Here is a 71,652-nt window from a genome sequence, read left to right as displayed (position 1 = left end):
AGGGGATCTTTGACCTCAAATATTGTCTACCTCATCTAATTAGACTCACCGATCATCCCTTCCATCAGTGGTGGCTCCGGCCAAGGACCTACATTCCTGAAGGAAGATCTGAACCCTCCTCCGTTCTGCTGATACACTTCAGAACCCACTCCAAGCACTAGAAACTTCAGAAACTCCACCCCCTCCTGTCATTGACACTGGTGGAGAGAACAATGGCTTTTGGTGTGCTTCTGCTGTGGCGGTGTCCTGTGGGGCAGAGGAGCCTCGTGCCTGGGCTGAACTTGAAGGAGATGGAATTCCATGCTGGGATGCAGAACGCCTTTTCCTCCTGGAGTCGGGTTAAAGGCTGCTTGAGTCCTGTACGGTTGAGGTTCTGCAGTTAGTGGCATTCTGTGTTGAGGGGCATCTGTGGGACAGCCTTTCTCTCCTGTTCCTCGGTTCCTCCGAGGGAGGAGTTTTAAGTTTCATCAGATGTAGGTTATAGAGCACATGCTCACTCAGGCTGCAGACTGTCCCATCTTGGACTTGGTCATCATTCTTAACCTTTCCTCACAGTCTTTAGCTCAGAGCCTGGCTATAGGCATGCTCAGTCAGTGATTGCAGGTGGCTGCTTTTTGGACTTGGCTTTTTGGACTTGTTTCCATCGCTAAGTGCATGTTTCTCTATGGTCTCCCCAGGCTAAGCGGCATCAGCCTCCAATCACAGACCCAGAGCGGCACTAAAGGGTTGAAAGCATTGGTTGTGGTGGATGAAGTCTTGGTGTTTTGATCTTGACGCCAGGCCTTTCCTCAGACTGCCAGCCTGGCTCCAGCGTTAGACACAACACTGGCTAGGGAGGGGTGTGGGCGAAGCTGGCTACCAGGGCAGCATTTCTTATCTAGTGCTGACCTCACTCCTAGAACAAGGGGGAGTTGTGTGGGACTAGAAAGATCAGTGCACCCTGGGCTCGGGGTGGCTGTTCATGGAACTATTTAAGAAGAAAGTTCCACAAACTCTGCTAGCAAGTGTAGGAAACTCATGAAGTTCTTATTTTATTAATTCTGTGTTTGCTTTCTATGAGCACCCAGCATGCTGGGAGAAACAGGCATTTATAAATAGCTTGAATAGTAGGCTGACAGATAAATGCTGGAAGAGATACGCCACACAAATGTGGTACCTCGAGAGGCGGTTTCATTGGGAGAGTCCTAAGCATTTTGGAAGGGCATGAGATGAAGGCTGGGTTTGGAAAGTAAGCCTTCTACATAGGCTCAGAGAGGGGCAAGGAGTCTGAAGAGGGAAGAAGTGCAGGTATGGATGCAGCCTGGGTCAGACGGAGGTGGACACAGCCAAAGTGTCGGTGTAGTGTATTAGCTACCCTCTTCATTGTTGTGATCAACTTGGCTGACAACTTGAGGGAGGGTGCCCCTCGGCCTCCAGTCTGAGAAGACGCTGTTCGTCATGACGGGGAGGGCAAGGCAGCTGGTCACTGTGCATCCTGTGTGAGGAAGCAGAACATGGATGCTGGTGTTCAGCTTGGTTTCTCCTATGCATTCTTCTGGGACCCCAGCCCATAGGATGGCGCCATCGACATTCAGGGTGGGTCTTCCCTCATCATAGATATTCACAAAGGCTTATCTCCTAAGTGATTTAAGATCTTGTCAAGTTAGTGATATCAACTATGGAGTGTAACGAAGGACGAAGGTAGGGTGAAATCCATAGTGTAATGGGAAAGCGAGCGAGCTTGGCTCTGTCTTTCTTTCATCCCTTCTGCCTTTGTCTTTTAGACTGGATCTCATGTACTTCAGGGTGGCCTTGAACTCCTCATGTAGCCAAGAATGATGTTGAGTTTCTGTTCTTCCTGCTTCCCCCTCCAGAGTGCTGGGATTACAGGAGTGGGCTACAGTGTTAGGGATCCCCCTCAGGGTTTCCTGCAAGCTAGGTACAGCCTCTACCGACTGAGCGTCGACTGCAGGAGTTTGACTTTATTCCATGAAGATCCAGTAAGGAGTTGAAGGAGAAGGTGCCACTGGACCCTAGGTCTGTTTTTCAGGAAGCTCACAGAGGCATCAGACTTATTTTAGGTGGCGAGGAGTGGGATGCAAAAGCATATCGATGCATTTTAGGCAGGATGTTCGGACACCGAGTCTGAGACGGGAGGAGGGGAAGCGTTCAAGAGCCAGCATGAAGTGCTCGCTGAAGGTTTTTATAGTTTAGACATGTGCCCCTCTGGAGCAGAGTCTATATTAGCACAGACATTAGGCCTTTGGCTGCTCGTGAAGGACAAAGAGACGCTGTGGTTCCTTGTGGCCTATTGGATAATGCCCAAGCTTCCCGGGCTGTCTTTCAAGGATCCATTAGCTGGCTCCTTTATGATTCTCTCGACTGTGGTCTACAGATGCTCACACTGGAAACATTTAGGTCTTTTTGGCAGAGCCAAACTACTCATGGTCGCTGGCCTTGCCTTGGTTCCTGGCCCTGAAGGTCACTCGCTGAGGCAATCTGACATAACCTCAGCCACTCACCCACTCACCTCGGCCTTGCCCCTTTAAGTTCAATATATTCCGTCCTGCTAGGGCTCTGTGGGCCTCACCCTGCTCTGAGCTATGACAGAGAGATGGTTATAGCTCATGTTTCCAGAGGAGAGACCGAGATGGAACAAAGTGGAACACACTCCTCTCTGCCTCTAATTCAACCACTTCTGCTCAGCTTGGGGGCTCTAAATATGAGTTTATGGGGGAATACATTTGAACAATTTCACTGCTGCAGAAAGAGCTTTGAATGCAATCACCTACACCAACTTCTTTTTGAGGCAAACATGAACATAAGAGGTAGAAGTTTTTTGTTGTATTTGCTTCCTAGGCAGGCCCCTACAGAGGCACAGGGACCCAGGGGCAGGGCCTCAAGCAAAACACGAGGGAACAGGAACCTTGAGCTGGGGCCTCGGAATTCCACTGTCTGGTCGTGGGTGGAGCAGTTGTTAGGTGTTACTTATGTTGAGAAACTCTGTAATCCTTGAGTCAAAAGGTGGTGGCCCTGTGAATCCGCCTTGGGAAGGAGGTGGTGAAGAGACCCAAGAAAGCCACGATGGGGGTGTGCCGAGTGTGAGGATGAAGACGGTACAGGTTTGGCTGGGATGACTTCAAGGGTCCAGGATGGGAGACCAGCCTTCATAGCTGCCACCCATCCCCAGTCTCCTCTGGAAAAGCTCCGATGGAGTATTCTTTGCTTTCAGAAGCCGAACAGTACCAAGACACCTGTTCCTGACAAACCATGTCAGCTTCGGGATTTGTTTTTAGCTCCAGATGCAGCCGGCACTGCTCCAGCCTTGGCAAAGATGGAGAGAAGCTGTAGGTCAAAGCCAGAGGGGTCTGACACCCAGCCCTGCTGTGATGCCCTCGTCCCCTCGTTTCTAAGACAGTCGTCCTCGTGCTGGCCTGACAGCAGGCATGCCCATGAGTGCCGAGGGGTGCTGTCAGCTCCGAGAGTTCCCTCTTCTCACTGACCAGCATTGGTGCGGCTTCCCAAATCAGGAGCGTTCAGTCAGCCAGCTCCATCTCATCGCCTACGCCACATTGTGTAAGCTCTGCTTCTCCTGACCCTGGTTCACATCAGGACCACCCAGTTTTTCAATGTGTCAACCTGTAAGAGTAATGGCACGAAGGCCGTCTGTGTCGGAATGTCTGTCAAGATGGGACTAGAGCTTTGTTTTGCTCATCCATAAGCAAATGTTTATTTGTGTCCATTCCCTTCATTCATTTGGTGGGTATTTATTTAGTACCTTAAATTATTATGTGCTGAACACTGATCTCAGTGGTAGGACATAGTAATAAGAATGCCAATGCCTTTGACACAGTAGGGTTTATATACTAGTGGGAAGACATACAGTATATAAAAATCATAGACATTCTTTGAAGTATTGATGAGATGATATGGGTACAGTGCTCTATTAATAAAGTGGAAGATGATGGGGCGATATGAATGGTGATAAAGAAATATGTGATATTGCAGAGTTGCAAGAATGATGGAAGTTAAGATGTAAATTATATTTATGCAATCATGGCCTATTAAAATTTTAGTTATGGGGCTGGAGAGATAGCTCAGCAGTAAAGAACCATTGCTGCTCTTCCAGAGGTCCTGAGTTCTACTCCCAGAACCTACATTGGGTGACTCACAACTGTCTGTATCTCCAGCTCCAGGGTATCTGACACCCTCTTCTGGCCCCTGCTGGCCCTGCATGCATGTGTGCATGGTGCATGTTTAAACCTTCTCTCTCTTCTCTCTCTCTCTCTCTCTCTCTCTTTTTTTTTCTCTCTCTCTCTCTCTCTCTCTCTCTCTCTCTCTCTCTCTCTCTCTCTCACACACACACACACACACACACACAAGCTGAAAAAAGATCTAAGAAACTAGATTTCAGTTACATGCAAGGACACAGACTATGAAAAAGATCGACTTTAATTATGGCTTTCTCATTTGAGCCTGTGGCATCTGGTGGCCTTGGAGCCAGTATTTTGAGAGAAGTTTATGAATAAGGGGGAAAAGAAAGAAAGAAAATGTCAAGGCTGATATCTAAGAAAAACTTGTGGGCTACTGACCGTAAAGTCAGGCATTTACTAAACCTACTTGTGATGTGCTTCACGGAAGCGTAGTGGGCAGAGAAGGTAAATCTGTATCAGATGGACATCTACTCCAATAACCAAATTGTCTCCTCCATGATAAAGGCTCCAACACAGTCAGCCTCCTGGGCACATGTTCCAAGTGGAACCTTTGATCTGTAGTGCCACATTGAAGATTCAAGGTGAGTTACTGCTCTAAAAATATTGTGTTCTCAGCAGCGATGTGGCCAGGTCAACCTGAATTTAGGAAGGTCTGTGTTGTTGGACCTTCACTCAATCCCAGCGATTTTCTCATACTCTCACTGAGAAAATATTAGGGCGAGGAGGAAAAGACCACCATTCTAAGACACCTTGCTCTCTGCTTGAGAGCCTCTGTGGACACACTGTGGACACTTTTAAGAGAGCATTCTCATGGGACAAACGGATTTTTACATCCTGGGCCCATTACAAGTATTCATATACTGTTTCCTCAAAACGCTTTGTCACAGGCTTTCCAGTTATTCTTTCAAGTTCCCAATTGTCCAAACCTCTAGCTATTGTCAATGAGTTGGCTTAGATCCAGGTCTCAAGTCATTCTCTTCCTAGATAAAGTGCATTTGACAAGTCCACTCCAGGCTCTGCACAATGGAAGGATTTCCCTTCTCTACAGTTCCTTGGGGCTGCCCCTGACTCAGTTCAACGACAGCAGTCCACTTACTGCTGCTGTCTGTACACGGTGCTGATCGATCTGTGGCCAGCATGTCTAGGCTGAGGCTGGGGGCAGAGCTGCTGCAATTGAAATGGACTCCCTGGTTTCATAGGTGGTCTAGACACTATAGCAATGCTTGGCTGCCAGAGGCAGAGTGGGCAGAGTTCCCATGAAGAGCTTAGGGTCAGAGACATAACAAAGTTTGACCCTTAAGAGCCAGTGAATTTGGGGCTGGAGAGATTGCTTTCAGAGGACTTGGGTTTGATTCCCAGAACCACATGGCAGCCAACAACCATCTATAATTCCAGTTCCAGAGGTTCCAGTGCCCTCTTCTGGCTCTGTGGGCAGCAGGCACGAATGTGATGCAGAGACATACATGCCGACAGACATAGGTACATAATATAATTGTTTAAAGTCAACCAATGGTTAGACTCTATGAATCCCTCAGAGCATCACATATGGGCAGCTCGATACATTCCTTCTTGACATCCCTCCTGTCACACTCCCCTCTCCCAGCCCTCCTCCCTCACTGGCTCCCCTCTCCCAGCCCTCCTCCCTCACTGGCTCCCCTCTCCCAGCCCTCCTCCCTCACTGGCTCCCCTCTCCCAGCCCTCCTCCCTCACTGGCTCCCCTCTCCCAGCCCTCCTCCCTCACTGGTTCCCCTCTCCCAGCCCTCCTCCCTCACTGGTTCCCCTCTCCCAGCCCCCCCCCCTTTCCCCCCCCCCCCCCCCTCACTTCCCCTCTCCCACCCTCCTCCCTCACTGGTTCCCCTCTCCCACCCTCCTCCCTCACTGGTTCCCTTCTCCCAGCCCTCCTCCCTCACTGGCCCCCCCCCCCCCCCCCCCCCCCCCCCCCCCCCCCCCCCCCCCCACCCTCCTCCCTCACTGGTTCCCCTCTCCCACCCTCCTCCCTCACTGGTTCCCTCTCCCAGCCCTCCTCCCTCACTGGCTCCCCTCTCCCAGCCCTCCTCCCTCACTGGTTCCCCTCTCCCAGCCCTCCTCCCTCACTGGCTCCCCTCTCCCAGCCCTCCTCCCTCACTGGCTCCCCTCTCCCAGCCCCCTCCTACCTCACTGGCTCCCTTCTCCCCTCCCAAGTAGTCACCTCACTACTCCCATGTCTCATATGTAAATAGAAAACATACAATGATTGCCTTCCTGAGTCTGGTTTATTTCACTTAATACGATGATATCCAGCTCCATCCATTTTCCTACAAATGGCAGAATTATACTCTTTTTAAAGGTTGAATTAAATCTCATTGTGTTTATACCACATTTTCTTTTTCTTTTTTTTTTTTGCCAGATTTAAATTTTGTTTTTATTGTGGATGGCTAATATCTGTAGTGTTTATCAGTAAATATGAAGTCACTCATACACCAGAGAATACTTGACTGTTCATCCACAACCCCATTTTATCTTTTATCTCATTTTGCAAGATAGGAACTCTGCCCTTTGGGCACATTTCCAGTCTTCATTTTCCATGGGAAGATACTTTCTCAAGGGTAACGCCAATAAGATCTCAATGTATACCACATTTTTCTTTATCCATTCACCTGCTGATGGATACCTAGGCTGATTCCGCAGCTTGGCTATTGTGAATACTGTCACAATAAACATGGATGTGTAGATATCTTCTATGGTGAGCTGACCTAGACTCCTTTAGGGATCTACTCTGTTGTTAGGTAGCTGAGTCATATGGTAATGCTATTTCTAGCTTTTTGAGGAACTATTTCCACAGTGAGTGTACTAGTTTACATTCCCACCAATAGTGTGTAAGGACTTTCTCCACATCCTCACTACCGTCTGATCATTTGTTTTCTTAATGATAGCTGTGTTAGTCAGGGTTCTCTAAAGAACAGAACGTGTGTGTGTGTGTGTGTGTGTGTGTGTGTGTGTGTGTCTGTCTGTCTGTCTGTCTGTCTGTCGGACAGGATGTGGTCCAGGTAGTCTAACAGGGCTGTCTTATGACATATAGGCTAAGACTCTAGCAGCTGATCAGTCCGTGGGCTGGCTTCTGTGGTCCCAGTCTGGTTCCAGAGTCTAGAGGGGTTCCTGGAGGACCGCTGGTCTTCAATCTATAGTGGAATCCTGAAGAAGGTGGATTTAATCCCGGCTGCAGCAACAGGATAGACAGATTTGCCGGTGAGAGTGAGGGTCGTAGGCAAAGCCAGGCTTCCTCCTTCTGTGTGGTCTGCCATCGGAATGTGGCCCGGATTTAGGGTGGGTTTCTGTGCTTCAAATAATTTCATTAAGAAAATCCTTTGCATAAGTGCCTAATAGTTTGGGTTTTAGTTGATTTCAAATGCAGTCAAGCTGACAGCCAAGATTAGCCATTTATTGATTGGATTTAATGGGTATTTAATTTTTTGAGCTCTTAATATAGTCTACATACTAATTCCTTGGCTGTGTAGATGGCAAGGATATCTTCCCCTCTGTAAGCTGTCTTTTCACTCTGAAGATACTTTCTTTGTTGCGCAGAAGTTTTTTAATTTGATGCAATCTCATTGGTCAGGTCTTGCCATCACTTCCTAATGCCACTGAAACCTTTTCAGGAAGTCCTTGGCTGTGTTCGTATCTTAGGGTATTTTATCTGTTTTCCTCTAAGAGTTTCAAACTTTTCAGTTTCACAAGTAAGCCTTTAATCCATTTTGAATTCATTGAAATGTAGGGTGAGAGAAAGGATCTGTTGTTTCCTTGTTTCTACAAGCAGCTGTTTGGTTTTCCCAGCACATTCGTTGAAGAGGCTGGCTGTTTTCCCAATGGATGTGTGGTAGTTTGAATGAAGACATCCTCTATGGGTGCGTGTGTTTGAATAACTGGTCCCCAGCTGGTGGAACAGTTTGGGAAGAGCTAGGGGATGTGGTCTTTGGAGAAAGGGTGTCATGGGGGAGGAGTCTGAGGCTTCAAAAACCTCCTGTTGCCTTTGGATCAAGAAACTGAGCTTTCAGCTGTTCCAGCCACCATACCTTTGTGCCACCTTTAGGGACTTTAACTCTCTGAACTGTAAGCTGACTTAAATGCTTTTTTTTATAAGTTGACTTAGCTTGGTGTTTTATCATAGCAATAGAAAAGAAAATAATACAGTATGTTTTTGAAACATTGTGTGGATGTAGCTACATGGTTTTATTCTGGGTTCCCTGTTCTAGTCCATTCATCTACACATTTTTTTAAACCAGTACCATACTGGTTTTATTATTATAGCTCTGTAGTATAATTTAAAATCACTGCTATTTTAAATTATGATTACTTTGGCAATTTTGGGTCTTTTGTACTTCCATATAAATTTTAGGGTGTGTGTGTGTGTGTGTGAAAAGGAAACAGATTTAAAGTCTCTTTTCAGATGACTTTGTTACTCTGATTTTCCTTGAGTACAATTCTTTCTGGTTGTTTGACATTGGTGACTCATGACCTCAAGACACTGGCTTTTTTCAAGTGTTTCATTAACAACTATGGGCCTGTCTTCCGAGATACTTTTCACATCTTTGATGGTAAGTAGTTCACGCACCCAACAGATTTCTTTCAGTGCTAGAAATGGAACCACCGAAGCCATATCTCTAACCTCACTCTGTGGCTTTTAAAATGTTTGCACACTGGGCTGGGACATAGCACAGTGGTAGAGTACTTGCCTGGCATGCACAAGGACCTTGGTTCTAGTCCTGAGCTACCAGGGGAAAAAAGGAAAGAAATTTACATTGTCTGTGACTTTCCCATCACAAGCTCTCATTAGCCCTTCTATCATATTCTACCCAATATATTCCCCTGGACTATTATGACTTTGTTGCAAAACATTTTGTTGTTTCAGAGCACAGCACCCAAACATGTGTTCTATCTGAGATTTGCTCAAGCTTTAGGTTCTAAGAATTTAGACAGACACGGAGCTCTGAACTCTCCACAAAAACTTTTACCTAAGTATTATTCCAGTGGCTTTTCCTCCTTGCTTCTGCATTCAACTCCAGGTGCAGTTTTCCCCAGGAGGCTCCCACTTGGGCACCCTGTGCTTTGGGCTCTCGTCCATCCCTACAGGACAGGCTCTCAGGAGGCAGATTATGTTTGTGGTTTTGAGCAGAACTTTATACAGAGCCAAAGGATCACACTTGTGTCCCCAGTACACTTGTAGGTCAGGGCCCTTCCCGTGCCTTCTTCTTTAGTATATTAAGATGTCTGGAGGGAGATGTCAGAGAGGCTGGCCTGGGCAGCAGTGGGTCTGGTTGTAGCTCTGCTAGTCCCTTAAACAGACTAGGTCACTTTGGACAACTCATGCTGGACGCAACTCCAGGAACAAGATTTCAACTGGGGAGAAAAAAGCCTGGTAACTAGAAATTAAAATAAAATCAAAACTGGAAGCATCTTTTCAAAAGCTGTCTGCAGATGAGTAGGGGAATGATATGAGTAACTAGAGCCACCAGGGCGTTATGTGGCTGGATGTTACATAAATGCTTTCCATAAAGGAGTTAGATGCTGCTCCTCTGTCTCACAGATGAGGAAACAGAACTTGAAGAAGTTAAGTGAGGACCAAAGTTGGACTCTGCTGCCAGGTCTGTGAAGCCAAGACAACCAACCCTAAGCACCCTGCTGCTGTGAAGCCAGGACAACTAAGCCTAAGCACCCTGTTGCTGTGAAGCCAGGACAACTAAGCATAAGCACCCTGCTGCGCTGGTGGTAGAGATCCTCAGAGGAACCTAGACAACTACAAGGTGGAGCTCCCAGAAGAAAGTGGGCACTGAAGCCAGATGACTGCTCAGCCCCGGGGTTCTAGAAGTCTTGCTATTTTCTGGAAAACAAGAGTTCCATTTTTATGGCTAGTACTCCCCTCCCCCATACAGAATCCCATGGCCCCTGGGTGAGGGACAGAGGGTGACAGTTAAAAATGTCACACATAACTTTCTAGCATTTACTTGGGAGTCATGGCCATTTAACCCAGTTGCCCATGACCCAGTGCTCTGTTGGGTGGGAAAGGAAAGCCGGGAGCGTGGATGGAGTGTTGGGAGCAAGAGGGACTTAGAATGGCAGGGCTAAGTAGGTGCCAGGGAGAGGAAGCAGAAAGAGCCGTGTTTGAAAAGCCAGAGGTGTTTCCCTTTGAAAACTTGGCTGCTACACAGAGCCCTTCTATCTCCACCCTGACAGGTCCCAGACCAGCTGTCAGAGGGCACCTCTCACTCTCTCTCACCAGCTGAAGAGTCCTGGCCATCCTGAACTCAACACCTCCACGCTCTCAGCCCTCCTGCCAGAGCCACGGGGAGAGAAAGGCCACCATCACCTTGGTTGCTTTGCACCTCCAGAAAACCCTCCAGGTAAAAGGCTGATTCATGGCTCAGCGGGTAAATGTCCTTATCCTGACACCTGAGTTCCATCCCTGAGACTCACATGGTGGACAGAAAGAACTATAGAAAACCTACTCCCATAAGATGTCATCAGACCTCCATACACACACTGTGGTACAACTTTCCTTCACCATCCTATCATTACACACACACACACACACACACACACACACACACACACACACACACGTAAATATACTTTTTAAATACTTAAAGGTTGATATAAATATTAAGATAGAGCTGCAATAGGCTGGGCAGTGGTGGCACATGTCTTTAATCCTAGCACTTGGGAGGCAGAGCCAGGAGGATCTCTGTGAGTTTGAGGCCAGCCTGGTGTACAGAATGAGTTCCAGGATAGGCTCCAAAGCTACACAAAGAAGTCCTGTTTCGAAAAACAAAAAAAAAAAAAAAAAAAAAAAAAAAATAAAATAAAATAAACAAAAAACCAAAACAACCAAAAAACAATAAACAAACAAACAAACAAATTAATAAATTAATTAATTAATTAATAAAACCAAAACTAAAAAAACAAACAAAAGATAGAACCCCAATAAGTGTGGTGTGGTATGGGTGTGTGGTTTTTAACTTAACTAAAATTTTGAGAATATTTTAAGAGTGAAGACTTTTATTAACTGGAGAAGGGAGAATCACTCTTTTTATATCTTTTCCCCCTTTCCAACTGAAAATTAGAAAGAGAAAAGCAACAACTGAGGGCTACCAGCATGGAAGTGGACATGAGGGTGCAGGATACCCCACTAAGGCGTGAAAGCAGCAACATGCGCAGATACTTCCCAGGAAGGAATCCAGATCCACTGTTGGGAACGGGAAGCAATTTGGATGAAACATTGTGTAACACAGTATGTGCTGTACAGTGAGCATGCTTCTGTGTTCCATGGATGTTTCCACTCATGCTACTTCAGTAGACACAAGCAGCAGAAGGCAGGAAGGAAATATCATTTTTAAAACCAGTCTGTTGGGGCTGGGGAGATGGCTCTTCCAGAGGACCTGAGCTCACTTCCCAGCACCCACATCAGTGGCTCACAACTGCCTGTAACTCCAGCTCCCAAGGGATCCAATGCCTCTGGCTTCCACAGATACCTGCACTCACGGGTACATAGCCCACGTTCAGACATACATCATGCAAGTAATTAAAAATGATGAAAGCAACATCTTTTAAAAAACTAACTTGTGTACAAAATGAGGCAGCAGAAGACTGTAGAACCCAAGGAAGTGAGGACAACTTTAAGTTGTTGGATGTTCCCTGGCATCTCTTACCAACCCTCCATTGTCCTAAGCACTGTGAGACACACACTCCTGTAAAGTGGCATTCATGCAGACTGACACTTGACGTCAAGAGAATCCCCACAGCTCCATGTAAAGGCAGGACAGATACTCCAAAGGCCATAATTATTTTTATCTGCACATATATACCTATAGAAGTGAGGTATTAATGGTCCAGCCTTGAACCCTAGACTACGGAATATTGAGAAGAGCTAGATTGCAAATGGTTCTAGCATTTGGAATAGAGACGGAGGCAGAGGCTGGTGTGTTGGTTTATCATTAGAGTGTGCAGCTCTAGGGATAAAGGTGGGATCAAGGAGAGAGAGGCAGGAAAGAGGGAGAGCCCATAGGAAGATGCAACTAGACCAAGTGTGTCCAAGTGAGGCTGGCTCAGTCCAAAGGCCTTGCACCCCTAAGAAACTCTGTGGGCCAGGGTGAGCATTGCCGGGGTCATGGGCCAGGGTGAGCATTGCGAGGGTAGTGGGCCAGGGGTGATAAAAGGCTTCTGCCTCCCACTAGTCAGAGGTTCGGCCCATCTTGCTTTGATTCCCACACTTTTAGGTTGATCATGTGTTGGTACAAGCCCTCCTCAGGCCCCATCACTGTCCTGGGAAAATTTCCAAGTGAGCATGGGAGTCTGTCCCATTGCTCCTGTGTGAGGTTGGGTCTCACCATATCTGGGTAGCTGGAACAGGAGGCAGGTAAGGTGGAAGGACCGGAAGTGAGCTTGAAAAGGGGTCTAACGTATTTATTACCCTCTTGCTGTATAATGATCACCATGGCTTTTGTCCCTGGATCCCGTCCTGGTGCTCTGTGAGGCACGGAACAAGCTCACACCTCATTTTTGTTGAATAAGTTAACGGGTTCAGTTTTATTGACTAAATAATCCCAGAGACCTAAAACCTCTTCCTTGTCTCTGGCTTTCTTCTGCTGCCATCCCTCCCCCCATACCTAACCAATGCCTAGGCCTCCATGATTGGAGCCCTGCCGTTGTCCCTAGCTCATGTCTGGCCACTGTCCTAGGCTCTGGATCTGAAATGATGTCACTTTTAGTCACTCAGAAGCGTAGCTCCCGACAGCCCGCAGAGATAGTGAGTTTTTAGCCTTTCAAAGGTATGCCATCCTCCTGGCCTCACCATCTCCTTCAGGTCCTCTCAAAATTTCTCCCAGATTCTGAAGTAAACCACGCCACTCTGTCGTTTGTTCTGCTGGGGCATGGGGCATGATGTGAGATGTGATGTGTGGGGTTAAACCTGTGCTTTTTCCTCCCACTCAAGAGTCTCCCTTGTCTACAGGCGGTGGTGTCGCACGCCTTTAATCCCAGCACTTGGGAGGCAGAGGCAGGCGGATCTCTGTGAATTCGAGGCCAGCCTGGTCTACAGAGTGAGTTCCAGGACAGCGTGGGCTACACAGAGAAACCCTGTCTCAAACAGCCCCCCCCCCAAAAAAAAAGTCTCTGTCATAATAAAATCTTACTCCTCTTTCAAAGCCGCCCCAAGCACAACTTCCTCTTTGGAGCTCTTCCTGAATGTGTCCTTCCCCAAGTCCTCTCCTTGCCCTGAGATCCTGCAGGAGTCCTTTTCCCCTTACCACATGCAGCCCTTTCCCTTGAAATGCAACCCACCCTGAGCGGGCTAAGGCCAGGCTTCTCTCCAACTCCTGTCTCCCAGGCGACGACGGCTGCCCCAAAGCCCTGACCTCTTGTAAAGCGGGACGAGGTCCACACTCACCACACAGAAGGTGTGCAGGACCAAGAGGTGGAAGTCGGCCTCCCACGCATGTCCAGGGCCCAGCCCTCTCCTTGGTCCCCAGCCGGCAGGACCTCTGCTGTCACAGTCGCAGCCCGGATCCAGGATGGCATCTCTTGCTAACCTTATTCCATTTAAGGGCGGCAGTCAGAGCCCAAGCAGAGGAAAGCGTTCCCAAGTGTAAGTTCTGTGGAAATGGGGGAAGGCAGCTCCTGGCGGCCACCCAGGGCAGCACCAAATTTAGTCCAAAGGTTGTATATAAATATATTAAAATTTTTACTTTAAAAATATCGTGGTAACACTAAAATAGCTCACAGGAGAGAGTGACAGTACCCCAAAGACTTGTCCCGGGGCACAGCCGCTTTCGTTGTCCTCATAAATGTCTACTTTTACACATGGAAGCGTGCTGCACATATAATTTTCTGGCTTGCTTGTCACCTAAGAATATGCAGCAAATACTTGAGAGAAATCTAACATAGACAGAGATGTGGGCTATGATGCGTACTAGCTGTGTAGGTTTGGGTCTTCCTTGAGTCCGTTTCCTCATCTGTGAAGGTCTCATGAGCTCACGGGATTATTGTTAGGATGAAATTATGACTCAGAAAAACCTCAGCCCAGAGCCTCGCAAACCATAAGTGCTTACCTGCAACTTGGTTTCATGACCGTCATCAAAATCGAGGAGTTTTTCAAGTTGACCTTCACCCAGCCAATCACACCCTATCCAGGTTTTTTATGCTGGTTTTCAAATGTATACCTTTCAATCAAATACTGATAAAATGTAAGCCTCTCCAGACAATGTCCATCCCAGCTAAATGACAATCCCAGGAAGGTATAGCGTAACTTCCTACCCAGTCCTGAGTCCCCATGTTGCTTGGGAGCGCCTGAGGAACTTCAGCCTTGGCTAGGCTACAGAACTCAAGAAAACAAACATTCCTGAAAGGCTTCAGACATGGGTCTTTCTCCTGGGGGAAACCGTTGTTACCAAGTGTTATATCCACAAGGCCATGGATCAGGTAATGGAAAATTCCGCCAGGTTAAAGGTTTAGATAGGAGAACTTGAGCCTTGTTATCAAGCTATGACTTCCTCGGGGCTATACGTAAAGGAGAGATTTCAGAGTCGCATTGGGCTGACCCCAGGATAAAAATGGTCTCCCCATCTGCTACCATGGCTTATTCAGGTGCCTGGAACTCTCACTATTGGTCCCTATTAGTTGGAGGCATCAGCACCGTATTATAGGCAATGGCCCTATTCATCAGCATCTTACTGTTGTAGCTGGAGAGTTTTCTCTCCGGGTCCCACCAAGCCCCGGCAGTCCGACAGCCCTCTTATAAAATAAACACACAGATGCTTATATTATTTAAACTGTTTGGCCTAATGGCTCAGGCTTCTAGCTATCTAGTTCTTACATCTTAAATTAATCTATTTCTATAAATCTATACCTTGCCACGTGGCCATGGCTTACCGGCATCTTCACATGCTGCTTGTCATGGCGGCGACTGGCAGTGACTCCCTCTGCCTTCCTGTTCTCTCAATTCTCCTCTCTGTTAGTCCCGCCTATACTTCCTGCCTGGCTACTGGCCAATCAGTGTTTTATTTATTGACCAATCAGAGCAACATATTTGACATACAGACCATCCCACAGCACACTGTAATTCTGCTAACAGCTTCACCTTGTACCACCCTGAGGCTCTGTCCTGGTACCCTGGTGAATGACCCAGCTCTCAGGAGAAAGCTCAGCTTTGCCCACATCAATCTTCTCCACTGAGTCTGGAGTCCCAGCTGTTGAGATATTTCTGATATGCCTGCCTGAGTGGTGTCCTGCATAGCTTCTACAGCCTGGCTTCCCTGATGCGCCCACATCTCCACTACCCACCTTTCTGTGCTCTTGAGATCTTATGCTTTGACTTCTCTGATGCCAAGCCTACCCTGGAACACGCAGTAGGCTCTTTCCTACCCGCTTCCTGCCAGCTGGCCCTGGTATCCTTCTGGGCCTATGAAGCAGCCCCTCTCCTCTCCCATGCCCACACCAGGGAACAAGCCTAGTCTCAAAGACCTAAGGATGCCATAAGAGTAGACACCGTAGAAATAATCATCACAGCCTTGCATTTTTGTCCAGCATAATGCTGGTATTTAGTTGCTTTCATTCAAGTCTTTTCTGAATGCTTCTTCGTTTGCTTCAGTGAAAAGGTTTCTGTCCCTTGAGGTTTCTCCAGGAAAAGATATGGTGTGTTTTACAACAACCGGGGCCAAACAGCTCTGTGGTAGCTGCCGCTTTCGAAACTGTGAGGCCTGACTGAAACAGGGACAACTGTTCTGGATTTTCCTAGAAGGAATTTGGATCCCCCACCTGGCTCATCGGCAGCTGGCTTTTCAGTTGTCACATATGAGTCCCCACATATGAGTCCTCGGAAAGGACGAGGCACTCGCTCTGTCTGCAGGAGCCCCAGCCCTCAGCCTCCCTCTGCCCTGTTTCATTCCTTCACAGTATTTAGCATGACTGGAAATTCTGGAATCCTCTTGTTCCCTTGCACTGCGGAGTCTTCCCTCGTTAGAAGCTGGAAAGGGCAGGGGCCACGTCTGCTTTGCCACGCTGTATTTCTAGAGCCTGGGACAAGGCCTGGTCAAAGTGACCGTGAGCCCAGCACTCAGGAGGCAGACGCAGGAGGATCAGGAACTTAAGATCTCCAGATACATAGAGTTTGAGGCTAGCCTGGGCTATATGAGACCCTGCTTCCAGCGAATAAACAAAGATAAATTGTTAAATGGAAGTTTTTCTCCTTCCCAGTGAAAATAATGATGAAATTTCGTTTCTACCAATGTCTGATGACCATCAAGTGACCCAAGAGAGACCACGAACCTGTTCTTTCTGCTTCTTGTTCTCCTGCAAGACTTCTAGAATTTCCTGGAAGGGGCTTACTTTGGCAGCTCCCCTCAGACTCACTATTTTTCTCACTTGTATATGTCATGGAAACAGTTTTTCAAAGAACCTCCAAAGTGCCTATTCCCGCATTCATTTGTCTCTCTGCCGTCACACTTGCCATCTATAAAAAATTCCCAGGGACGTACTAACACTGTGACTCACGGGAGTGATGCTAACGTCTAACCAGTGAATACTCTATGGCCAGGGCGATGAGACACCAGTGCTAGGAATGATCGTTTTTTAAGATTTATTTTATTAGTTATTTCTGTATGTATGTGTGTGTGGATACGTGCACATCTGTGTGTGTATGCCTGAGACGACCAGAAGAGGGCGTCAGATCCCCTGGATCTCGAGTTACAGTTGGTTGGGAGGTGCTCAGTGCAGGTGCTGGGAACCAAACTTCTCCAAGAGCAGCGATCTTAACTGCTCAGCCATTGCTCCAGCCAGGTAGAAATTCTTAACTGACATTCTCAGAAGAAATTAAGGGAAGGGACCTGAAGAACCTGAACTCAGAATGTGTTTACTGCATTATTAGTCAGCTTGTGCTCTTATTGATGAGCCATTGGAAGCTGCAGAGAAACTTAAGAGTACAACCACAAGGTTGTGATTTTACATAAATCATCCAGGCTTTTGTTTATACAGCTATGAGATGTATGTAGTCTAGGTCCTTCTCCTTTAGAACTGCTCAGGACCCCTGGGCTTGGAACCTCACCTTATCTGTGGATGGGTACCAGTGAACACTGTCTCAACATACCTGTGATAGTCTGCAAGCTCTCTTCCCAGAGCTTGTCTGCTGTGACAAACAGGATCGGCAGCCAACGAAGATGGCGGCGTTTCTGATTATTTTCCTGGCCTTTGTTTCTTTCTTGCAGAAATGGTAGCCTATTTGGCGGCAAAGGGCTAGGACGGCCTCTGGTCTTTGTTTGGAGTGTGAATTATTTCACCATTTTTCAAAAACATGTGATCTCATTCAGAGGCCAGTGAGAAGCCACCTCACTGTTGGAGAACCTTCCTGTACCTCAATCTCCATGTACATAAAAGTTATCTTTTTCTCCTTTCCTTTTCTCCTCCTCTGTGGGGGTGTGCATGCAGGTACCCCTGCACCTGTGTGGAGAGAGTACAACCTCAGATGTTTTCTGAGATATGGTTGCTCATTGGCCTGGAGCTTGTCACGTAGGCTGGGGGCTGGCGGGCCCCAGGGATCTGTCTGTTTCCACCTCCACAGTGCTTGGATCGCAAGCACATGCCACCACGCCCCATTTTTAGCCTTTAAAATATAGGATCTGTGGCTAGAGCTCAGGTTCTCATGCTTGCAAGGGCAAGCACTTTCCAAAGCTGAACTATCTCACCAGCCAAAGCCCGAGTCCAGGTCTGGTCTCTCCCATGTACATTTGTTTGTATCACATTCTGGAGACTTACGGTTCTTAGAATCAATGCAAATTAATATTCTAATTGTATCAGTGTGTGAGTGTGTGGTGTGAGTGGGTATGTATATGTATATATTTGGTACATGTGTATGTGTGGATATGTGTGAGTACATATATGTAGATTATGTACATGAATGTTTGGTGTGTGAGTGTGTGTGTGTGTGTGTGTGTGTGTGTGTGTATGTGGAATATATGCGTGTGGAGTATGTGTTGTATGTGTGTGAGTATGTAGTGCATATGTGTGTATGGAGGTAGGTGTGTGTCTTAGTTAGGGTTTCTATTGCTGTGAGGAGACACCATGACCACGGCAACTCTTACAAAGGGGAGCATTTAACTGAGGGGGCTCACTTACAGTTCAGAGGTTCAGTCCATTGTTGTCATGGCAGGACATGGTGGCAGACAGGCAGACATGGTGCTGGAGAAGTAGCTGAGACACAATATCTTGCAGGCAACAGGAAGTGGTCTGTGACACTGGATGGTATCTTGAGCATAAGAGACCTCAAAGCCCATCCCCACAGTGACACACTTCCTCCAACAAGGCCACACCTCCTAATAGTGCCACTCCCTTTGGGGGCCATTTTCTTTTCAAATCACCACAGTGTGCGACTGTGTGGTATATGAGTGAGTGTGTGGAGCACACACATACACACAGGCCAGAGGGGAACATTGGCCATCCTGCCCTCTCACCCTCTGTTCCCTGAACCCAGAGATAGGCTGGCGGCTAGCGTCCTTCTGTTTCCACCCCCACAGCACTAGATTTACAAGCCAATGGCCATGCCTTGTGGTGATATTGTGTTGTACTCTAATAAAACTTGCCTGAAGATCAGAGGACAGAGCCAGCCACAGAGTTAGCTACAGAGGCCAGGCAGTGGTGGCACACACCTTTAATCCTACCACTCAGGAGGCAGAGATCCATTTGGATCTCTGTGAGTTCAAAGCCACCCTGGACTGCATGAGATCAATCCAATCTAAAAGAGAAACAGCCAGGCAGTGGTGGCGCACACCTTTAATCCCAGCACTAGGAAGGTTGAGACAGGAAGTGATATGGCTGGGCGGAGAGAGGAATGTAAGGTAGGAAGAGACAGAAGCTTGCTTGCGCCTTTTTGGCTGAGGACTCAGGGGCATTCACTCAGAGGACTCATGGAGTTGGCGAGGTGAGAAGTGGCTGTGCCTGGTTCCTTTGTCTCTCTGATCTTTCAGCATTCACCACAATATCTGACTCTGGGTTTTTATTATAAGACCATTTAGGATTCGTGCAACAATGCTTGGCTTTTTATGCAGTGCTGGGGATTTGAACTCAAGTCCTCTTGAGATCAAGTGCTTTTATCCATTGAGCTAGCTCCCGGGCCCCAATTGTTTCCTTTGTATGAGTTCATTTGTTCACCTTTGGTAGACCACGATATGAGCTCCAAAGGGGGATATTCTAGACCCATGCCTTAACACTCTGGATTCTCAGCCACTCTGTATTGAAAATAATAACATCAGTTAGCACTTCATTGCAAACTGTCCTGTCTGAAATAATCTGCTCTTCTCCTCCCAAACAGTCTCTAACTTCACAGCCTAATGGAGTAGATATCACTAGATCCAATTTATAGGTGAGAAACAAAGCCTCAGATGTGTAGTAGCTCACAGCAGGCCAGATGTAAATCAGCAGCTGGACTCCACGCTCCCCCTTTCCCAGCAAGTCTGCCACCCTCTTAAAGGCACAGCCCAAAGGACACATAAACCAGAGTTAACATGTAGAGGCAGGTTTTATTTAAACAAGTTACACATATTAGTTCCTGTCTCCCTTCTGAAGACCTCACCATCAAAGGCTGGCCCTAGAATTTCTAATTCAAAAACACTCATTTCAGAAAATAAACACATCCGGTAACTAGAAGAACAGAGAATCGTAATGCCAGTGTCGGGTAACTGATGAAACGTGTTGGGGGCTGGAACAGCTGGTGTGCTTTCCCAAGTACCCTGTCACTTCCTGCCCAAGCCTTTCTTTCTACCCATCAGTAACATACAAATGCCAGCAGAGGGACCCAGAGATGGGCCAGGGGGCGAGAATGACCTCTGAACCTTCACCCTCCTGTTCTGACTTCTCATGCCAGTCCTTTAGGCTGCTTAAGATGTAAGCTCAGCCCTCCTGCCAGCTGAAAGGGAGGCGGGAAGGGCCAAGCTTCTCTGCACCTTTCCTTATGCTCTTTAGGACTTTTCTTCCCCATGCTGTCAGCACACACACACACACACACACACACACACACACACACACACACGAATGTGCCCACACATACACATGCATATGCACACACATACACATGTATACACACACACACACACATGAATGTGCCCACACATACACATGCATATGCACACACATACACATGCATACACACACACACACACACACACACACACACACACACACACACGGGTGAGCATGCACACACACAAATCTATTTTAATGTAGCAATGTGTCTATGAGTCTCGGTGCCTGATTCTGAGCATCTTTCACCTGAAAAAAAAAAAAATGGAAGACACCTATTATGGATCTAATCAGTAGAGACCCCAGGCTGGACCCTGAGGAAGGCAGGGCTTTTCTGCAGTCCTTCCCTGGTAGTCTTCGGAGGGGTACCAAGGAAACATGGGAATTTAAATAAGGGCCTTGCCAAAGGCAACTGGAGATCCCCTCCTCCTTCCCTGTGCCCTTGATGCCTCTAAGAGAAAGGTCTGGAGCCTCTTGGCACTTGAACAGTGGAAGATGTGTATAGGAGGAGGGGAAATGTCTCTTCAGTGTCTTCTCTCATTTTTTTTTTTTTAATTTTCATCTTCACAGCAGAATTGTTTTTTCCCAGGAGAACCCAAGAAGCACAATGCTTCTTTGTTTCACTAAAATCCTGGGAAAATTCCGCTGAACTTGGTGGCTGGTAACCTGGCTAGGATTCAAGAGAGGATGGTGACTTCTTGGACATTCTTGTTCAGCAAGGTTTTGGAGGAACACAGGTTGAACAGCCGCAGAGGTAGGCAAGGATGGTCTCTATCATCAGGTTGACCTGTAAAGGACTGCGGGATGACAGGTGGTGGCGATTCCAGTGACATGTGTGTGTACAGTGACCCCCAGAGGTCCTGGCACCCTTACGCTGGGGCGTCTCTCCTGGCAGAAAGGCTATGACATCACTGGGATGAGCTGTGTGCCGAAGGCACAGTCCGAGGCACTTGTGAAGCCGATGCTGGCCAAGGTCCAAGGGTAACTAAGCCCTGAAGACTGGGAGGAGGGAGATGTAGCCTAGGGCAGCCCACAGCTACCTCACCTCCACTCTGGGGTATGGTCCATGGAAACAACAAATTCAAGGGAATGATACAATGTAAATTGCCTGATGAATACTCTCCATTGGCTGAGACGCTTGGGCTCTTCAAAAAAAAAAAAAAAAAAGTGTACACAGTACCAAAAAAGCCAAGACTTGCAGGTCCTATCTGGTATGTTGCTGGTGTTGGTCTGTCCTTCCCTGGCCAGATTTTGCTAGGGTTCCTGTCCTTCACTGTGTATACTGGTAGAGGATGAAGAGGGACAGGACCTGAGGACTAGCCCTGTCTTTGAGAACACTCTCGAACTGTAATTTTGAGAACTGATGATCAACGCCATCCAGACCTGGGGTCAGAAGGAGCCCCGCGGTGCTGAGAAGAAGAATATGGTGTTGTGAGAGACTGCTTCTCCCTGCCAGCAGCCTCCTGAGATCCCTTCCGGGACTGGCCCTCCCTCAGAGGGTCACACTGACAGGTCATCTGACCTTGCTTTGCTGCTGGCTTTGCTAAGGCGGCGCTTGTCACCGTAGTAGCTCAGGGGAAGGCGGTGGCCTGGAGAGGTTCCATTGGGCTCCTCTGGCTTCTGGCCATACCGCATGTGGATGAAACCCTCCCCAGAACTCTGCTCCTGGTCCGGCACTTCCTCCATAGCTAGAGTGTCTGCGTTCTTCCGGGAACCCATGTTATTACTGAAGTCACCCAAGAATTTCTCGTCAGAGCTGTTGTTCTTCAGGCACTGATGGAAGTCGGGGGGTGGGGTGAGGCTCTGGACTAGGCTGGTGGAGGGGCCAAGAAGATGGTGCTTATCGGTTCCCTGCCGGGGCTTGACAAAGCGCTGTCGGATCTTCTTCCAGCCCAGGTGGTAGAGCTCCGCCAGGCTGAGAAAGAGAGACAGTCCAGCCACAGCCAGCATAAAGACAATGAAGACGTTCTTCTCTGTGGGCCGCGAGACATAGCAATTGACCGGGTGAGGACAGGGACTCCTGCGGCAGACGTGCAGGGTGTCCAGGAAGACCCCGTAGAGGAGGTACTGCCCCACGATGAAGGCCACCTCCATGGTGGTGCGGATCAGGATGGTGCAGACATAGGTATTGAGTAGGGTGCCCTGGAGGACAATCTTCCCATCCACTTCCTTCCAGCAGGACAGCTCTGCCTTCTCGGCCACGGGGTACTCATAGGCACCCGTGCCACGGGCCTCTTTAGCTTTCTCGGCATCCCGCAGCTTCTGCTTTTCCTGCATGCGCACTGTGTGCATGGCGTGGCCCATGTAGACCAGAGACGGCGTGGACACGAAGATGATCTGCAGTACCCAGTAGCGAATGTGAGAGATGGGGAAGGCTTGGTCGTAGCAGACATTCTGGCAACCAGGCTGAATGGTATCGCACCGGAAGTCAGCCTGCTCATCTCCCCAGGAGGACTCAGCAGCAGTGCCCAGGACCAGCATTCGGAAAATGAACAGGACGGTGAGCCAGACCTTGCCGATGACCGTGGAGTGCTTGTGGACCTCCTCCAGGAACTCCCCCAGGAAGCTCCAGTCACCCATCTTGCTAAGCCTAGGAGACTGATTCCGAACTTTCTGCAAACAGAGCAGAGAGAAAAAGATGTCGGTGAGGGAAATTTCAAGATGTTTAGAAGGCCCCATCATGCTCTGGGCCATTGATTCATACCACTGTGTTCTTTAAGAAAGTGCCACCTTTGCTGGGTATAACGGTGCACACCTGTAACACTAGCACTTGGGAAGCAGATGCAGGAGGATCATGAGTTCAAGCTTCTTGTGGTCTCGTAGAAAGTTAGAGACTAGCTGGGCTACACATGAACCTGTCTCAAAAGAAAAAAAAAATGATTTGTGGATAGTTTAAAATAAAATTTATATGTCTAAAGAATACCCTCTACTAATTAAAGACTGTTTGGGTTTTTGTGATGTGACCTGGGCATCTGGAGTTAGGTCCTTAAACAGAGTCGATCTGACCCACTTTTGCACACATGGACTCAAGAGGCTGTGGTTTCATGCACAAGACAGACAAAGTCCAGGCTTGGGTGGGGATGGGAGTCAGGAAGTCCCACCCCTAGCTGAGGAGGTATTGGCAACAGATGGATGCTGGGCAAGAGAGAGACGGTTCTCTTCAGAGCTTTGCGCCCAGAGCGTCCCGTGCTGCAGCAGACGGCCCTGTCCCCTGCGCACGCTGGCCCTGCCCCCTGCACACGCCGGGCCCCTGCCCCCTGTGCACGCTGGCGGTACTAAAGGGATTGACATAGTCAAGGAAAGAGCAGATAAAGTCGGGAGGGAGTCGTGGTGGGGATAAAAGGTAGGAACTGAAGAGAAGGGAACAGGGCTGGGGTGGATTTAGCAATTTACTTTTTAAAAACATCAGTTGGATGAGGGCGGGGCGAGAGAGACAGCTCATCAGTTAAGAGCACTGGCTGCTGCTGCTGCAGAGGACCCGGGTTTCTACACCCACATGACAGCTCACTACTTCCTGAAACTCCAATTTTGGGGAATCCTGGCCTCATGGGCTGCTGCATGCATGCTGTGCATGTGAATTCATGCAAACACACACACACACACACACACACACACACACACACACGTGTACACATACAAAATAAACAAATAACCTTAAAAATGAGGACAGTGTAATTTCCTTAAAGCCAAATGTAGCGAAAAGTACCCTCCCATTCAAAAGTTAGAGAGGAAGTCCTAAACCAAGGCAGTCATGGCATCCACATGAAGGGTCTAAAAATCTTGTAAGGTGTGTGTTGCAATGTAGAGTCGGTGTCTTGTCCCCAGACATTCTACTTCAGAAGGTGAGGTGTCACAGCCTGCCCCTTGAAGACATCAGTCTCTAAGAGGCCCAGATCCCATCCCATCCCATCCCATCCCATCCCATCCCATCCCTAGGATGGAGAGTTAAAAAGACTCGTTTTGTGCCCTAACATCAGGCCCCTAATGAATGGTCTTAACCTGTACCTGGCTCCTCCATATTCTTTGTCACATACATTATGCTGAACTAGACCGTGTAATAGGGAAGCGCTCACCACCCCCATTAGGATATAAAAACCAGACACCTCCTTTGTTAAGGGATTTCTCTTCTCTGAGGGCTTTTGCTTCTGGGCCTCCTTCACTCTCAGTCTATCATAATGGCTACCTTACATTCCTTGCTTTTAAAACATGATTTATTTTTACTTTATGTCTACGAGTGTTTTTGTCTGCATGGATAAATATGTGCATCATATGTGCTCCTGGTACCTGAGGAGGCAAGAACAGGGCACTGGATCACCTGGAACTGGAGTTATGGATGGCTATAAGCTTCCATGCGGGTGCTGGGAACTGAACCTGGGTCCTCTGCAAGACCAGCAAGTGCTCTTAACCACTAAGCCATCTCTCCAGCTCCTCTATTAATGAGGCTTGTATTTGGGTTGTACCCTTTAAACCCTTGTTTTGTTGTTTGTATAATTGTCCTGTTCTTTTCCTTCCTTCCTTCTGTCTGTCTGTCTGTATGTATGGGTGTTTTGCCTATATGCTTAAGCACCATGTGTATGCAATGCCTGCAGAAGCCAGAAGAGGGCATCATCTCCCCTGGGACTGGGGTTACAGACAGTTGTGAGCCACCATAGGGGTGCTGGGCATTGAACCTGGGTCCTCAGGAAGGGAAGCCATGCTCTGCCTCTTGAGCTGTTTCTCTAGCCCAGTCCTTTGTAATGCTCCCTCACCTCAAGGCCCAATCATGGTGTCGAGAACCTTTCTCCTAGTAAAGTTACTTCCTGAAAAGTAAGTGTATGTCAGCTCCTTTTCCAACCCAACCATCTCTATTCCATCCTTATATCTAAAGGGGTGGCCTCTTAGGAATCAGGATTTGCAACAAGCACTTCAGATGATTCTCATGCCAGCAGGCCAGGCCCTACGCCTGGAGTTGGGAAACTGGGCTTGGAGTCTGCCATGTGTCTCTGAGCACTTCCTTAACCGAATCTGTTTCCTTTCATTCAAGTGGGAGGTTGCGCCACCAGAGGACCTGGAGGATCCAGCGGGGTGAAGAATGTGATGTACGCAGCTTCACACCATAAACGTTCCATGTGTTTTGAATGGCAGAAAACTTTTATGACTCCAAAAGGCAAGCTGAGGTGGAGGAGGCGATAAAGAGAAATGGTAGGGGTGGCAAGCTCCCCTTCTCCAGGGGCATGTCTACTGATCAGCGTCAGCTGCGGTGCAGCCGTGGGGAAAGACAGCAATGCGTCACTTTAAAGGCAGCGCGGGTTCTCAGAAACCCCTCCCGCTCCCTCCCCGCCCCCCCTTCCCCTGCTTCCAACTCCCATAAGCTTCAGGCAATATGACAATGCCGATCTCCTTCACGGCAGCGATACGGTACAATCATTCCAACTGTGGCTCCATTCGCTAAGAGATCCGCTTATAAAAGGTTGTACAAATGTCCTTTGTCCATCCATTCCAAGTCCCACTGGATTCCCAGATGCTTGCTGTGGTAGTTTGAATGAGAATGACCCCCCCTAGTCTCATACATTCGAATGCTTGGTCCCTAGTTAGTGGAACAGGTTGGGACCGATTAGGAGGTGTGGCCTTGTTGTTGGAGGTGTGGCCTTGTTGGAGGAGGTGTGGCCTTGGCTGGAGGAGGTAGGTCACTGGGAATAGGTTTTGTGGGTTTCAAAAGCCCACACCAGGCCCAGTCTCTCCCTCTGCTGCCTGTGGATGAGAATGTCAAGCTCTCCGCGGCTGCTCTAGTGCTCTGCCTGTCTTCTTCCCACCATGGTGATCATGGACTAATCCTCTGACTCTGAAAGCAAGCCTCCAATTAAATGCTTTCTTTTATAAGAGTTGCCTTGGTTACAGTGTCTCTTCACAGCAATGAAAACTCTAAGACACCCTGCTCCTTCCAGCGACTTCTTACATACCCTTGCGCCCAAAGCTGAAAGCCGCCACCACCACCACCACCACCCATTGCTTTCTATAGGTCTCCCTGCTCCCTCCTCAGCTACCTCGGTGATGCTCAGGATATTCATTCTCCACCCGGCACTTGTTATCTTCTCCCCAGTGGGGAGAGTTTGAGAACAGATAACATCTTTCCTTCTGTCATCCAGAGACTGGCCCAAAGTAGGTGCTCAGTAGATCTTAACTGAGCTAAAGAGGAAAAGAGGCACCGGTGGTCTCTGCCCAAGGGCAAGCCAATTGCTTGTCCCTTGCCTGTGTCCTGTTAGCAAGCTGAACAACCCAGGCAGATGGAGCCAGAGAAGTGGCTCAGTGGTTAAGAGCACTTGTTGCCCCCATAGAGAACCCAGGTTCAGATTCTAGGACCCACATGGAGGCTCACAACCCAAGCGTTCTGGGACTCTCTTCTGACTTCCTGTGGACATCTGCACATCCACATGCACACATAATTAAAAATAGAATAAATCTTAAAAAATGAAAATCAGAAGGGGAAGTTGGAAATGGAGAAAAAAGAAACAATATAACTACTCGTTAAGAGAACACAGGTGTAGGACTTATTCAGACTTCAAGTTCCTGTTGTTACCTGCTGAGCTTAAACAAATAATTCGGTCGGTGCGCTACTGCCCTTATCCACAAGTGGATGGAGAGAGACTGGGACTCCACTAACAGAGTGCCACGAGGTGACATATAACCATCACTGTGCACAGAGCCCAGCATGTGACACACAAAAGCCACAGCCACTACCGACTAGAATCTAGTTAGGAAGAAGGGGAACTAAAGGGGAGAAACGTGTGTTCCAACAGAGGAAGGAGAAATGGAAGGAAGGACAGAAAGGGGGGAGACGTGGGAAGAAACAGATACACAAAGGAAGTAAAAATAAACGACATCTTCTTCAGGAGCTGGGACAAGTATCCCACACTTAATCCTTGAGGAATTTTCTCTTGATCTTTTCATTCTATCACTCATTCCATACAAGTCCCCAGGGAAGTATAAAAATAAATCCAGACAACGACCGTGACGCTTTGAAAGTCTGGTCTGTCAAAGGTCTGACTGCTGGGTCCCTTGCTCGTGGTCAGTGGGTGACGCCTGGAAGAAGGGATGCCTAGGTTTTAAAAATTATGTGGAAAACCAGAAACCTAGTATTAGGACGGGTGTCTCATTAGGAGGGAATAACAGAAGTTATCTAGGGAAGTGTAGGGGTGAGGCAGACCCTCGGGTCCCTGGCAGAGGAAATAAGATGAAAAACCTTTCACTTATGACTTCCTTCTGACCTTCATACTATGACCTTCAGACTATGACCTTCAGACTCTGCCAGCACAGCTTTAAGTGTTGCTACCCTGTACCAGCTGTTCAGGTTTTAATGTGAAATGTCCATGGCTGGAATCAGTTTTGTAGTTACATTGAGTCCCTTTGGGACCCAGACAACCTCGGCCAAAGAAATTTGTAGATTAGCTACTAAGTGAGTTGACTGGGTGTACAGCACACGAAATGCTTTCTAGATTTTATCAGTTTCATGGCAGGAAGTGTGTTGGGGGAGGTCAAAGGAAGTTGCCCATGCCATGAATAAATGCAGTGAACACAATGGTAACTTCCCTCAGTCCTTCAGTTGTGGACCTCTCTGGCATCCCACTGTTTTAAAGTTCAAAGTCAAATCTCCCCAGTGAGACCCTTCAAGCACTGTACGATTCTATCTTTTCCCTGCTGTTTTCTTCATCTGCTCACTATTTAAGACATCCGGTTCTCCAGGCATATACACATACTATGCCTTTCCACATCTTGGTCTGAGTTCCTCTTGTTTCTGTCACCTAGAATAGCCTTCACTTCATCCATTCATTTAATGTTTCTTTTTGAGGGGGTGTGTATGTGTGTGATAGCCAGGTCATGAGAATTCGGCATGAAGGAAAGTCAAGCAAAGATCCTTTGCTTTTGCTTAGCTTAATTCCCTTTATTTCCCTTACAGAGAGAAGTTAAATGCATACTTTCAGCAAAACATGCTGTGTTACAACATGCTAATACAGCGATGTTAATGTTAATACCCTAAGGAAGGGTAAAAAGCTATTGGGTAATTCGATGGGAGCCTAAATCTGGTTTACTGGGTTTGTAGAGTCTTGTTGGGCCAGGGCTATTCAAAGAGCTGTGGATAACTAATTGTGTTCCATATCTCTCTGCAACTGATCAGATCTGTAAAATCTCTAAGCTAAAAGAGGTGATCCCTAGAACCAAAATTCTGTTCTCAGGACCCACAGCAGGCAGCTCACAATGCCAGTAACTCCAAGTCTGGGGAATCAGACACAATCTTCTGGATCCCAAGGGAACACACATACACACAAAATTTTAATATAGTAATAAAAATACATCTTTAAAAAGGCCAGGTATAGCAGTGTGTATCTGTAATCCCAGCACCAGTAAGTGGAGACAGGAACCTCTGTATGACTTGCTCAACAGTCAGGCTGGATGAATCAGTGATCAGACAGAGATGATAGATAGATACATAGATACATAATAGATAAGTAGAGAGATAGATAGATAGATATAGATAGATAGATAGATGGATAGATAGATAGACAGATAGAATAAAATATTTTTAATCAAGGAAGGAAAATGTGTCTTGAATATGCATTGCACTATCCTGTGGTCTGAGCTCCTAGGATGAATGAAAAGAGAAGAGAATGGAAAGTGAGCGGACCACCAGCATTCATTTCTCTCTGTTTCTTGACTGTAGCACTGTGACCAGACAACCTCCCTGTACTGGTTGGTAGGTTTCTGTCAACTTGACACAAACTAGAGTCACTTTGGAAAAGGGAACACCAATTCAGGAATTGCTTTCATCACACTGGCCTTTGATCATGTCTGTGGGGCATTTTCTTAATTAATAATTGATGGGGAATGACCCAGCCCACTGTGGGTGGCACCACCTCTGGACAGGTCTAGGACTGTATAATAAAGCAGCTGCGGGAGCCGTGGGGAGCAAGCCAGTAAGCAGTGTTTCTCCACGGCCTCTGCTTCAGTTCCTGCTTTTAAGTTCCCGCCTTGGCTTCCCTCAGTAATGGACTGTCACTTGGAAGTGTGAGCCAAATAAACACGTTCCTTCCCAGGTTGCTTCTGATCAGTGTTTTATCACACCAGCAGAGTAGCTGACTAGAACACTCCCACCGCCTCAGCATCCCACCAACCCACCATCCACCCCACTGCCTCACCATCACACCATCCCACCATCCATCCCACTGCCTCACCATCACACCCTCCATCCCACCATCACACCAACCCACCATCCACCATCCATCCCACCGCCTCAGCATCCCACCAACCCACCATCCACCATCCATCCCACCATCCACCATCCATCCCACCATCCATCCCACCATCCCACCATCCCACCATCCATCCCACCATCCCCATCCCACCATCACACCATCCATCCACACCATCCATCCCACCATCCATCCACCATCCCACCATCCATCCCACCATCCCACCATCCATCCACCATCCATCACACCATCCATCCACCATCCATCCACCATCCATCCACCATCCATCCCACCATCCCACCATCCATCACCACCATCCATCCCACCATCCCACCATCCCACCATCCATCCACCATCCACCATCCACCATCCATCCCACCATCCATCACCATCCATCCCACCATCCATCCCACCATCCATCCCACCATCCATCCCACCATCCATCCACCATCCATCCCACCATCCATCCCACCATCCATCCCACCATCCATCCCACCATCCATCCACATCCATCCACCATCCCACCATCCATCACACCATCCATCCCACCATCCATCCCACCATCCATCCCACCATCCATCCCACCATCCACACCATCCCACCATCCATCCCACCATCCATCCCACCATCCCACCATCCATCCCACCATCCATCCCACCATCCATCCCACCATCCATCCCACCATCCATCCCACCATCCATCACACCATCCCACCATCCATCCACCATCCATCCCACCATCACATCCCACCATCCATCCCACCATCCATCCACCATCCATCCCACCATCCACCCATCCCACCACCATCCCACCATCCATCCCACCATCACACCATCCCACCATCCATCCCACCATCCATCCACCACCATCCCACCATCCACCACCATCCATCCACCATCCATCCACCATCCACCATCCATCCCACATCACATCCATCCCACCATCCATCCCACCATCCATCCCACCATCCATCCCACCATCCATCCCACCATCCCACCATCCATCCCACCATCCATCCCACCATCCCACCATCCCACCATCCATCCCACCATCCCACCATCACACCATCCATCCCACCATCCATCCCACCATCACACCATCACACCATCCATCACACCATCCCACCATCCCCACCATCCCACCATCCCACCATCCCACCATCCCACCATCCCACCATCCATCCCACCATCTCACCATCCATCACACCATCCACCATCCATCACACCATCACACCATCAATCCCACCATCCATCCCACCATCCCACCATCCATCCCACCATCACACCATCCCACCATCCATCCCACCATCTCACCATCCTACCATCTCACCATCCCAACATCCCAACATCCCACCATCCCACCCTCCATAATAAACAGTATCTCTTCTTAAGCCGTGAGCCAAAACAAGGCCTTCCTTCCATAAACGGCTTCTGTGAGGTATTACTGTCACAGCAATGAGAAAAGTAACACAAATAACAACATCACACAGTGGTTCTAAGGAGATTCGAATCTCCTTCCTGAAATCCAGTGAAACAACTAATACTTTCACCTCTCAAAATGTGCTTCTCTGCAGCCTCCTGCCAGCTCGGTGAGCAAGGACCACGTTTCTCTACTCAAGACGGAATTTCACCTTCAGAATTACAGGTATTCAGGCTTTGCTATAAATGAACGGCTCCTCCTGCACTCTGTTCAGTGATTCCTACCGCCTGTTCTGCAGAGGAGAAACCCTGAGACAGCTGATTAAGGAAGCAAAGACTAAAGAAGCAGACCCCGGGCTTCAGTGTCTGGCCAATCTAGTGTAATGCCCGGAAGTCCCCTCCATCTTCCCTCCACGCATGCAGCTCGTCAATTCTCAGGTCTCTGCGCTTGGCGCTTCGCAAACTCCCATGAATGTTGGGCCACTGAGTGATTTCAGACATGAATCTGCTGTTTGGTGATAATGCCCAGGGTCAGATTTTATGCAATCAAGCAAATATTTGTTATGCTCCCTTGACGTAACCTATGCTATATATAGTGCTGGGGAAAGTATGTAGGAAAGCATAACTCACTTCATCTTGAACATTTACTGAGCGTCTTCTTACACCAGCCCAGTGCTAGAACAAAGGTCGATGTGACTCTATGGTAAAGAAACACTGTGCCGTGAAGGAACGCTGATAAAGCCAGAAACAGACTAGAAATGAAATATGATGTGCCATACAAACAAGTCAAACAGCATTGCCTTAGGAGCAGGTGGGTGGGTAAGAGGACTTCCTGGAGGAGGCAACCTTAGTAGATGTGATGTTTATTGGGACACAGAGTAGGAGAAGGGATGCAGGAGAGATGAGGACATTTCAGACACAGAGGCCTTCAGGAAGGAACGCAGTGGGATGAGAACTGGCATGGCTTTGGGGTGCAAAGAAAACCAGAGGGGGAGTCTGCCCAGGAGGCAGATTGTGGGGGACTGGAGGCCATGTCTCAGAGCCCAGCACATGCCTTGCTTCTGAGGGCAGACCCTGAGAAGGTAGCCCTCCCAGGGGGCTTGGGATATTAAGGACTACACAATTTGTGGTCTCCATGACTCCTTTAGTAATGGCTGCCGCATAAACCATGCAGGCCACAGGAGGCAGGTGCCCTTGAACACGCTTCCTAGAATTGCACGCTCACCTCTCCTGTTCAAGAGGACACATTATGAAAGGGGCAGCTGGGAATCATCTCTATTCTTTGGTAAGAATTTTATTCTTTGGGGTTGCACGTAGCAAACTTTCTCCTATAATGTCTCACAACAACTTCTGTGCGTCCAAGTCGGCAGCTGAGACTCACGGTGCACTGGAAAGTCTTTGGGGTCTCACAAACGGACTAAGCCTGTTTGTTCCACTGGCCATGCATCGTCTCTCATTGGAGTCTCCTCAAGGAATTCCCCTTCCATTTTGTACCGTGTACCTGGTGGTATGTATACCATAAAAATAACAAGGGATGAAAGGTAGCATTCACATGGCTCAAAACACCAAGGACCCAATGAATCGAGGCTGATCTTCCTCACTGTAAAAGAAAAGGACTAAAATGAATGAGCAGAGCTAGCTCCACTTAGGAGTCATTTTGCATGCCGTAGGCCTTCTGGGAAGCCGGCTTAGGGACTCCTGTCCCGAGTCAGAACACGAAAAAGATGGGAGCCACTGAACCTGCCTTCTGCCTGTGGCTGATCAGGACTGAGTGTCTACAGTAGCCACTGTCACTGTGCACGATTCCTTCATGCCTCCTCCCTCGGATCACTGGGAAACTTCTCCAAGTTTGTCAAAATTAGATTATAAGACCACTCCACAGAGGCTAATTCTGGACAATGACACATGCTCTGGGCAGTATCTTATAGATCTCTAGTCCTCAATAAAGGCTGTTATTCATAGTAATAATAACAGTCCCCCGGGGCTCCTCTGCGATCCCGCTCGCCATACAGTGGAATGCAGCAGAGAGAGAAGGTTGGCACGCTTCCCAATTAAGAGAATTCTGTTGTAAAGGGCCCCGGAGGGCCTCCTCAAAGAATGCCTCAGGCACAGCATTGTGCCAGTTCAGTTTAGTGCCTAGTGTTTACTGAGCGACTGCACTATGCCAGACAGTCAAGGTAGCCATAGAGTGCCAGGAGGAAGGTCGTCTCGGAGCTCTTGTGGACTTACTCTCACGTGTAGTTTTCTGATTCCCCTTCCTAGCAGTTTCCCCCCTGAAAACACGTGGGAAGAATTCCATGCAAAACTAGTTCAAGGACTCAGCTATCTCAATCATCTTTACTATCCTTGAAATTCTCAACAACATCGTCTGGCTTATCTAGTGTCACACACACACACACACACACACACACACACACACACACTGATGATGGTGATACAATATTTACTGAGTTATTTCGGTGAACTGAACACCCGGTAAACATTACAGACTGTTTTGTTTGAGCCTCACAACAAGCTCAGGAAACGGAGGCCATTCTCATCCCCTTATAGAGCTCAGAGTGAAATCACACTACCAGTAGAAGGTGGAGTTGGAGTCAAACCCAGATCATGGAACACCTGCCTGCCATGTTCCATCCTAACAACTGGGCTAATTTCCATCTAAATTACCTGCCCTGCCTTCCCTTGGCAAAGCCTCACCAGGAGAAGCTGGCCACTTGGGTATGAGGTGACTGGATGCTCATGGGACAATTGTTACGCTGGGAGTTGATTTAAGTAGTTGGAGTAATTCTTACTGTTCAGGTTTAAATTCTGAAGGGAATGAGCAGGCACCTGGCAATAGCTGCTGCTACTGAGCATGCGCTTCAGCTACCTCCTCAGCATTAGAAGGTGACTAGGGCCAGCATCCCTGGACCTTGATCACTATATAAGGGAGAGGAAGACAGAGGTAAGAGAGAGGAGGAAAGGAACAGATGGATGAGATACAGTTTTCCTCCTCCTCGAGCCAGCGGCAGATAATTGACTCTTTTTTAAAATCTAATTATTTTAGTCTGGCAAGGACAGATTGGTGGATTCAGAGACACCTGCCAGCGCACTGTTGTTTAGAAGCCAAGAGAGTGGAGGGTGGAGGCAAAGGGAAGAAAGAATTGTGCTGGAAAAAGCAATCATTTCCTTCCTGAAATGTTAAAAAGGAGTAGTTAGAAGTGGGTAGTGTGTAGAAATACTAATTTACAACAAAATATTAGGAGGTCTTTATTAATTACCCCACGGGAGCTGCTTAGTTCCTATGTAATTAGTAATGAAAACTATTTATGATGACACCCAACTGTCTTTATTGTTCCTATGGTCTTGTAATAGATTCATAGAGCCTTACAGCTGCAGACACAGACACCTCTCAGACTCCACCCTATTTTTATATGAGACAACTGTAGACCAGAGACCATAAGAGCATTAGCACCATTGAGAGCAAGATGGATTTCCATGTGCACAGCTCTCTACAAACCAAGATTTAAAACCCATCCATTAACTCTCGTAGGGAAGTCATATTATTCCATTTCACAGAAGAGACAATGGAGGTCCAAGGGTAGGGTAACTGGTCCAAAGTCCCACGATTAGCAAATGCAGCAAAGGGACCTGACTTGCCACTCTGATCCCAAAGCCCACTTTGTCTTGACAAAAACTCCTAGGACCAACAAAGTGTGACAGACCTGTATCCAGAACGCCAGTCTCAACTGGTGAGGAGGGCATTGCTCACTTCATCCAGTCCCACCAGAAGCCCGGGATTTCTTCTGTTACCTTCGGTTTCACTGGCTCTTGCTTATGCTGTTCCTGGCATGAGTCACTGTGTCAGGGGCCTCAGCCCACAGTGGTCAGAATCCCCAGACTCTTCAGCGTCTGCCACCATTTGGTCAGAATTCACATATAGAAAGTTATTTCCTTTTTTAGCCAGTAAGTGCCCTTGGCTGTGGCAGTCTCTACTGCTGGACTTCTAGCTAGCCAAACAGCACTCTGAGGTCTCGTAGCTGTCACATCATAACAAGGACAACAGAAACAGTCATAGCTAGATGATGGACTCATGGTTTCTAAGAAATACTTGGGCCAGGACTCCGATTTCATTGCTCCCTAGTTGAGTGGTCTCAGTTCCCAGCTCAAAAACAAATGGGAATGTTTAGTCAAGGGCACTAAGAATATATGAAGATGTGGAGGCATCTAGAACACTATTTGGCACATTGGAGGCATTCGTTAGTACCTCGTCTCCTTTTCTGATGTTTCCAGTAAAGACCATCAACCTTGACCCAATCACCCGACTTGACAGTGAACTTGAATTCTCAAGAAACGGGTTAGTGCCACTGCAAGGCCCTCGTGGCACTAGGTACTGGACGGCAACTGTCGGGGACAAGGAAAACACGGCGATTGGAAGGACACTCACGCACCCATTAGATGTTGCTTAACTAGGCATCAAGACCCTCTGGGCAAGACTGAGGAAGAGAGAGGTGTACGCAGGCCTGCTCAGATCAGGCTTGCCTCATTCACATCTTTAGCGCCTGAGCATGCTTCATGGGACTGAAGCACGAAAGCCCTTTGGATGTGTTCATAGCTGAAGGCAAAGGAGAAGCCAAGCAGCCTAGGTCTACTGGGACAAGAAAAAGGAACTTCTCTACTGTACACTGGGGTTAGAGACATCTCAGCCGGCCACTTCTGCCTCCTCCTGAAGCTCTGAACTAAGAACTTTCCAGGCTGGCATAGTTGGGATTCTGGAAGTCCTTTGTAGATGCCCAGTGATAGCATCTCATGAAGGAGGCTCTTTCTGGCTCCAACTATTTTGCTGCGGCTTTAGACAGATGCATTCCCTTCCCTGAACCACAGTGCATTGATCTAAGGAAAAACAGTTAGGTAGAATGGTTGCCAAGGCCTGACAACCCTAAGTGGGTGCGTCTGGGGAGCCTGGGACTTGCCCAGTTATGAGAAGTTGGCAGTTGAGTTTTTGGCAAAGTCCAGAGAAAAAACAGACTTTCTAACTCTTATCTTAGGGGTCAGCAAGAATGGTCCAGAGGGGTCAGGGTGGGAGTTGGGGGGTGGAGGCAGCATCTATAGTCATAAAAAGTAAGCAGTACCTTCTCAGAATTAGGTGTCATGGCTGGCCTTCACTGAAGAAAAGGCTTTTGTATCAAGTGAGATGTAATTCAAAGAGCTGGGGGCTGAGGACCGGGTCTGCTGGAGTAGGTCTTATTGCTCTATTGTTGGTTGAACAGCTAGCATGTGGCTGGGTGCTTGTACTCATGGATCCAGACCCTAGTGTTCAAAGTGTAACAGTAAATAGTTTTCGTGCAATGCGTTCTAAGCCTCACAGAAGAGTTCCTTCTCCTAAAGCTGAGGATCAGAGACATTAAGTAGTTTGCCTGAAGTCACACAGCTAATTTCCAAACATCTGAATTAGACACTGTCATGTCCTCTGTGCTATTTCAATCCCTCTGATTCTGAAACCCCAAAGCTCCCTTTATTTATCAAAGTGAACGGATTGCTGGATTTTTTTTCTTGCCCATTATTTGCTAATATGTCAGAAACAATTGATTCAGAAAGCTGCACTAAGCTGTCGGTCATTCACAAGTCAGTCTCTTCCAACAATAGGCAGGAAGCAGGCTATTCTCACAGGAAAATGGGCATCTCTCCTTTCTGGCTAGCTCAACCCTTGAGCCCGGAGCCAGGCCTGCAGGCACTCAGAGAGTTCACACAGACAGCTGCTGAAATCACCTGTGGAATGCTAGTCCTTCGCTGGGAGGAGGAGAGCTTGACCTCAGATCTCCTGGTTCAGGTATTGCAGGTCTCCCTCCACGTCCGGTCCTGAGTGACAGGCATAGCTCGCCTTGTCCCACTTTAATTGGCAATCCCCAGAGATGTGGTCAGCCAGCACCCTGGAGGCCAGGTGACACTGTGATAGCCTTGGTGACTGCTGGAGTCCATGACTCCCTGCTGCCTGTACCCCCGAGCAGCCAACAGAGGTGAGGAAGAGTCGGCAGGAAGGCAGTGGGCATCTTCAGTGGAGATGCTTAAGTGGAAGCATCAGGGAAGGATGGGAAGGACGAAAGAAAGACAACTAAGAACAGGGGCAGAGCAGGTGTTATCTCCAACAAGTCTCGGTCCTTTTCTAGGTCTCGGTCTCCTGGTCAAAAGAGTTGGACTGGCCGGTGTGAGACCTCTTCCCGTTTTAATGCCCCGAGACTTTGGGCCAGTGCTAGGAACAGGGATACGAGTGAGGCAGCTAAGGGATGAGAACAGTGACCGGTGTCAGGAACCCAGCCAGACACCGCTGGAGTTCCAAGACAGTGGCAAGGCAGAGCCCCAGGACTCAGCGAGTGACGTGGCTCCGTGAACATCACCTGCACAGGAGAAACAGGAGCCAGAGGGTATCCCTCTTGGGGTTTTCCACTCTGTACTACAGACTCCTCACTGGAGCTGCTGAGTGAGGAAAGGGCCTGGAGGGGTGGCCTCGGGTTACAGACTCCAAATGTCTCTGCTGGCCCAGGGGTGAGGGTGGAGACCTCACAGGAGGGCAGAAAGTCCAGAGTTGTCCCTAGAGAGCAACAAATCAGGCTGTCTGAGTCAAGACTCCAGGGACAATGGGTAGAGAAGATGGAGGCCACTTAACCCGCTACTGTGAAAGTCAGGCTGGTGTGCCTGCTAGCCCCAGGGCCGGCGAGGTCAGCCTGCACACAGGGGTCCTGGTCTCTCCTCTGCCGAGCATCCCTGGGTTTCAGGTCTCCTGACCCTTAGTGTCCTCCACTGCCCTTCCTTCTCCCAGGCCAGTCTGGCCATGCTATCCCTAAACCTTGGCCAGGAAGCACCCATGTTAGCGATGAGGAGTAACCAGGAGTCCCTGTGATGGACATGATGATGGGGCACTGGGAAGAGGAGACGGGAACCAGCTGGATGAAGACTGTGAATCTTTGAGTCAAGTGATGCTTTTTAGGTGGTACTGAGTTGCCTTGGAGCCCATGGAATCACAGTTCTGCATGGTGTTGCTACAAATTGGACCAGAGAGGGTCCTTCTACTTCCTAATTTTTCACAGGAGAACAATGAGAACCAGAAGGAGGAAGTGTCACGCCCAAGGTCACATAGCTGCTCAGGGCACCAGCCCCAGCTCTCCCACCCCCAGGTCTGGGTTCTATTGTCACGTGATCAGAAGCGTGATCAGAAGCGTGATCAGAAGCGAGGGAAGGAGCTGATGGAAGTCGCTGCTGCCTCCTCACGCTGCCTTCAGGTAGGATGGAGCCTTCCAGGCCTCCTCCCTCAGATTAACTCTCTGGATCTCATCAGTCTCTTTGACCTGACCTCAGGGGCAGCTGGGATTCTTGTACATGGCCACTGCACAGTGGGGCCATGATACGCAGCAGGAAGCTAAGCAGAGAATATTTTTAAACTGTCCAACATGCCATATGAAGAAAAAAAAAACCCACAACCAACACATTCTCCTAGATGCTGTGGAAAGCAGTTCAAAGAGATCCCATGCCTAAAAAAAAACATTGTAAAACACTGCTGGGTTTTTGTTTTTAAAGGGCCAATTCCCACTTAGCAAAAGTTCTTGGAAATGGACTAGTGACCCACTTCTTAAGATGCCCCCAGAGCACCGCGATTCCACAGGGACAGACTGCCCCTGGCCCCGCTCGCCTTTCAAGACAGGAATCGGCAGCTTTACCAACCTCCCTATTTAATTTAGCCAAGCTTCACAGTGGCAGGAACAGAGATGGGCAGGGAATCACAGGTACGGAGGGAGACTTGCTCCTTATCCAGCCTCTGGAGAGGCAAGTCTCCGATCTACTTCCCGCTGAGGTGTCGTTTTTTAGCTTTTAAAGTTCAAGTCCACCCTTACCTGCTTCTTCGCCTCTCCCTGGAGTTGGTGTCTTGGCGCTCTGGCTGCCGTTCAACTGCCCACGGTCATTTGCTCCTGAGCCTGTCAGTTTCCCCTCCCACCCTCTTTTAATCGGTATCCCGAACCCTTCCTCCTCCCACTTCTTCCTCCCCTTGCTCTCCCCACCCCTTTCCCCCTCTGGGTCCCTCCCTCCTCTCCCTCTCTTTTGCGCTCTTAGAATTTTGCGCTCATTTAAAAGTCGCCCCCCCTTCCTCTCCTCCTCCGCCCCGCCGCCTCCCCCCCACGCAGCCCGGAGGAAGATACCCCCTCTGCTCCCCCACCCCGCTGCCCTCTGCTGTCCTGGTGACTGTCCTTGTCCTGCCGGGCAGTGCCCTGCACTCGCTCTTTCCCAGCTGGCTCGGGCACAGCCTCCCTGGGTCTTTTCCTGCCCACCCCTCTGCTGAGGCTTCAGAATTCTGCTTTCCTGAAGCGCCCCCACGGAAAAATCCCAATTCCCCATCCCTTTTCTGTCACCAAAAAAAAAAGAAGGTGTCCATCCACACAGCCAGCCCTCAGAGAGTCCAGGGAAATGTAATTCTTTCAAGTCACAGCTGCTTGGCACCCAGAGTGGACACAAGGCTTCACCTGAATGGTGGAAGACCTTGACCTGGCGCTCCAAATGGTGGAGCTGCCTTTCCCACCACCTGGGGTCGTCTCTCTCCCTCGGCTCCTCTAACCGGAAGACGGCACCGTCTGCATGCCTGGTCCCGGGGCTAGGGGCTTCACATATGTGGCCTGTTTTATTCCACTGAATCATTCCCGTTTCTGATTCACCCAGGCAGGCGTTTTTCTGCAATGCCCCCGAGGAAACGGAGGGTCAGAGAAATCGAGTAACAGAATCAGCTGAGTGTCAGGTTAGGCTTAAAAGTTTGAGCCCATGCTAAAATTCACCTCCTTGGGCAATCTAAAGAAGTGGGTAGATGCCCCTGGTGTAGCTGAACCAGTGAGGGATCTTAGTATACTGATTCGTCATGGGAGAGCAAATTCAGAAACCGTGGTGCCTCCGTCACCTCAGACCACCTCCTCTTCCGATTTGTACCAATTCCTCTGTTTGAGCTTTAAACCCTGGGTCCAGTGGGGCTGTGACAGATGTCAGAAGTGGGGGTTACTGAAGTCAGAAAAACCAATGACTAAGAGCCCACAGATATGACAGCTGGGGCAAAGAATCTCAGCCGGGGAACCTGAGGGACAGTCTAGACTCCTGGACAGTGTCACATACCACAGCGGTGGCAGGTGCCAGGCCAGCACACAGATCTGCCTCCTGCTCCACATAGTCGTCTACTTGGTGCCTTCCCCATCCAGAGCCAGTCACAAATGGACTCTATTTTCCACCGGTGAATAAGCTGAGGGCCAGCAGGAGAGGACAGAACACGGGGCTTCCTGTACTGGACCCCGGGGAAGGGAAATGGCTCTGTGAGAAACAAGTGCAGAGTCTCGATCCCTTAGCAAGAATGTCCTGCGCCAGCCTGCCCAGGTTTGAGTCCTGGCTCTGCCACTTGATGCTCTAACACTGGGCAAGCCACCCTCCAGGAAGCTCGGGTTCTTCATCTGTGTTCTGGGGGTAATGATTTCCACTTCTCAGGGGCGTCCCAAGAACTGATGAAGGTCTGTAAGGACTGAGGTGAGTGGCTACTACAGGAGGGGCAATGGATCTGACTACAGAACACAGCTCAGTGTGGTACAGCATGGAGCCTGCTCCCTGCCCCCCCCATGCTGACTGTGGCTGGGTAGAGTTCAGCCCACCACGCCAGCACAGAGAGCCCCGGGTCCCAGTTTCTCTTCCAGGTTGCCCCCATCCTGCGACTTTGTCTCTACTTCCCAGTCCATCCACACAAGGCACTTGGTTGGGTGCTGGTTAGCCAGAGACAGCATTAATTACTGGCGTTTAGTTTCTGCTTTGGCCACCCCATGATCTATGAGTTAATATTCCATTAAACCCTCTCCCCACTTCCAATCACCCCCCGGTGAGACTTTCTGGGATCTTAACTGGCTGTCTCTGGCCATTTTCCTTTGAATACCTGGAAGACATGCCTAGATACAGGCACACTCATGAGACTAGACAGTCCAGAGCACAGCGGGCACATACCACCACCTTACCTGGAGAATAGAGAATAAACCAGCAGAGAAACTGGGTGAGCCGTTAGAGACTCCAGGAAGCCATGCTCAGGGCTCAGCATGGCGTCACGACAGAGCATACCGTGATGCACCCACAATACGTGGTTTTGAAGGACTTTGGCACCATGGTCTATTTCTTGCCAGACTCTCTCTGGCACTAAGGCCAGGATCCTGACAAAAGCAAGGAAAATGTCATTCAACCTGTAGGTCCGGAGTAATTTTCTAAAGGGACCCAGTACGGCTTGTCACCACAGACCAGAGAACATCACAAGCAGATTCCTGATGCCCTAGAAAGAAATCCACACAAGGGCCGGGGGCAGAACAATAGTTCTGTGGTGCCCTCTCCTTTCTTCCTCATGTTCAGTGGAGGAAAGAGCCCTAGAAAGAGGCATTGAGGGTGGGCTCCACATGTTAAAGATGGTACTGCAAAGCCAGCTCGACTCAGCGCCATGCCAACACACTTCGCAATTTTTTCACTTTGAGATGAAAAAATAGAAAAATGATCTTTTTAAAAAGATTTACTTTCTTTTTAATTATTTGTATGTGTGTGTATTTGTGCGGAGATGTGTGCACATGAGTGCAGTGCCTATCCAGGCCAGAAGAGGGTGCCAGATCTCCCTGGATCTGGAGTTACAGTTACAGCTGACAGTCATGATAGCTGGAAACTGGGTCCTCTGTAAGACCAGCAAGTGCTCTGAACTACATTGAGCCATCGTTCCAGCCCATAGAAAAACAATCTCATGAAAACCATATGAAATATATATATGTATATACATATATATATACATATATACATACACACACACACACACACACACACACATCACAGCCTTGACGAAGACTCATTGGCCACCTCTTTGGACTCAGTCAACGCTGAGAAACAAAAGCCACAAGGAACTGCTGTTCTAATTGCAAAATAGAGTTCTTAATTATAAAAAACAATTAATATAAACACAGTATTGTATATATAACAAATTGCTAAATCATGTGAGGGAAAAATCCTTTGTGAGAGTGTGATTGATGTGTTATGTAGCAAAGGAGCAAGAAGCGAACATTTTTACTTCACAATGCTGGCGGATAAACAGGATGATATTATTCCCATTTTAGTGTAAAAAAGCTCAGACTCAAAGAAGTTGAGTAACTTGCTCAAGGTTATTTAAGACATGGAGAAAAGTTCTACCTGAGGCGAAGGGTCATCACTTTGTCCCACAGCTGTAAAGAAAGTAGAGACCCCACTGGCCTAGTAAGAAAGGGGCACGGGATACCCCAAGTAAGAGCATGAAAAGAATGGGCGCCACCCCGGCAGGAGGACTTTTCCCTGTAACTACAGGGGTGACTCAGCACCACCTGAGATTCCCACATTCTCCACTGAGGTTCTTAAAGGTGGCATCTCAAAACTCCCTTCTTTCCCCCCTTTAGAAGCAGTGGAGGTGGGGGGGGGCGGAGGAGACACATTTTCCATGTCCCCTTCACCCGGTGAATCTCTGGCTCTTCAGGTTTCCCTCTCAAGATACTGCGGTCCAGATGTTTGAACAACCACCTCCTTTACAGCCTACATGAGAACACGTGCAAGTAATTTCTGCCAGCGCTAATTGCAAGAGCAAAAGGAGTCCCCGGCGCCTAATTGGAGGGTGTAAATGGGTAATTGGAGCTGTGGTTAGTGGGCTGAGGTCACACTTCTCTGCTGGTTGGGATGCAAACAGGGCAGGCTTAAGCCATCCCTTTAGGACTTTTACTTTCCCCAACGGTGGTCAGGAAAAGGGACAAGAACACCTTGTTCGGAGAAGCAGAAAGAAAAGAAACATGGACTCCCTCGCTCCTGCTCCTTCATTCTCTATTCTAATCACATTTCAAGTGCTAATCCCAAAAGACAAGGTTAAAAATCGTATCCAGACCTAATCGGGCTTAGGGGTCCTCTGGGGTATAGACTTCAGAACTCTTTTGAGGTGGCCTGAGCCAAAGAAGAGGAGGAAGAGCAGGACTCCCCATCCTCACCCTCATAGTCATCATCACCGCCCCTAACACCAAGCCATCTGGATTCTTTCCCACTGAAGTCAGACTATGGGGCAAATACTAGGTCCGTGAGAGTCCAGGACTGGACATTTCATTCTATAACAAAAATGTGGGATCTTTGCCTGGGGCATCTTGGGGCAGTCGGCATTTGCTCTCCAAGTCCAGGAAATCCCTGAAACTAAACTATTGAAAATCTTAAACATTGTGCCTCTTACAGACAAGGTCTAGAGATTACAACCTACCTACCTTCCCTCCTTCTTTCCTTCTTTCCTTTCTTCCTCCCTTCCTTTCTTCCCAGGGACGGCATATGAAAAGCCTGACGTGTTGCCAGTGGAATCTATGCTGGAGGTACCCGAGACCGAGGACTTCAATCCCTCCAGGCCTGCCCCGCCTGCCGGATATTCCACTAAGCCAAGGAAAAAACAACCCTTGTGTCCTGAGGGCAGACTTTATGGCGTATGCATGTCATGTTCTCACCCATCCAACTGTTACCGGTTCTTGTGATCCTCCTACTCTATTTGCTCTTTATGATTTTCTTTCTCTCTCCTGCGGTGGCTTCCATGACATTAGAAATGATTCTGAGATTGTGACAACGGCAGGAATTAAAGCTCTTATGCAGGTCATGGGGAAAACCCAGAAGGCTGGTGGCAGAAAACCTAGATGGAGTGACACATAGATAGGATACAAGACAAGAGCTGTCCAGAACTAGTCAGAAGACAGCTTGACGAGTTACAGAGAGATGAAGAAGGACTTAAGCTGGGAGGAAGCTGAAGTCTGGAACCTTAAACCATTGCTTGTATTTCTGGGCTTTCTGAGAAACCGCAAGTAGATGGCCTCTGGGATGATAACCTCAGATGTTCTGATAATTATTAACCTGTGAAATAAGCTGATATACTTTGGCTTTCTTCCTGGGAGCTATGTGCAATCAAGGGGCACGGGGTACACTTTGCTGATTTCCAAAAAGAACTTTCGAAACTACTGTGAAAAACCCAATCACCTGCTGAATGTTCTCATCCCCTATTTCCTTGTATTATTACAATAAAAGACTAGAGTTGAGTCGGATCGGGAGAAGGCAGAGAAGACACACATCTCCAGATCTGACAAGACTCGTCAGCTTGCACCAACCCGTGTGTCCGAGTCTTTTCTTGTGCCTGCCAGGCGTCCCTGCCCTTCGAGACCCTCGAGAGTGCTGAGGCTGGTCCCCAGCACTCCCTTCCTTCCTTCCTCCCTTCCTTCCTTCCTCTTCCTTTCTTCCTTCCTTCCTCTTCCTTCCTTCTTTCCTTTTTCTTTTTTTCTTCCTTCCTTCCTCTTCCTTCCTTCCTCTTCTCTTCCTTCTTTTCCTTCTCTCTCCTCCTTCCTTCCTTCCTTCCTTCCTTCCTTCCTTCCTCTTCCTTCCTTCCTTCCTTCCTTCCTTCCTTCCTTCCTTCCTTCCTCCCTCCTTCCTTCCTTCCTTCCTTCCTTCCTCCCCCCCCCCCCCCCCCCCCCCCCCCCCCCCCCCCCCCCCCCCCCCCCCCCCCCCCCCCCCCCCCCCCCCCCCCCCCCCCCCCCCCCCCTTCCTCCTCCTCCCTTCCTTCCTTCCTTCCTTCCTTCCTTCCTTCCTTCCTCCCTTCCTTCCTTCCTTCCTTCTTCCTTTACTCTACCAAGGGATGCATCCTTGCTCCTCCTGCCCCTCTACCTCACACGGATCAAAGAGGACTTGCTTCTCCTCCAAGTGCAAGGTCAGGTGCTAGGTGGTTATACTGGTTAGTTTTTGTAAACTCGACATAAGCCAGGATTATCTGGGAAGAGGGAAGCTCAATTGACAAAATGCCTTTTTAGATTGGCCTGTAGGTCAGTCATGGGCTCATTTTCTCGATTAATGATTGACCTGCGAGGGCCCAGCGCACTGTGGGGGATACCACCCCTAGGCTAGTGGTCCTGACATCTATAGGAAAGCAGACTGAGCAAGCCATGGGGAAATAAGCTAGGAAGCAGCCCTCCTCCATGGCCTCTGTGTCAGCTCCTGCCTCCAAGTTCCTGCTTTGAGTTCTCTCGATGATGGAGCGACCATAAGCAACCCGACAGGCGAGATAAACCCTTTCTTCCCCGGGTTGTTTTTGGGCAGGTTTTTAATCAGAGCAACAGAAGCCAGCTAGGACAGTGGTCTCGTGACAAAATCTTAAGGTACGAGGTTGAAGAACTTCCTGCTGTGCGCTCCGACTCTTAGATGTAAGTGGAGGTCCAACACTCTGTGCCTTTCCTGAAAATTTAGCCATAGATGTTCAAACCCTAACCTAAGGACAGAAGTTTTACGTCTCCACGTCAGTCTCTAGGTTCAGTTTAGGCTCCCGGGGTCAAATTATCACAGGGAATGAGAGCATTTAGGAAGTTTAGGTTTTCCAAAGGTTAGGCTCATATCCAGTCAGCTAAACATTCGAGATAAAATGGGAAGGACATGGGGGCAAATAACTTGGAATTAAGAGTACTGTCTTTGTCCACCTGAGTGACAGATACCAGTAGGATATACTGAAAAGTGCTGGATTTCAGGGGATTTGGGGAGATGGCTCAGTCAGCAAACTGCTTCCCAAACAAACATGAGAACTCAAGTTCAGACCCCCAACACCCAAGTAACATCTGGGTATGGCGAGAGGCATAGGCAAAGGAGCACTGGAGACTGTGGGCTGCTGGTCTTATTAAATCAGCAAGGCACAGGAACAATGGGAGATCCTGCCCCCACCCCACCCCACCCCACCCCCAAATGAGGTAGGAGCAATAGGGAAAGACAGCTGACGTTGATCTCTGGCCTCAACACGCGGGTGCACGTATATGTGCACACAAATCTCCACCCCCACACACAAACACAGAGACTACTGGCCTCAGACCAGAAGTTCATTTAGTGGTAGAGCAATTGCCTAGCGTGTCCAGGGCTCTGTGTTCAAACCTCAGTATCACAAAAATAGTAACAGTACTGGCTTGGGCTCAGATTTTGGCTATACCACTTAACATTGATATGACCCTCTTTTTCACCTTTAAAACGAAGGTAATGTTAATAAACACCAAACCTTATGGGCTTGCTATTGAATGAGATAATCTTATTTGGACTGTAGCGAGTACTATATGAATACTCTCTTTTGTGTATGTTCATATAATATGTAATATAATATACATCCATACATACATACTACATATAAATGAATCAAAAAGAAAAATATTAAAGTCTGCTTATACTCCACTTTCTAAAATAATCAAGAAAAAGTCAATGATGTTCTGCCTACTTCTAGAGAAAGCCTAGGGGAATGTTTTCTAACAGAAAGGACTGGGCCATTCAGCTAAGAAGACCACCTGTGAACCTGTGGAGGAAGGAAGATTCAAAGATGACTTCCCCATGGGCCAGATGTGTTGGCTCATGTAATCCCAGCCCTTAGGAAATAGACAAAGGAGGTTTAGGAGTTCAAGGTCATCCTTGGTCAGGCCTGTGCTATGAACGACAATTCCCCAACCCAAGACCCAACCTTACCCTAGTTCTGGAGGACCAGAGGAAGATGGGGGTCTTGCCTTTCAACTTCACAGCCAACAAAGTTGAAATGTACATTCTTACCCGGCAGAAAGACTTGATTCTCAGGGGACAGACCAAAGCTCTCCTGGATCAAGTCTCTCTGTTCCTGCAGAGAGACTTGCTGTCAGATTTGAGATAGAATCCCAATCCTATCCCTTGCTAATTGTGTGGTTTCAGGCAAATCATCAGGCCTCAATGTTTACATCTCTTAAATGGTCATAGCATTACAATCTTTCACAAATTTGTTCTTTGGAAATTATACACCTTAATTATTATAAGGCTCTTGGGCGGGGGTGGAGGGGGGGGTGTGAGATCTCAAGAGACAGGCAGTCTCAAAAATCCTTCCCATTCAGTCTTGCCTGCTCAACAATCTTCCAGGAGCCTTTCAAGTTCTTAAGAAAAGCACCTTAGACCAAGGGTGTTGTGCTCTGGAGCTGGCCAGCTCAGCCCTGCCCTGGGTCCAGCACCTCAATTTGTAAAGAAGGAATTCCGAGGCTATCTAAAAGGAAGTCAAATTGTTTTCGGAAAACAATAGCCAAGTAACTACAAGTCATTAGCTTCCTCTCAGGGGCCTGAAATCAAGCTTGTCTGGATAGCTGAAAGGGCTGTTAGCACTGTTTACTTAAAGACCTCTGGACAGAACCCATAAATTAATTCCTGTGCCTGGCTTTCTGGAAGAGGGGGAGGTGAGTCATGGAAGTGGGAGAATGCCTGAGACTGGAGTGATTCCTGTTTCTTTAGACGCAGCTGAGTCCCTGAGGCTGGACCTGCCTCTGCTGGTCCTCTACGTGGAAGTTTCATTCAGATGGATGTGAGCGTGTACCCTGCAGGCAGCTGCATTCTCAGGGCTCTGGACGAGTTTCTGATCAAAGCAAAAAAAAAAAAAAAAAAAAAAAAAAAAGGCAAAAATGCTGGTTTCCTGCCTCCTCCTGAAGGCTCCTGGGAAACCAAGTATTTCTCAGACAAATGCACAAACGCCCTGGAAATCCCTCTCTTGGTGAGAAGAGTGGGGCTGACAAACCACGTCTTCTCAGAGTGCTCTCTCAGAACCGCAATTGCTTGGACACTGGGTACAAAGAAAATGCACAGACGAGCTGGGCAGCCCAGGGCCCTGAAGCCCTGATAGGCTGAACAATTTGTCTAGGAACAGACGTCAGCTCTCTCAAGGAGTCTAGGAAAATCTGGGGACTTCCCTGAGGGCTGAACAGGGCTGGTAATTGGTAGTAGATCCGCCTACATCTGTTAGAGGACTTAGTGAAAGTCCCTGAGCTTAACCTACTAACACTAGAGAAGAGAGGTTATTTCTTGATCTCTCTCGGTCTTGAACATCTTGACTCTATGCACGAGAGAGCTGTAGTTTCTGAAAGAACCAGGAAAGAGCGGCTGTAACACTTGTCTGCTGTCTGCTCTCTCTGGAAAAACCGGGAGAACCTGAGCTGTGGTAAAGTGTTGGCTGCAGCAGTGTGAGGACCTGAGCTCAGATCCCTACAATCCAGGCATAGTGGCCCGTCCCTGGGGTTCCTGTGCTGGGGAGACAGACAAGCTTACCTCTGGGGCATTCTGGCTAGCCAGCATAGCCTAGTCAGAGAGCTCCGAGGGTCAGGGAGAGACCCAGTCTTAAAACACAAAATGGGCACACCTAAGAAATAACATCTGGTCTCCATGTGAACAGGCACAGGAAATCACAAGAAGCTTAAGATTTGGTGTGGAGGCCAGAGGAACTTCATGTTACATATGTGGACCCCTAAAATATCTTAGGTAGGCATCATGGCCTATAGAATCCTATCTAAATCACAAACGCTCTTGACCCAGAAAAGGTCAAAGCTCACTGCTCCAAGTCTAACTAATCAAGGTTATTTCCCACAAACCTCCAGTTAGTGAAATGGCAGAACCAATCTAGCAGAGACCAGCATGTTCTTCCTCTTCCTTGACCTAGAAACCTCATAGCAAACAGGTTGAAGTCTGTCCCCTAATATGAGGTGAGTCTTTCAGTTCAGTCTCCATCTGTCAGACATGGGGAGACCATCTCAGATGATGTGTTAACTTTCCTAGACTCATACCACTCCAGAAGACCAGCACCCAGCTCTTTTCACACCTTTCTAGATGATTCTGAAGCTGTCTCAAATGCTAGGGAGCAAGCTTCAGGATCAGAGGCCCTGGCATGACCTCCATAGTCTATAATGTGTTGGGTCAATATTCCACATCTGCTGTGCTTGCACAGCTCCGAGGACCAACCTAATCGGGGTGGCAAAAGAATGAGAAAAGGACAGACACACGGACACAGAAAAGCTGAGGTCGGGTGGTCCAGGCTCTCTGATGGAGAGCCGTGCGAGCTTAGTGTGTTTGTTATTTACAGTTGAACAGGGAGGCAGGGCCACTGTGTACAGCCGAACAGCGGTCGGGGCTTATGGAACAGAGCGGAACAAGGAGGCCGCTGTAGCTAATCTCAGCAGGGGCTGTCTCTGTAGGGGAGCAGTCTTCAGGACGTTACCATCTCCAGGGAGAAAGCTTCGGCGGGCGGACATCTTCTGCACATTAATGTCAACATCTGCACCTGGGCCAGAGGAAGGTTTTGTCCTCCCTCGGAGCCTCACTCGCAGAAGGCTTTGCCACCTTCATGGGTCTGAGGCACTGGGTTCCTGGACATGGCCACGCTCATGTCATCAGTACACATTCACCCCGGACTTCACTCGCTCCTACAAACCCCTTACTCCCAACCACGCACAGGAAAAGGAAAGCAAGGGGCAATGGTAAGGAAGGTGCAAAGCAACCAGTGAGAACCACCAGGCACCAAGATCCCCACGGTCCCGGAAACCCTTTGATGATGTGATGGATTAACAGACGAAGTACAAACCGGGGGTTTATCCCTAGACTACTACCAATGCAGTCTACTACTGAACACTAGAGTTTGGGGGTTTTGTTTTGTTTTTAAGTAGTTAATGAATGAAGTTTGGACCAGGTAGGTCTCCCAACCCAAAATGGCCACATCCTAAAGAGCTCCAGTGTAAACTGGTGTTGTGAAATTCAGAGAACTCACTTTTCTTGCCTGCAGAAATAATGTCAGGAAAGATAACTAGCTTCCCAGGCTAGCCCCTGAAAACTCACTGAAAGGATAACTTTATTTAACAGTAGGACAACGTTATTCAAGAGTAGGGCTAGCAGCTAGCATGCACCGGATGGGAGAGCACTACCATGTTGAGTGTCAGCTCTAGGAATACATGTTTCTCTTGAGTTTCAGACACAAGAGCCTTCAGCCCACACCTGCAGGGGGGATGCCCTCTCCTTGACTCCTTCCCTCTCTTTCTAGAAAAGGGAAACACATTTATTATCCATCTGAATTTCTTAATGCCAGGACTGAACTGCTCAGCAGTGTCTCTCTCATAACGCAGTCTCCAAGCACAGTCACAGCAGAGCTGCGGTCATTGACTTCAGCTCATAGAGCATTTTCCCAGTTCTAAAATTCACAGTGGAGGCTGTGGGAACGGCCCAGTGGGCAAAGCGTTCTTTAATGTGCAAGCACAGGACCTGATTCTGGATCCCCAGCAGCCACGTTAGGAAAGGAGGGGGAAGGGAGGGAGGGAGAGCTAAGCAAGTTGTAACCCCAGTGTTGGGGAGGTGTACAGAGGAGAATCCTGGGGGCTCCCTGGGCAGCCAGTCTAGCCCAGATGGTGAGCTCCAGGTTCAGCGAGAGACCCTGTCTCAAAATATAAGGTGGATAATGATAGAAGAAGGCATCCATCATGGACCACTGGCATCCACAGTTGTACCTGCACATATATATTTGCATGTGCAAGCACACACACACACACACACACACACACACACACACACACATCACATGTGCGCGCTAATAATGTACTATTGTTTAAAAAATTAGGTAATACAGAAAAATCCAAATAACCACCCATCATCACTGTTAAAAAAAAGTTGCTAGATAACTTGCCACTATGTTTATGCTTATAACCTTGTTGTTGCATATTTTAAAATATATTATGAATACTTTTTGTACTCTGACATTGTTTTTGGTTAGCAAGTCTCAAGGACTTTTTTTTATGTCAATAGTGACATCCCTTTTGCCTAACGATTATCATGGGTGTACCCAGAGGAGATAGCATCCAAAGATAGCTTTTTCTATCTACAAGGATGTTACCACTGCAGTAGACTCTTGAAAGCCAGCATCCAAAGATGAACAAAGGAGAAACATTACATCTACCATTTGCCAAACCCTTAGATGACATAGTTTTATGTCTGCAGATTTATCAAAATTCATTCAGTGGCCTTTTTTAATATTTCAGTTTTTAGTTAGCAAATTAAACATTTTTGGAGAAAGTAGCGACCTCTGATTTTCTACTATGGAACGATTTCTCTCTCTCTGGCCCAAGTAAGTTACTCCATAGGCTCTGAGCCCTCCTTTCAAAGCCTTACCAACAGCTTGTGGGAAAAAGCAGAGATTCTGAACAAAACCATTCAAAACAAAACAAAAACATTAGCTTCCCCCATTCAACAAACCCCTTCCCCATCACACATAGGAGACGCAAAAGGAAGTAGGCTGGGTGAGAGGTGAACTTCTGAGAGAGATAAGAGCGGCCTTGGCAGACTCTGGGAAAGCACTTCATGAGTCTGGGGGGGTGGGGGTGCCTGGGGGTGAGCAGAGGTGGAAGTTTAAATCCCGAAGAGCTAACGGTTTGCAGAGCCTACCATTGCCACTGAGCCCGCTGCCCAGAACGGCTGTCACGGTGCCACAAGCCTCCAGTCCTGCCTGCCCAGGTTTCTGTGAACTCCCACAATACCCTGGGGCTCAAGCATTAGCTCTTCACATGATGGCAAGGCCATGCGTGAGAGACCATGCTGGTGGGGCAGTGGGAGGCCAGAAGAAAATGCATGAATGAGGAACTCTGGAGACCAAGACTCGGGGTCTAAGCGACCTTGACAGTCACTCCTTGGCCTCTGGTTTCCATCTTGGTAAAAGGGGGAGTTTGGGTTCCATTTCACTGGACTGCTCATTGCAGTGTGTCTGCGACTGTCAGTTATTAGGCATCTGGATGTCAAGCCAAATCGTGGGGGGAAAGTGCAGGTTCCTCTTAGATACCCAACTGCATTTGCTCTTGTTCTGGGGGAACACAGAGGACATTTTCAGACTACTTTTAGATCGGATCGTGGCACAGAATTAAGTCCCTGAGGACACACAGAGGGGGAAGGACACAAACGAGCCAAGATGTCCGCCATGTTTCAATCAGATGTCAGCCAAGAAAACGCGGGTGGAGTCAACCAGGCACTCTGACCATCTCCCTGGGGTGTGTACAAGGTGTATTCAAGCCCAATAGCTTTCATTAAGTTGCCCAATCTGGTCTTGAACTTATTTTGTAGGCCAGGCAGGAAACTTTGTCTGAGGGCACAGAGCTGATCGTTGTCTGCTTGTTTGGGTACCGAGGGTTGAACCCGGGGACTTACATGTGCTAGGCAAGTGCTCCACCTCCAAGCACTGAGCTCCACCAAGTGCCAAACCCTTTAAAAAACAAAACAAAACAAAACAAAACAAAAAAAAAACCAACAAAAAAACCCCTCTTTACTTTGAGATGGGATTTCATTAAGTCGCCCAATCTTGCCTTAAACTTATTTTGTAGCCCAGGTAGGCCTCCAACTTGTGATCCTCTTGACTCCAAGTAGCCAGAATTACAGGCTTGGGCCACCAGGCCCAACCTAATTTGTTGGTCTGTTGCCTTCTCTATGGATTGTTTAGCCAGCCCTTCATTTGAAATGCCCACTGAATTTGGTACCGTTCTGTGGAGCAGATATACTACCAGCTCAGACATGGCAGATGAACCAGAAGCCCCCCACACTAGAAATCTTCAGCGTTCTGCTTAGATTTCTCGCAAGACAAGAAGTGATATCACCAGTGTCTGGATGGTGGGGACTGAACAGTTCATGCTGCTGGGGACAGTAAAGACATCAGTGCGGAGCTGGGAGCTCAGGGGAACGTAGACCGGAAATCAAGAGCCGTGTGCCTGCATCTGTTCACCCAGTCTATACACAAGGGGCTGTGGGGATTCTCACACACCGCTTATTGACTGTGGATTACAATTGGCTGAACCATGGTGGTTGATGCGCAGATGAACCCAATCAGGTGAAGACCACGGATGTTAATGGCAAACAGATAATGATCGTAATAATAATGGCTATGTGCTGGGCAGTAGCCAAAGTTCTTGACACACGATAGTCCATTTAACCCTTTCAAAACTTTGTTAGATATTCACAGCTCTATTTTACATAGCAGAAAACTGGAGATAGAAACCTTGTCCAAGGGTACACAGCTGGGTATTTGAATCAAGACAGTCTGTTTTCAACGTGTGTGCACTTAACCTCAAAACAAATAGCATGGCAGTTTGATAATTACTGTAGTGAGGCAAGATCAGAATCTGTAGGAACCGAGAAGAAACAAGCCAAGAAGTGCCAGGACAGACTTCGCAGAGAAGATGACATTTGTGGTGTGCCTTGAAGAATGAGCAGAAGCTGTTTGGCAGAAGCTCGGATAACAGTTAAGCTCTGTGGGACAGTGTGAGCAAAATCCTGAAGACTGGAGCGTGTTTCCACACAGATGGACCGACAGGTATGTGGAAGCGTGACTCATAAAGAAACAGGAAGGGAACTGGGGGCAGACCGTTAAGAGCTCTGGGAGCCACAACCTCCTTGTAGGCATCCGGGAGCCAAAGGAGAGGTTGAGACAGGCCATACCTGCAATCTCTAGGGATCCCAGGACGAGTGCTCAGTTGGCCTATCCTGGATCACACCCAGTGCACCATCATCACCTCAGCACCACTGCTAGAGCTCGGGACAGCGAAGCTCCATTTCTCCCTACTTGGACAGCCTGGTTCTTGTGTTCCATGTGGAAGGCAGATCAAGTTTGGCAAGCTGTCTCTAAAGTGTCAAGATAGTTGTTTGGTCTTTCAAGAAGGTCGGACTGATGTCCTCTTCCCTGCATTTCTCCCTGGTGGGACCGCTTGTCAAGATTGGAGAGGGAATGTTGGTGGACTCTGTGTCCCAGACTCCTCAGTGATCCCTGTTACTCTTGCCAGCTGTGTGGGTGAGACTGGGCCGAGAGGTCTGAGGTGGATGATATCCATGCCATCTGCAGCCTCCTGAACGACTTCCTTCGAAACCTCAAAGAACCCCTTCTGACCTTTTGGCTAAGCAAAGTCTTCATGGCGGCAGCAGAAATAACAGATGAAGAGGACAGGAGCACAGGGTCATGTCCCAGGCTGTCTGTGAACTGCCCTGGCCCCACAGGGACGAACTAGCCTTCCTCATGATTCGCTTGCAGATAGTGACTCAGAGTCCAAACGCTAAGATGAATGTTGCCAGTCCAGCTCAAGTCTTTGGCCCTCAACAGTTGCCCATGCTGTGCCTAATCCAGACCCAGTGACAATGTTCCAGGACATCAAGTGTCAGCTCAAGATGGTTGAGAACCTGCTTTTCCTGCCCCTGGAATCCTGGAATCAGTTCGCCATGGTGGTTCATGAGAATATCTACACCCAGCGTGGCCAAGGAAACTCAGCGTGGTGGATACCAGACTAAAGTGAGCTCTCTGGGTCCTGGGGCCCCTCCTGAATCCCAACTTGTCAAGCTCCTTGTCACAAAGATTGTACAATCTCTCCAAGTGCCTTCCCAGATTTGGGAACAAAAGTAAGTCTGCCACCAACGTAGGTCAACAAGACAAATTCTTCCCCTGCTTTATACCTCAAGTAAAGCCGTTTCTGCCTAGTGTCCCCAGCATTTACTGACTGCAGGAAACACACCTGTTTGCTCTGGGACACAAAGTTCACCAACATTTCCTCTCCAGTCTTGACAAGTGTTCCCACCAGGGAAGAGGACATCAGTCTGACCTTCTTGAAAGACCGAACGACAATCTTGACATTTTAGAGACGGCTTGCCAAACTTTATCTGCCTTCCACACAGGACACAAGATCCGGGCTTAATAGCTGTCTTTGGAACAAAGTAGTACAGATATGTGCCTCTGTTGTTCTGAGGTGTGCCTGAATCGTCTGTCTCAGTTTTGGGCTCCCGTGGCCTGCTATTCAGAGTGCAGTCACTGTTTACAGGTCGTAATGGACCTGATTTCCTTCAACTCCTGGTCCAGGACACCGGTGTCTCGATGGTGGACAGGGCTTCAATGGGCCTGCCATCGCTGGGAACAGTCACTGTAGTTTTTGTGACTATGGATTCATTGACCTGCCCTACCACAGAGTCAATCAAACAGGGGTTTTTTTTTTGCAGGCCCAGAAGGGCCCTCATGAACTGTCAGCTGCTGGAGTGCCTCTTCTCTCATGTCCTCATTTAGAAATTCTTCACCAAAGAAGCATCCTAGTCCAGTGATTCATCAGTCTTGTCAAAGCTGGTGTCTGATAAAAATGAAAGCAGATTCATCAATGGTTGACAGTCTATTGTTCCCAGAATTGCCAGTGGACACTTGGCCCCGGCTGAGAAAATCCAGAGCTAAGTTTTGTTCCCGGCTTCTCTGAACGCCGCCAATGTGTGGCACACGCGTGTGTCTCGAGTCAGCTGAATCTGTTGCTCCAGCCCTGCCCGCTCAGCCTCGGCTTGCTGTCTCCCTCGGAGCTCGGCATCCACTTGATTGCACGCATGCTTCAGTTTAACACCCGAGCGCTCCACCCAGTCTCTGCTTTCATCGACTGATTTTTGAATTTCTTCAGCTCCTGGTTGGTTCTTTAACACTTCCTCTGGATATCCTCAAAGTCCTTCACCACCGAGATGAATTCAGCGCTTCCGTTTCCTCCGCTGATAATCTCCAACCAGCTCACAAGCTGCTCCGGAGTCCACAAATGCACCATCGTGATATACATTTTTTCAAGGCTCCTGCTCCCGAGCACACACAGCCCAACTCGGCCCTCGGTGCTCCCCCTCCCACAGCTGCACACCATGATGGCTGCTCTCCGCCAGCTGCATGCCTCACTAATGGCAAAGTCAAAAGTTTGTTTTTCTTACATTCTCTGGAAAGATGTTCTGGTTGGTTTTTGTTAATTGGTTGGTTGGTTGGTTGGTTGGTTGGTTGGTTTTATCAACTTGACACAACCTATCAGTTAAGGCATTGTCTCCATAACACTGGCCTGTAGACAAGTCTTTGGGAGCATTCTCTTGATTAATGATTGATAATGGGAGGGCCCAGCCCATCATGGATGGTGCCGCCCCTGGGCAGGTGGTCCTGGCTTGTGTAAGAAAGCAGGATGAGCAAGCCATGGGAGCAAGCCAGGGAGCAGCATCCCCCACAGCCTGTGCTTCGGTTCCTGCCTCGCGTTCTTCCCTGACTTCCCTTATGACAGACTGTGACTAGGACCTGTAAGTCAAATCAATTTTTTCCTCCCCAACATTCCGGTGATATAACATTCCTGGCCATGATGTTATTTCACAATAACAATAGAAACGTAGTCAAGGCAAAAGATCCTAAGAAGAATGCCTTTGGTTAGATGCTCCCCTAAAGACAGATAAATGATGCAACCTGACCGGCCCTGAAACAAGGCTCGTCTATTTCTCCCGTCCATTCTCTTCCTTGCTGGGACAAACCTGAGGCCTTACCAAGTATTAAGCTGTGACTCTACATCCAAAGTTCCCCAGCTTATGACTAGAAAATCTATATGCCCCTGGGGGTGTCAGCGACTGCTGTAAAAAGGGGGGCCACTTCCAAAACAGTGCTCAGAACAAAGGTATAACTAAGAACCGGGGACGAAAAGGCAAGCTGTGTCATTAGGTGCCTGTGTGACTCTGGGCAAGTTCCTTAGCTCCAAGTTTCAATGTCTTCATTTGCAAGAACAGTGCCCTTTTGGTTTGGGGCAGGGCGACTCTTCTGTCTGTGACAGGTCTGTGACGATGCTGGAATTAACTAATGTGTTCTAACCACTAGGTGCCAAGTAAGTGGGGTTGTCGTCCATGAGACATGCCTTGGGGACCAACTTCAGGCTTGTTGGTGGCATACCAACAACCAGAAACAGCCCAGCACAGAGCCATGCCACGTCTGGGGAAGAACAAGCGAAGAACAGAACGTAGCTTGTCAGCTGTGGCACTGGTCAGGGTGGGGCTGGGGACAGGGTGTTGTCTTAGGTGCCTCCTGACTTCAGGTGCCTCCTGACTCTGTCTCCACTCTCTGATAGGTAGCGTGCAGGGTTAGATCCTCCCAGGGACTGGAAAGAAGTGGGTATACTTTAAGACAGGCCTTTAAAAATGCTGGAGTTTTAGTGTGGGTAAAATAGATCTTTCCAGTTTGGTCACTGGAGACTGCAAAGAGACTGGCCTGACAGGGAAGAGGTCTGCAGGTGGGTGGAGGAGAAGCGGAGCACAGGGTGGGACATCCTGCAGGAACGACATGAACTTGGCATCTTGGCTTTTAAAAGGCTAATTTGATTTCTTCTGAGCGGCTCCAAAAGATGGTACCAGGATCTGAATGAACAGGAGGGAGAGAGCTGGCACCTGGCCCACTCTCCTCCAACACCATTCAAAGAGCCCCGAGAGGATTCTGGCATTCAGTTTCCCACAGCTCCCTCGGAGTAGTTACTATTACTATCGTAACTGACAGGTGGGGAAACCAAGGCACTGCGGCTAAACAGCTTGTCTCAGGCACAAGGCAAGTAAATGATGGAGCCAGGTGCCAGGCCCAAACACTCTGGTTCCAGGGCCCTGTGTAGATATCTGGGCCTGATATGAGGAAGGACTTTCTGGGAACCAGAGTCTATGAATTCACAAAAGGAGGCTGTTTTATGAAGTATATAACCTGAGGCTGAGGGGCCACTTTCAGGGAGTGTTCTTTGGCAGCAAGAATCAGAAACCAGCGCTGACTACTTTACTCTGAAAAAGAAAAAGGAAGATGGGGGGCGGCTAAGGGGAAGGAGCAGGAAGAAGATGGTGAAGTTTGTAGAAAGTGGGGTACAGATTTTAAAAAATAGCTAAGACTCCCAATTCAGGAAGGACCAGGAAGAAGGACTGCCCTGGATCAGTGAGCAGAAACCAATAGACCATTTCTGCAGGGCCAAATAAATCTGCTCAGATGGACTCCTGTCTTCTAGTCACTCTGCTCAAGATCCAAGTTCCCAGGGGAGAGCATTCCCTTGGCCCAGCCCTGGGAAAGAGCAACAATAAAAATCACTGATATTTATGGCATGTGTATTCTCCACTAGACACTGTTTGAGGGCTGTGAGCATGTATTTTCTCCTCAACGCAACCCTACAAGGCTGATACTGAGAGAATTAACCAACAGAAGCAGAGAGTTTGGAGCACCTGCCCAAACTCACCACACTGTCTAGCCACAGAGATGGAATTCAAGGCAAAGCTAGGTGGTATCGTATATCGCTGGTGACACTCAACCTAATATCAAAAGGGAAGGGACCCAGGATGAGGACGGCATGTTGGTGTGGATGAAGGAATGCTAAAGAGATAGAGTCTGTGGATGGTTCCTTGAGACTTGGTATCCTGAGGGGGCCTTCTCAGCCAAGAATTATACATTCAAGTTTCCAGCATTACCCTTTGGCCACTGAGACAGGAGAGAGAGAGAGGAGAGAGAGAGAGAGAGAGAGAGAGAGAGAGAGAGAGAGAGAGAGAGAGAGAGAGAACAGAAGACTGGATGAAGCTAGATGAAAGAGGGAAAAAAAGCCTGCAAAAGAATGACTTGAAGCCAAGCATGGCGGCATACACCTGTCACCCCTGCTCTTGAGAGACAAGGGCAGAAGGGTCCTAAGTCTGAGAGCTGTGTAGACTGGAGTTCTAGACCATATTTGAGACATTCTTTTCTTTTCCTGAAAAAAAAAAAGACATTACTTGCAGAAGAACAGAGAACGCAAATACTAAAAATACGTTGAGAGACTGCAGTATGAGCAAAAGCAGAAAGTTCATTTCTCCAAGTGGCACCTGCTGGCAAAGAAGCAGGAGGCTCTCCTAGAACCCGTCCATGGCTCAGGGCCAGTTTGTAGTCAGATTGGGAACTGAATCCTGCCTCAGACCACCAACCAGACCTGTGTCATTTTCTGAAAATTACTTGACCTTTCTGAGTCACCGCGTCCTTGTCTGCAGTTTTAACAATGCCTATGTCCAAGGAATGTTGAGCAGATGAAATAGTGGACCTGAGATGTTAAGCCCTGTACAAGTGCTTATTACACGTTGGGCACTTGTCTGTCAGCTCCTACAAGGCCAGCATGGTCTCAGGGCAAACAAGCAGAGTCCTCTCGGTGCTGGGAGCCTAGAACAGCCCCTGTTGGGGAGGGATAAGTAAAGTCCCCAGCACAGCGGAAATCTTGGTGCTGCTAAGAGGTCAGGAAAGGGCTTTGCCAACAGATGAAGGCCCTCAACAGACAATGAGCAGGTGAAGAACAGAAAAGCATCCCGGAGCCGGAGAGTCTGGGGAATGGAATGCCAGAAATGAATCTCTGGAAAAACATTCTTCCTAAAATATAATTGTAAGAATTCCTTTTTGTATAGCTTTCAGAACAACCTTTGAAGTCTCCGAGGAAGGCGTGAACAGGGCTCTGGGAAGGCAGTTGGGAGCCTGGGTTCTGGTTGCTGGCCTCTGCTGATACACATGAGGTTCTGTAGCAAATCATTGAAATTTCAAGGTCTCAAGTTCTTCGTCTAGAAGAAGTCAAGTTAACAATACCCACTTCTAATTATTGGAGGAGAGAGTAAATGATGTGTCTATAAAGTACCCAGTGAATAGTGTGCGCTGAACAGTGAAGACTTTCCTCCCTTCCACCATTGATATGAAATGCCAATAGAGCAATTAGGGAGTCAACCGTGGCCAGTTGGGACACGTGGATGGTTTTGAATTCCTCCACTCCCAAAATGTCTTGTGTGTTTCCAGGAGTCTGGACTGACCCTTCCATTCTGCCCTGTTCTACCTTGATCAGATCCTTATCTAGCAAAAATCTTTTATCCTGCAAGACAGAGTTGAAATATCAGGACCTCAAGGAATTGCTTCTGGGCGTTCATTCAGCTTGGGGCTTGCTCTTCAATTTTGAGTTGATTTCCCTCTTGCTTTGGGTTGTAATTAGCTCACCTTGGCGTTTCATTCCATCTAGGCAATTATCACACAATACTTTCCAGAACTTTGCTTTTGTGGAGAATGGGGAGCATCCTGTCCCCTGAACTCATATCTCCATCTGGGGCAACACCTACTTCCATCTGTGGGGTCACTCAGTGCTTCCCAGGACAGGGGGAGAAGATTATCTAGTTGGCAATGCTGGGAACAAGACTGAACATAAGGGACAATTTATCCATTAGGCACAGTAGCTAGAGTCCCAGATGCTTTATAAAGTGCACAGAAAATGTTTTAGTTTATTTAAAAATCTGTAGAAAAGATCCTTTTAAATCAAAGAAAATGTTTTAAATATAGTATTAATGACATTCATCTAATTCACATAACTTTATGGAAGAGGGAGACCACAAAAACTGACCTACAAAAATACAAGGCAAGTGAGGTTCAGTCTGGTTTCTGCTCTTTCCCCCAGCAGCTGCCTGTCTGTAGGAAGCAAGGTCTGCCTTACTAGGCATTAGGCAAGAGCACAGCCATAGACAGCATTGTATCGGTGGCGAGAAGAAAAAGCCAATGTTGCTGCACGTCCCAAGCCAGGCCTTTGAACTCAGTCCCATCAGTAAGCAAGGTAATATAATACACTGGCCTCCTTCTGCTTGGCTCCTCGGCCTGCCCTTCTCGCTTCTTCCTAACTTGGGCAGGGAATGGGAACGCCATTTATTGAGCCCGTGAAATCACTGTGTTGATCGTTAATGACCCTTGTTGGTAAGGTGTGATCTTTATTTGACAGAAAAAGACATTGACGAACAGGCAGTCGAAAGAACTCCAGGTTGAGCAGCATCTAATGAGTGGGCTTTGGAGCCACTTTTGGACTGTGGGCATAGTTTCTTTTCCATATCACACTGGACAGGAAAGGCTCAGTAAATGTGTGTTTAAATAAATCAAAGCGGCAAGAAAGCGTTGCCAGCTAGGACAACACTTGGGAAATTTTCCCCAAATTTTTGACCTGGCAATTATAAATTTCAGATGAGTGATCTGACATTTGTTATTCTGGAAGCAGGCTCTTTATAAAGCTTTAAATCCATTTTCCTTCCTTGAAGAATTGCCGTCAGTTGGAGTATATTTTTACATGATCTTTTGCTATCTTTGTTGGAGCAGATTAGGGTGGCGGGGAGTCCTTTATCTACCAAAGTACTTAGAATAAAAATAAAATGTTTGACTTTCATGGAGACAGACTGAAATATGAATAATCGTGTACTTTTTGAAGTTCATTTCTATCCCAGAAGGCCAAGACTCCAGATTGACCCTTTCTGCTGTCTCCAGCCTGCAAAACTCCCCCACTAAGACTTGGAAAGTAAAGGTGCTTTGGGAATGAACCTGATGGATGGAGGTGTTTGTGCCATTATTCAGGAAGGACTCTGTTTTCTCTCAAACAAAGGCCCAGGAGATCACTGGTCATGTTTAGAATCCTCAACCATTTGCCAGAAGAAACATCTTGGAAAGAAAAGACTCTCTCACTCTCCTCACCAGATGGAGTTCCAAGATTGTTGGGCAAGATGAATGAAATGATCTGATGGGCAAGAAGAGCCATTCTCCATATTGAATTTACATGCCTTTCTACACCACCCCAATTACTGTTAAGCCTTGAGTCTACCATAGACCCACAGCACCTTCGCAGCAATGACTCACAGAGTAGATAAGCAGGCTCACATTGCTGGGCTAGACCGAGATTCTGAAATACTCTAGAGTGCAGTTTCCAAGACACAGATGTGCCAGTTGGGCAGCTGAGGTTGCCTGTGTTGGCTTTGACTGACATCGCCTTGCATTCTTGTTGGTCAGCCATGTTCCACACATGGAATTCACTCTTCTTTCCTTCCTATTACAATAGAAGGTCCCTACGGGCAGGGACCATGTCTGTCAAGGTCATAGACATAAGCACTCATCTGTGATTCTGGAGAACACAGGCTCAAAGGTATGATAGACCTAGATTTTTTTTTTAATTCTATGGAGCCATTTGAAAATCATGTGAATTTTACTCAAGTTTCTCATCTATAAAATGGAGGTGATAATATTTCTTTTCCCTCATAAAACTACCATGAAAATTAAATGAGCTCACATTTAAGGTATTTAGCTTGAGCCCTGGTACCCTGTAAGTACCAAGTGTGGTGATCTGAATGAGAAATGTCCCCCGTGGACTCAGATATCTGAACACTTGTTCCCTTGTTGACGGTGCTGTTTTGGGAAATAGGAAGTGAGGAACTCACTGTGGGTAGGCTTTGAGAATTCCAGTGCTGTGGAATAATCCTTCTGTACACTGTGACGATGTTTTGCTCTCATTGTTAAGAAAAAGTGGATTGGCCAATGGCGAGGCAGGATTTTCAGGGCAGAGAGAATGCTGGGGAGAAGAAGGACGGAGTTGGAGGAAACACCATGAGATGCAGAGTGAGCAGGATGGGAAGTAGGCACATGAGGTAAATGAGCCTCGGGGCAGCACGTAGATTAATAGAAACAGGTTAATTTGGGTTATAAGAGCTAGCTAAAAGCGAGCCTAAGCTATCAGCTGAACATTTATAATTAATATTAAGTCTCTGTGTGGTGATTTGGGGAGCGGCTGGCAGAACAGAGCTGATTGGCAGTCTACATAGAGAAACTCTGCCTACATTCCAGTTGGCTCTCAGCTTCCCTTGTGAGGTTGAGGTGTGATCTGTCAGCTTTCTTCCCTTGATGCCATGCCTCTTGCTGCCATAACAGACTCTGTCATCTATAAGTTGCTTTTGCTCCTGGGATTTTATCATAGTGACAGAAAGCAAAGTGGAGCACTTGATAAATATTCATCTGCCACTACAATTGCATTAGGTGCTAAGTGAGTATTTTCGTAATTTTCTTTTTCTAAAGTGAGTGGATGCAAGTAAAAATAATGTCTGGACCTGACCTTACTAAGAATTCTGAGATATGTGAAAAGGTCACTTCCTCTCTTCTATTTCCTGTTTCCTCAGTGGGATTTGATTTCCAGCCTGAGCAAATGAGGACTTCTCTGGAGGTGAGGGGACTCCTCTTTCTTTTCTTTACCGGGACTTGTGCTGACAACTGGTCAACCCCTTGACTGCAGTCAGTGTACTAACCACTGGTTCTTTCTAAGGATTGAGATCATGTTATTTCCCAACATATATACAGGTCCTGATGAAGTATTTTTAGTAATTGGCTACCCCGTAAACAGCATAGCCACATAGTGTCCGCAACTGTACCTACCGCAATTACTCCTGTGTCCTCATCCGTACAGTTATTGGTCACATTATTCTGCTTGAAACTAAAATCATGTATATCTCAAAACACTTGACTGTGCAGTCTGAGATGATCTGTCCCATGTTCTGCACCGTCGATGGCCTCTTTTCTGTCATGAACCTGAAATCAGAGGAGATTTCCCTGGCAATCCTGAGTGGGAACAGACAGGAGAAAACTGCTCCCACAGTGAACACCTAAACCTTCCAGCGTCTGCTGGAAGCCACTGGTTGTCCAGGGAGCTCCAGGCCTCCAGAGGCATCATGGGCCCGCTGAGTATCTAACTTTGTGCATTGGCAGTTATCAGTTCTCCCTTTCTCCAGAATGTAGATGGTTGGATGATTTCTACTTTCATCCATTATTTTAAAGAGTCTAATTTGCAATTTTAAATAAAATGGCACTCTATCTTCATATATTCTCATTTTGGAAAAGTCCCTGGTTAGCTGCATAGAATCTGATTAATGAATACAATTTTTCTCTATTAAAAAAAGAATTCTGAGAAAAATTCTGCAAGCAATGGATATGAGTTATGAAAGAGGATATAAGTTGTTTTGGTGGTAGATGAATGCATAAAATATATTCAACATTAAAAGTATAAAATTTAATGTGAAACTTCACAGCTTCTATATTGAATACCAATTCTAGCTATATGTGGTATTTTGAATGTAATTGGCTCCCATAATGTCATAGGGCACTATCAAAAGGTATGTAGTTTTGTTGGAGTGGGTATGGCCTTGTTGGAGAAGTGTGTCACTGTGGGGGTGGGCTTTGAGATTTCTTATGCTCAGGATACTGCCCAGTGACTCAGTTGACTTCCTGTTGCCTATAAGATGTAGGACTCTCAGCTACTCCAGCACCATGTCTGCCTGCATGCTGCCATGCTCCCTACCATGATGATAATGGACTGAACCTCTGAAACTGTAAGCGAGCCACCCCAATTAAATGATTTCCTTTATAAGAGTTGCCATGGTCCTGGTGTCTCTTCAGAGCGACAGAAACCCAAACTAAGACACTATGTATACATTTGTAAAGTTGCATAGATTTGGGATCTGGTTAATTTGGTATGTGGTGTTTTAATTTATTTGCAAGGTTTTTTTTTAAATAATAAACTTTGTAATTTTTTTTTTTTTTTAATTCTCAGACCCAGACATAGTAGGTGGCACACAGTCGTGGTCCCAGCACTTGGGACTCTGAAGCGAGCTCATGATGAAGGAGAGAGGAAGGAAGAAGAAAAGGAAGAGAGGGAAGAGGAGGAGGAAGAGGAGAAATCCCAGGTAGGATGTTGCTTGGCTGGCTTCAGGGCTGTGGTAGAAGGGAACAGGACTCTTTCCCCGGCAGCTATAAGGGGTCAAAGTTCCGCAAAGCCCTTGTCTTCCCCAGAACAGTGGGAACTGAGCTATGCTGAGTTGTGACCCTTTGTTCTCAAGAAGAAAATGACTCAGAGCGAAGGAGACCAGCGCCAGCCTGGAGGAAGTGTGCCCAGGTCCCTCACCTGCTCCAGACGCGCTGTCTCGGGCCTGTCAGCAGAAAGCCCGCTCCAGCTTCCGCTGCTATTGTTCAACACTCCCGCTCTCCCGATAACCCAGCTCTGGGAACTGCTGCCCAGACGGCCTACGCTGCCGCAGGCAGGGTCCTGGTCTGTGAGGGTCACACTCCAAATGAGTCCTGGGAAGAGCAGACTGGAAAGAAGCAGCCTGAGGTCGGAGGTTACCGCAGTCTACAGCAAGTCCAAACACTGGAGACAAATGCAATCTGTTGAATAACTCTGTTAAAACTAAAGAAAATTAGCCTCTGAAAGTAGGGGGTTAGGCTACTGAATTGTCCTCAGAGAACCAGCTGTCCCAGCTCTTTTGAGACTCTCCTAGTTGTGGTCAGTTTAGGAAGGTGACCAAGAAACCATTGGACAAAATACCTAAAACACTGTATTTGAAAGCATGGGTTAGAGGTTCATTGCCCTAAGGGACTGTTGGTGTTCTCAGACATTTTGCAATTTTTTCCTTTAAGAATTATATCCTTCCAGAGCTTTTACACAGAAAAACCCTCTCTCAAGAATCCAAAACCATGAAAAACCAAAAAAAAAAAAAAAATTATATGCTTATATCAATATCTAAGTCTGTTTACTTCATGTATTCTCTCTGTCTCTCTGTCTCTCTCTGTCTCTGTGGGGGGGGTCACAGCTTCTACATCGAATACCAGTTCTAGCTATATGTAGTAGTTTGAATGTAATTGACCCCCATAATCTCATAAGGAATGGCACTATTAGCATCTGCCAGGATCAAACCCAGAACTTCGTGTATTCAAGGCTCTACCAATTAGCCACATTCTCTGACCTCTTAATATACTCTTTTTGTTGTTTGTTTGTTTGTTTGCTTGCTTGCTTGCTTGCTTGCTTGCTTGCTTGATTGCTTGCTTGCTTGCTTGTTTGGACAATTCACTCTATACCCCAGGCTGGCTTTGAACTCATACTCCCTCATCTCAGTCTCTCAAGTGCTGGCATGCAAGCATGTACCACTATGTCCAGCCTCAATATTCTCTTCTTTATGCCATGAAGAGGTTTTTTTTTTTTCCTTAATAGATATTCAGTGCAAAATGAAAAAAATACAACCATATATATGGATATATATATCCATATACATGCATATACATTCAACCATACATGGCCCTCAGAGTTGGCTGTAGAGCTCAGTAGCAGGTCACTTGTCTAATGTGTAGAAGGTTCTGGGTGTTCAACTTTCAGTACCACAAAACAAAAACAAAAGCCACAAGAAAGAAAGAAGAAAGTAAAAGATCACCTGAAAGGACACTACCCTGAAATAATGACCATTTAAAATCCATGATTATTGTCTATGTAATCTATATATCATGCCCATGCCTACATAGACACAGATGTGTGTTTTCATCAAAAGCTGTGCATTTTTTAAAAACTATGATCACAGCTTCTAGATGATCCCAACACAAGGATCTAGGAAGTAGGTTGACACCAACTATGTATCTCGGGTTTTAACTAGATGTGGAGTATAATAAAGCATGTGTACGTAGACTGGCATTTATATGGCCAGCTATATACCACTGTCTTAATGGAGATGGGCTTATATGATGTGCATATTTTGGGTTGGCATTCTATTATGAATTCCTGTCTTACCAACCAATCACTGTGTATGTGTGGTAGACAAAGTGACATAGTTATTCTTTTAAAACGTCTGATTTGTCATTTGAAGGCTAATACAAAGCACGTGGTGACATAGCACTGTTAGGACCCAATACCAAGAATCCTGTGATAGTAGGCTCCAAACCAGTGGCGGTGTTGGAAATTCAAACGCCCAAGAACCTAAGACAGCCAAAAAAGGCAACTCTGCAAGGTACCTCAGGGCCACCTGCTCTGAATCTCTACATTAGAAATGACAGGTGGGTCTGGGGGCCACGTGATGTGTGAGGGGTCACGGAGCAACTCCTGGCTGACCTCATACTAAAATGTTTTCTTAATTATCTCACTTTCCCCACCTCGTTCTGTTTCCTGCTCCACGTAACATGAGCCAGAACTATTTCCCCTCCTTCTGAATCACTCTCGCCCAGAGGAGGCTGGCATCTATTCAATGCAGCCATTTTCGGAAATCGAGTCACAGGTAGAAAAGGGGGGGGGGTGCAGGGAAGGAGAGGAGGAACGGTTCTCACAACTGCAAGCTTCGAGTACTGTTCCGCCAGTACACGTGAGAGAATGTGTTCACGCGGCCGTGTATGCCATTTGATTCTCAAAGCGGCTGGTGAAGAAGCGCGAGGAGGAACTGAGACACCCAGAAGGTAAGTACCTTCCTTCCCAGGATACAATCTGCGAGAGGCAGAACCAGGGCACAGAGCAGGTGTAGCTCTGAACTCCGAGTCTGGACCACACGCCACCACCACTTACAGAAGGAGGTTAGACCAGCTATGGTGCTGTTGTGGAAATCTCAGAAGGAGTTAACCAAGCCCTTGTTGTTTTGGTCTCACATGCTCAGGCGAAAGGGAAGTAGGCATGTCCTAAACAGCCTCCTGTTTACACGGTCTGATTCCAAGAGGACCAAACAAAGCTTCCACAACTTTTGGGCCCTGTCTTGATTAATATTTTTTTTTTTTGCCCCCTGAGACAGGTGTGTAACTCTGGCTGGCCTGGAACTTGCTATGTCGACCAGGCTGGCCTTCAACTCACGGAAATCCCCCTGCCTCTGCCTCCAGAGTGCTAGGATTAAAGATGTGTGCTATTGCCCCTGGCTGTTTAATAATTTCTTGTGGACAAACCTCAAACACATACATAATAAAATAATCCTGGCACCCAGCTCTCAATTATCAATTAGTGTTAGCTCCTGTGGTTTTAAAAAAAATCATACATTCAGTTTTTCACCTTTCTAAAATACATTTTTACACTCTATAATATACCACATGTTTTAAATATCACCACACATTTTCTACTCTATGAATGAGTGAACATATATACTGCCAGGTGTGCTCAGACATGAACCACTAAAGAAGGCACAGGCGTGGGTTGTTTCAGGTCTAACCAACACGGAATGACAGAAACACACGATACCCGGGTTCAGGTCAGCTCCATTGCTCACTGGTCCAGTGGCCTCACCCAAGTCCCATCCCATCACCGAGTCTGACTTTTCTCATCTGTGTCACAGGAGTGATAACTCTCACTTCTCCCTTCCTCTCGGTTATCCTGTCAATCAAGTAAGATGGGAGACGGAAAAGACAAGCAAACGTAGGTGGCATGGACTCTGAAAACCAAAACCCAAGGCCAGAGGGTCAAAGGGTCACAGCCACAGGGAGTGGAGAATCCATGGACAACAGGAACAACCGAGGCAGGCTTTGCCTGTCACCATGTCTCCTCGGACACGTGACACGGCCATGCATTTCTAAAGTTGTGGGATGACTGAAGTCTGGAGCCTGGGCTCCCTTTCTCCTCTTAACGCCCCTTCTCTTTGCAGCTTATTCAAGTTCCTTCTTGGCTTGGAATTTCCTCAAAACTTGGGCTGGAGAATTCTTTCTTCCAGCCTTGGCCCTCTAGCTGGCTTTTCCTGGGTCCCCTGGCTAGGTTAGGGGAGTCTGAAACAGTACTTCTGTGTGTCCTCCTGGGTGTGCCAAGTGTCTCCCCATAATTGTGCTTTGTCCCGCTCCAAGGACACAGCATGGACAAGACCTACCACCAAGATGGCGCCAGAGGCCGGTGAGAACACCAGCACACATCTGTGGCAGTGGCACCCAGCCCGGGCCACTCTCCTGCCCCAGCCTTCCAGGAAGGTCAGGACTGCCTTGGTCTTGATCACAGAACACAAGAGTCTCTAGCCTACCCTACACTGACTTGGTGTTGCTGGGTTCTAAGGATCCTTGTCATCACGGAGGAGACAGGATGTGACAAATGCAGCCCTTCTGAGTAATCCCAAGTCAGGAATAAATAAACACAGACAGCCCACCTGCCACGCCAAGCCACGCGCACCGAGGCGGGAGGGACTGAACTTGTACACAATTTATAAACCACCCAGGGAATATTTTTAAATTGGGATATTTCTGCCCTTGAGTCACTCTGGGGACTTCGCTCATCAGCATGCCTGATGCCTGAGAATATGGCAACTTTCCAAAAAAGACTCATGTACCGGGTTATAAAGGCCACATACTCTGTGCATTTCCCCAGAAACTGAACTGGTGCCACCAAACCCCAGGGGGCTGCTCAGTTGTATGGGTTCAGGGCTCTGGGAAGCCCATTCTTTGCCATATTGGGGCATGGGATTTCTCTCCAGCTCCAAAGGGGGATTGCATACACCCTGAAATATGAAGACTGTAGCCTAGGTACTTGATCCATGCTCCCAAATTACAGGTGTTATTCTTATCTGTGTGGACTTACTTGGTGCGTATTTATATCTCAGTCCCTAGGAAACTATCGGGCTCAGTGCAGACATGACATTTGAGGGGTGGAGGGGTAGCCTTTTAGGATATATGGGATTAGCTGTCTGTAGCATGCGCCGTGGTTTTACAATGTATTTTTTTTTTAAGTACCAAAGATGCTACTTGGCAGCATCTTTATGGGACAGCTGTAGTGTTAAAGTTTGACCAAAGTTAGTGAAACACAATCCATACTTCAAAAAGACTATGGAGAAGGCTGGGGAGATGGCTCAGCGGTTAAGGGCATGTACTGCTTTTCCAGAGGACCCAAGTTCTGTTCCCAGCGTCACCATTAGATGGCTAACAACCACCTGTAACTCCAGCTTCGAGAGTTCTGATACCTCCACAAGCACCCACTCACATGTGGCATTCACTCACACAGACACATTCACACATAAATAGAAATAAATCTTTAAATAAATCTATAGTATAAACAGACAGGTGGGCATGTTATGTTAGGGCAGAGAGAAAATTGCTTCAAAGGAACTAGTATGAAGTTTCGTTAACACCAGAATAGAGTAGCCATGTGTACAGGGAGTGTCATTTGGGGCATCTGGCTTCCCAGGAGAGCTAATGAATGAGTCAGAGCGGATGCCGTGGGGAGCAGGAAGGAAATTAGACACAAAAGGATTCCTAGAAATAGGGTGATTTTGTTCAAATGTTCTCGAGTGATCTGCCTCCTCAAACTGTTGTCTATTTTCTGTTACTATAATAACCTATCTGAGGCTGAATAATTTACAAAGAAAAGAGGTTTATTTAGTCATGGTCTTGAAAGCTGAAATTCCAAACAGTGTGGTACAGCCTCTGGCCTAGGCCCTTTTGGCAACATCACATTACAATGGATGATTCATAGAAGGACCACGCAGCAGATCAGTTCACAAGACAGGAAACCAGAAAGCAGTTCAGGGGTAGGACTTGGGGGCGGTGAAATGACCCGGTGAGTAAAAACACTTGCTAACAAGCCTGGCAACCTGAGTTTGGCCCCAGGACCCTCATGGTTTGGGGAGAGAACTGACTCCCCCATGATGTCCTCTGACCCACACACATGCACTGTGGCACACCTGCACCCTTCTCAACTCTCTCTCTCTCTCTCTCTCTCTCTCTCTCTCTCTCTCTCTCTCTCTCTCTCTCAGTAAACAAACAAATAAATATAATTTAAGAAAAAAGATTGGGATTGCTTCCATATGGCAGCTCATTCTCTTGAAAGCTAACTCAGGGCCCCCACAGAGCTCCCTCGAATCCCTTCTGAGATCTTCTTTAAAAAGATGTATTTATTTTTAGTTTATGTGTATGGGTAATTTGCCTGCATGTATGTCTGTGAACCACATGCTCACAGAAGCCAGAAGATGATGTCGGATCCCCTAAGACAGATAGTTGTGAGCTGCCATGTGGGTGCTAGAAACTGAACCCAGGTCCTAGGGAAGAGCAGCCAGTGCTCTTAACCACAGAGCTATCTCTCCAGCCGCCCGCCTCCCCTTTTGAGACCCTGACCCCAAGTGATCTCAGGACCTCCCACAGTGAGGAATAAGTCCCCGACATGCAAACCATAGTGAGGGGAAATGAAAGATAAGGCAAGGGATGCTAGAAAAGGCTGGGTTAAGGAACCCACATGCAGTCAAGGAGCAGTATGTGGTATTTCATTAGCCATCTCTAACAGCTGTTCCCCCAGGTCAAGTAAGCATTGTGTGCTTGTCCTGAAAATGTAGTCTGGCTCCTTCCTTCCCCTCTCAAACTCTTTTACATAGCATTCTCATGTCTCGTGTGTGTGTGTGTGTGTGTGTGTGTGTGTGTGTGTGTGTGTGTGTGTGTGTGTAAGCCACGGTAGAACTGTTAATGGGGCAGATGAATGACTAAAGCAATCCTCAGCTAACAGACTAGCAGTTCGAGCTTTCAGAAACCAAAACCTCTGAGCTACTGCTGCCTCGTAGGTGGCCTCATGACAGTTAGGAAAAGTGTCCCTTCTCTCAGGTTCTCTATTCCCATGTGTCAAAAGACTATCACAACACCCGGCTTCTGTTAGAAAGACACTCTGCTCCTACGTGCTGGAAACTCTTCACAACAATACAGACACAGAATGCCTGGAGCACATCTACAACCCCCTTATCTGGGGCAAGCTGTGCATTGTGCAGCCCACGCAACTGCACACAACGACTCAAGGCTCCTGGGCTCTCTTTAAAACGAGGCTGCTGTCCTGTGAGGCAACAGAGCCCTCAGGAAGCCGAAGCAGGAGGATCACAAGGTCAAAGCAGCCAAGGCCACATAGAGGAAACTCCTGTCTCAAAACCTGCTTGAGCAGAACTGCTAGGCTGAGGTCTAGGGCGTGAGAGCCCAGCCAGCTGGTCCTGAAAAAAGAAAACAAAACAAAAAAGCATGGGCAGCGAGATCGCTCCGCGGGTTGGGTCACTTGCTCCCAAGCCTGAAGACCTGAACTCAATCCCCAGGAACCCACATGATGGAACCCAACGAGAGAACCAACTCCTGCAAGTGGTCCCCTGACCTCTACTCACGTGAAGTAGAATAAAAGTGCACTCATATGCACACAGATACACATCACACACACACACACACACACCACAACTAATTAATTAACTAATTAAATATAAAAATAGCCGGGCGGTGGTGGCGCACGCCTTATCCAGCACTCGGAGCAGAGCAGCGATGCTGTGAGTTCAGCACCTGGCACCAGTGAGCTCCAGAAACGCAAAACTACGCAGAGAAACCCTGTCTCGAAAAACCAAAAAAAAAAAAAAAAATAAATAAAAAATAAAATAATTAACTAATTAAATATAAAAATAAAACCAAAGACAAAAGGCAACCAGCCCAGAAGCTGCCCTTTCTCCCCTGACCTCAGCAGGTGCTGAAGGCAGACTGAGGCTGGCATCTCAAGGCTTCCACTTCCCGCCACTTTGACCTCATATCACCCCTACCCAGGATGTCTATTGCTAGGAGGCAACCTGGTCACCTTTGGTCTCTGCTGTGATGTCAGCTTCTTTTTGAGGCCC

General features: G+C 47.8%; 1 protein-coding gene, 1 long non-coding RNA gene and 2 pseudogenes across 3 annotated transcripts; 2 read left to right on the top strand and 2 right to left on the bottom strand.

Moving 5' to 3' along the window:
- Nucleotides 1-20,721: 20,721 nt before the first annotated feature.
- Gja5 (gap junction protein alpha 5) lies at nt 20,722-43,228 on the bottom strand. 2 transcript variants are annotated; one of them, XM_028854121.2, is made up of 2 exons: nt 38,733-38,843; nt 20,722-22,838 (listed from the first exon to the last, which is right to left on the bottom strand). In XM_028854121.2, exon 2 carries the CDS (start codon nt 22,803-22,805, stop codon nt 21,726-21,728), a length of 1,080 nt encoding a protein of 359 aa, XP_028709954.1. In that variant the 5' UTR covers nt 22,806-22,838; nt 38,733-38,843; the 3' UTR covers nt 20,722-21,725. The 2 variants fall into 2 exon arrangements, with proteins under 2 accessions (XP_028709954.1, XP_037062812.1); XM_037206917.1 differs by lacking the exon at nt 38,733-38,843 and adding an exon at nt 43,146-43,228 and having other exon boundaries at nt 20,753-22,838.
- Nucleotides 39,663-44,023, top strand: LOC119088200. Its single transcript, XR_005091808.1, has 3 exons — nt 39,663-40,392; nt 42,383-42,527; nt 43,198-44,023. It is a non-coding gene; the product is annotated as an uncharacterized LOC119088200 (long non-coding RNA).
- Nucleotides 44,024-52,526: 8,503 nt separating this feature from the next.
- On the top strand, nt 52,527-54,212 carry LOC114680906 (annotated as a pseudogene).
- A 12-nt stretch (nt 54,213-54,224) lies between these two features.
- On the bottom strand, nt 54,225-55,295 carry LOC114680907 (annotated as a pseudogene).
- Nucleotides 55,296-71,652: the final 16,357 nt, after the last annotated feature.

Source organism: Peromyscus leucopus, chromosome 6 (genome assembly GCF_004664715.2).
Source record: "Peromyscus leucopus breed LL Stock chromosome 6, UCI_PerLeu_2.1, whole genome shotgun sequence".
Taxonomy (NCBI): domain Eukaryota; kingdom Metazoa; phylum Chordata; class Mammalia; order Rodentia; family Cricetidae; genus Peromyscus; species Peromyscus leucopus.
This window is presented reverse-complemented; position numbering and strand designations above follow the sequence as displayed.

Coding starts and splice junctions, on each gene's coding strand:
- Gja5 (XM_037206917.1), bottom strand. CDS start 22,805: ATGGGTGACTGGAGCTTCCTGGGGGAGTTCCTGGAGGAGGTCCACAAG.